The sequence below is a fragment of the Ascidiella aspersa genome, chromosome 2, assembly GCF_963924565.1.
Source record: "Ascidiella aspersa chromosome 2, kaAscAspe10.2, whole genome shotgun sequence".
NCBI classification, from domain to species: Eukaryota; Metazoa; Chordata; class Ascidiacea; order Phlebobranchia; family Ascidiidae; genus Ascidiella; species Ascidiella aspersa.
The window spans coordinates 32,120,872-32,192,960 of NC_139448.1; the positions used below are offsets into that span (position 1 = coordinate 32,120,872).

Consider the following 72,089-nt stretch of genomic DNA (forward strand, 5'->3'; position numbering starts at 1 on the left):
CAAACTATGTTCCAATTAGGAATTTGCTTGTATTAACCTTGACTCACTATATTCGTTTAAATTGAGTTTAAAAGATAGAAACGTTGCGCTGTAGATCACCTACAAGGCTACAATCGGATGATTACTTTGGTATCATATATAGGTATTGACTTCACTATTCTTTGGAAAGTTGACCGATAACAACTACGCAGTATCGGGCATCGATTCCGATCCGTCATTATCGGACATTTCTAAATAAAACCCAGAAGAACAACTATTTGGAGAATATATAAATATATTTGAGTAACTTTTACACTTGATTAACTATATACATCACCATTGAACCGGACCGCAAAAAGAATAACCAAATCAAGCGCATATCGAAAAACGTCTGCTTTTTATTTGTCCTTATAGGTCGCGTGCGGAACCTTGGGCCGTTGGGGAATCGTGTACGTCACTGATGACGTATTATCCGGAAGATGCACGACCCCGATCTTGGGGGCGCAGTGGGGGCTTTCCCGATTGGCCAGCTCAGGTGGGGATGGACGCCTGTTTACCCCGCTGTGGGGCGCGTGACGATTTGGGTGGACCCCATTTTGGGGCGGGGGAGGGGGCACTCGACGAGGGGAGGGTGAACGTCGGCGCCGGTCCGTCCGTTCCTCCAGTTGCGAAACGTTCCTGGACGGCCTTGGCCCGCATTGAGAGTCTAAATGGGTTTGGTATAAATGTCAATATATGCTAAGGGTCTATTCCCGAGTGTTGCTCATCCAGCAGTTTTATGATAATCAATCGACGTTTCGACGTCCTTTACAGTAGTGCTTCCCAATCAGTGGGCCGCGAAGCTATTTCAGGTGGGTCGCGAAACATTTAAATTTTACAGTTTTCTGTTTGATCGTTATATTTTTTGCATTAACATTACGTCACATTATGCAACAACGTAACAAATACGTAACACTTACATGTGTTAAACTATTTCAGTACGTACACCAGTAACAAAGATGCAGGTTTTAAGTAACTGTTAATCTTATTTCCATTCATTGTGGATCGCACAATAAAACTTGCAATAAAAGCTGGTCGCAAACTAAAAAAAAGGTTAGAAAGCACTGCTATACAAGACGCTTTCATCAGAATAATGACATATCTTGCAAGACAGATTTCTTATAAAGCGACAAATTGCAATCAATCACACATATAAAACATCGATAACCAATCGTGCGACTACGAACTCGCACCAACGTAGTGATAAAGCAAGCTATGTTAAGGGTCTAATCATGCTTTGTATAGCATCGCGAAATAATTAGTTTGGAACACCAGGGGCACTTAAACTGGGGTCCATGGACCTCTTTGGGGTGGTTAACAAGTTTTAGGGGGTCCACTTAGGCCTAACAGAAATGTTAGTGTACATTTAAGAAGCAATTTAGTTGAAAATAAAACGGTGTTTTCATTGAATGTAGATTTAGACTCGATTTTACTTTCACATTTTTTGGACCGAAATCAGCGGATTTCTGAAGTCTATTTGTATTATGTTTGTGAATTTATGACGTCATCTCTGAAAATTTCTTGCCGACCGTGGTCCACGCGAAGCAAAAAAATAAATTTGGGGCCGGGGGTAAAAAAAAAAGCTTAAAAACCCCTAGTTTACACTAATTGAAGGAAACCGCATTTCGGAAAAAACATTTTTCCTAATTGCTTAGCTTATATAGGCTAGTTGTGCTTTTGTTGTTTCCTTTATAATCAATATAACTATTAGAAAAACGTACTAAAATGTGCATTCGCAGTGAATTAAATTAATATATTGCAAACTAGACATCACAAAGTTACGTCAAAACGTGAGGTCACAAAGCTTCAATTAAAAAATGTGACGCCATAAAGGAGTAAACTTAAGCACCACATAGTTCGTTTTTGTTGCAATTATACGGTGAAAGAGGTGTTACTTTCAATGCAAAATCTACACTATAAAGATGTAATCGATTTGTGCAAAGCGAAAAAAAGATGTTTTCTATTTCAAATATGCTATGAGACACAGGGAACCTTTGGGATAAAACCATTTTACGAATAGGCTTCTAGAAACATATAACACAGAATTTTTTGGGGGGCGTTCAATTAGTTAAAATAGGTAAAAAAAATCCAGTTTGGTGGGGCCATGGTCACGGCCTACCCCTGATCAGCCCTGGTCGATGGTAGTTATTTGCCATGCACACAATGTAACGTTACAGTAATCTTAAAAGGTATTCAGCATATCTCTTGTTGGGCCACAAGTTACCTGGTTTTTCGCTTCCGTGACCGAAATGTTTTGCAGCGGTTTCTGCTCGTTGAGCCAGTTCATCGACCACCAAGTTTAAGCAACTCATCGATTCCCGAACCAGGTGCTGGAAGTACAAGTAGATCTAATTAAATTTTGAATCAAATGTAAACTGTAGATCGTAGTTCAGTAATTCGAAGGGATTTAGTGAAAAGATATGACGCTGCAAAACAATCATGTCTGAAAAAAGTTTTGCAAAGGGATTCTTTTTTTTCGGAGGTACATAGACAATTTTTAGGGGGTTTCATGACGGCCCAATGCAAATCTTTGTGTATAATGTAAAAAAAGGAGTTTTATTGAAAAAACGCTTTTGGGCCTCCTTCTTAAATATATTGAGACTCCATTTCAGTGTCACATTGTCTGAACCGCAAACATCAGGTTTCTTAAGTCTACTTGTTTTGCAACATAAATATATGACGCCATCCTTTAAAAGTTAATGCCGAACGTGGTCTACGCGAACCAAAATAAACTTTTAAGGGGTGCGCGTTAAAAAAAGTATAAGAACTACTTGCTTAGACTGACGATGATTCGTCAAACAAATTTGTTTTATTATTTCCCCTTTAGCCCGTAATAAAAAATAGTCATGTAAATAAAATAAAAATTTTCAAGTCGCGGACGCCCACATGTCTAAGTTAGAAATTCAGCCAAAGAGAAATATCCGTCACCTCTCAAGTACAGAACAGCTCACCTGCGCCAGTACTTCATCTTTTAGAAAGGGTCTGGGCAGCTGGGTGACGTCAAGGCTAGCAAAGAGCTTGACGAAATGCTCGCCTCTCGTTGCGCTGTTGTGATTGGTCCAGGCCACCAGGGCTCTGTATGCGCCTTCCTCTACTGTGCCCTGAAAAAGTTCGTGTGGATTAATTTAAAAGTTCTAAGAGAGTTGTACTTATGACTTTTCAGCCATGAACGTTAACCCTGTGAAGACCCTGATATATTTCAATTTCCTTCCTCTAAAAAACTAACAATATCACGACCTTAATTTAAAGGTCTTTTAAGGAGTAGGCTAGTATAATCAAACATTTTAGGAACCATTCTCAAACCATATATTTCAGTCATCCAAGTTTGCTTGTAAGGTAAACTGTGTAAACTCTTGTGCACTCTGACTATTTTGTTTAAATTGCCGCATACAGCAAATGAGAGAAAAAAAGATTCGTTTATTGCTTGAAATATAGCATTTTTGACGATTTAAAAATACAGTGAAACTGCCATAGTTGTATCGCGCCTTTAGGCTGAATATAGATTTCCTTAAAAAGGACAAAAACATAGCGCACTAAAACAAGTTCGTGTCGTTAACTTCGTTGCCAACGTTTTAAGAAAGTCGTTTGTGGGTAGTGAAATTAAAATAACAACGCTCAAGTGATTTACTTAGGTTATCAAAGTTTGCTTGAAAGGGAAACTGTGCAAGATATTTTGTGCATTCCGATTACACAGTTTAACAACGAAGGGTTCAGTATTTATTTTGTTTAAATTGCAAAGACTTTAATTTAGACGGATGCGTGACGCATCAGGCAAATAAAAGAGATTCGCATGTTGCTCGAATAGAGCTTTTTTAGTCTATTTGAACAACGAAACGACGTAGTACGCATGTAGCGATTTTGAGTTGACCATATTTCTTTAAAAAGGACAAAAACGTAGTAAAACGGATAGAAGTGCACGAAGCGTGAAAAAAAATTCTATTTACATAGTAAAAGGTGGCAAAACGGTAGTTTTTTTGAGAGGCATGGACTGGTCCCTCCTGGATCCGCCCCTGCAATTTACTTACTTGCTTCGATCGAAGCTTTAAAATCTTGGTAAAATCTTGCAACTCGAGATCAAGAAACACTTCGTTGCTGCACACCGCCCCCAAGTGGTTGCTCATCAGCACCTCACTCTGACGAACTAGCTCGTCCACATTTCTCTGACGACCACACTTAAAAACGTCGAAGCAATTCTCCAGGTTGAGAACGTTCAGCAGGTAGGTTGTGCACAGTTCACTGATGCCTGATAAAAAACAATGTATTGAACATGGCTGTTTTTAGCTTAAGATGAGCCCTACGTGTTTTGTGCTTCCAAAATAAATAGTTTTATCACGCATGAAAAGGTCTGTAGTTCTTAAGACGACGAACCGCTGGCCGTGAACTTTAACCCTTGGCATGTGACTGTTACGAGTCTAAAAAAAAATCAAGTTCACACTCATACCAATTGTTTATAAGCCAAGACGGATTCTCCCTCTATCTACTATCAAGAGAATGCGACACGTTAGTTGAACAGAATTGTATATAAAGATGTAGTATGCCTTATACAGTTAACCTTAGTTAATAATTGCCATTTCTTAAAGATATAGCGCAAGTAGACGTGGCTTTCGTGTGATTTTCAGTCGCACGTGGTTTCTCAATTATTGCTTTTTAAGAAGGCAATTTTGTACAGCGACTGGTAGACGCGGAAATAACTCAAAAACCAAAAAAAAACTACGAGACATTTCTAGGTAAGGTAAAACGGTTTAGGGCGAACACCACGTGTAACCAGAAAGATATGCACAACTTACGGGGTATTTTTGCCTTTTCTGCCGCAGCGAATACTTTAAACACCGTTGCGTAGCTGATCGAAATCTTGCCAGTGTAAATGAAGTCGACGATGAGTTGAACGAGATTTGCACCGATGTCGTTTATTTCAATACAACCGGATTCGCCCTTCAAACAACGACAACATGTGACATAAAATGCCAACAACTTGAAAACTGCACCCAAAGGTGAAGTTCATCAGAGCTAAGGTGTCTTTTGGGAAATGTCTTAGCTGGCCACCTAAACAACTACAAGTCGAAAAAAATGCAAATGCCGAATCTATTTTATATTCATATCCAGTGTTTTGTTATTGTTTTGCTGTTTTGAGGCCCAGAAACGGTATTTCAAACTACCTAAACTCCTTGTCCAAATATAGCCTATATCTGTAGCTACAAATGGTATTTAAAGTTGGACGAAATATTGTCTTTCCCTAAAAATTCCCTGGTGAGCACTACAGCCAAGCATAAAATAAGTGCTGTTTAATCTATAAAAGCCTATTTAGTTATTAAAAGAGTTTTGTGTTAAACAGCGACTAAATTTATAAAAAAAAAAATAATCCATCTATATTTTCAAAAATGTCTTAGCGGCGAAATATGAAATAAAAAAAATGTTTTGCAAGACTTAATTAGGCATTATTACATGTTAGCAGGGAAAGCTTTTTTTTAATGCAAACGATTTAAAGTTGCAATTTCTTACCAAAGTTGAGATCTTATCCCGAAAATAGGTCGAGTAGCTGCTCAGAATACATTTGTGTCCATGAAATCGTTTGTCTTCTGCAATTATCTCAATATCAAACAACTCTGTTGAACTGCAAGATTAACAATGCATTCAAAATTGGCTTAAAGGACATTAAAAATTATCGCTGGATCTGTGGCAAACACTAAAATATAAAAGGATCTGTGACTTTTTGCTTAATAAAAAATATGGGAAGCATAACTAAACACGGTAGTTTTGAATACACCATTTGTCAAACGGCTACATTTACACGGATATATTTTTATATTTATCTTTCGGATACAATTTAACAACTTAAAACTCTTAAGGTAACTAACTTTTGTAGGTTGGTTAGCAAAGTTGCTGCATGATGCTTGTCGTGGAGGGTGTGATTCAGTTCTTCTATAAACAAATATTTTGATTTCAGTAGAAAAACATTTGAAACAAAGTATATCGCCCAAAACTTAAAATAGTAATAGGCTTAAGGGCCAAATATTTCACCTCAAAGAGAAAGACATTCAATGCGTGTACAAATAGAGTTATCACTAAAAGGTAAACCTTATTGAATGAAACATTTCTGGTATTTTTCTTATATATATCTTGTGATCTATTTGTTCAGTGTTTAATTTATCCTACCTCGATGATTTTTGTCCATGTTATATTCAGCGAAACCGCCACCAGAGGAAACAGAAAAATATTTAACTTGCTTTTATTTCGGATTACTGCAAAATGGAAGAACACACTTTCTAGCAAATTGTTTAAAATAAGTTTAACACTGCTGAGACACATGCCAGCTTGCAATGTCATGAATGTTGTTTTATGCTCCGCAATGGCAGCATCTTTTAATTTATCCATATTTCGTGTGGTAACAACCAGTATTTTAATGACATAAGTTCACCAAGTTCACTGTTTGCAAATGACTCGACTTGACTTGAGTTCTTGATGGCGAAAATATCTTAACCAAAGTTAAGTGATTTGCCAAATGGCATAACTTTTCGTTTAAAAAAAAAAAAAAGACTTGACAAACATTTAGATGCTTTGTTAAATACAATTAGGTTATTGGCGTGAATTATTAAATTGGAAAAAGTTAGCCTGATGTCTTTTTTCGATATTTATGATTGCTGTGCGAAAAAATGTTCGGAATGAAACGCGTTAACCAATTATTTTTAAATTAACGTTTATTTTGATGCCAGTGACGTGACTTTGATTTGACTTGCTATGCTACTGACTTGTACTGGTACCTAATTTGGATAACTGATTAGTTGGACTGACTTGCTATTTGTTAAAACGACTTGACTCAGACTTAAAGTATTGAAGTTGCTTGACTATGGGAGTTAAACATTTTAAAATGGCCTGTTTACAACACTGGTAATAACTAGAAATGGGCCTGCGTCGACACTGTTAACTTGCAAAGGCTGTAAACCCCATAAATAAATTACAACTCCACAATAACAGGATTTATCCTATACAGCCCCTACAAACTCTCAAGTATGTACAAAACACCACTTCGTATATAGTAACCTAATTAATCTGACGCAAGTTGCAAAAAGGGGAGCATCTCATCGACATGAAAACTCAAGTCAGCGAGTCTGTTGAACCAGGAAGTGATCTGGCTTGCACCTTTTTCGCTTATAATTTTGCAGGAAGAAGTTGATCAATCACCTTGCCGTCCGAATAGGCTTTCAGTAGTTTTCAACAGTTTTCTGCAGACTCATCATTGTTTATATCGCATCACTCTATGTGTCCGCGATTTTACAATTTGTAAAATAAATACAAGAAGTAGCTTAATAACTTTCCGTTAATCAAATCAACCTGCTTAGGGGGAGTTTTGTAGAAGGAACTAAACTTTCGACTTCAGATATCTTTATACGAGAATAATGGCTCGCATATCGCTCAGATGATGTTAGTTTTTTAGAAGCCCAACGTCGCCAGAATATCAAACATCTACTGGATAAGTTACGTTCTTGCACAAATGGCTTCCACTCGTCTCAGATACATTATTGTGGACTTAATGTTCGGAAAATAATAGTAAAACAACCAATTTAAGACACCGAAAAGCCATCGCAGACTCGCCGAATCTGTCGATCTATGATGCAAGCAGAGCAAGCCAGAAAAACAACTGGCCTGCAGTGAGGTTCGAACTCACGACCTCCGGTCAAGCCGGGGGCTAGATCACAGATGTTATTAAACACATATGTTTGTGTGTGTCTTTCATTGATTGATACGGACTGATGATCCCCCAGTGTGAAGTTGCTTGTACTAACAAAATGTGCAAGTATTGGCGCATGGTTGTTTCTCGACTCGCTCCTCTCTGAGCCTGCATAGCTCAGTTGGTAGAGCGACGGTCCCGGCTTGACCGGAGGTCGTGAGTTCGAACCTCACTGCAGGCCAGTTGTTTTTCTGGCTTGCTCTGCTTGCATCATAGATCGACAGATTCGGCGAGTCTGCGATTGCTTTTCGGTGTACTATTGATACGGAAGCCGTAATCGTTGGTCATAAAGCAACTTCCGAGGGGCTAGATCACAGATGTTATTAAACACATATGTTTGTGTGTGTCTTTCATCAACCAATTTAAGACTTATTCTGTTGTTGCGTTTATTGGCCAACGTTCTGTATATAGTTGTTTATATTGATTAAAAGAACTTAACGAATTTATTCCTAAGAACAAATAAGTGCTGACAAAACTGTTAGAGTTTCCTATTAACATCAACTTACGCAGGCTCCCTAAACAGCGGGAAATTCTTAAATTATCGGATCGGAGCCGATACCCGATGCCAGGTTGTATTGTCGTTTCTATCCGCAGGATACTAAGGTGGTATCGGTGCAGGTTCAATACAAATACTATATAGAAATTTGTTCCATGGTTTGTGATTCAAAACAGCGATTCGACAATAAAAGTGAAATTTATTAATACATAATAGGTTAACAACTATAGATAACTAAACTTCTTAACGTTCAAGTAAATTCCGGACTAATAACCTGAAAAAGTTACCTTGAAGCATTACTAGTTTATCTATTTGCCTTGACTGTGCATAGACGTCATTATTAGGCATCGGGTCGCAAAACTTATTGCTGACAATATGGAAATAAAATGGGGCAAAATATGTGAATTTTGAAACTTTTTTGACATAGCTGTTCACTAGGTGGCAGTAAAAGGGTAATTTAAAATTTGAAAAAAATATGAGTACAATAAATTGTGTTTACTACATTCTAAGTAAGTATAATTAAACGGATAATTAAACACAAAAAAAAACTTGTTTACCAAATTTCTTAAAAATCACCCAACCCCTGCGAAGACGTACAGGTACAGCCACGTTTTATATCACTCATCATGGCTGTAATTTGCAATTCTAACTAACAAACAACAATCATTTGGATATTTTGGAACAACACGCTTTAATGGGGAAAATATTTCACTCTTTCAGTTTTCAATTTAGTTATACGTAACACCATATATTAACTACTATTTTTATAGGCATGTAATTAAGGGGGCTATGTAAGGTTTAAGAGACTGAGAACACGTTCCTTTCGACGATAGGATACTAATCCATTTATTACCCCTAACAGTTTCCTGTTTGTATGCCAACTTTTTGTTTTCTTGATTTATTCTTGTTATATCGTTAATCTGGTTCCACAGTGCTTAGCCATTACCTCGTGATGATACAAATCGTACAATAAGGATATAGTAAAAATATACCTAAGAAAAAACATTGTTCGGCAATAAATACAACTTTTTGTCCGAGCCGACTAGCAAAACAATAAATCGCATTGTGTTCACAAGAAATGGGGCATTCGCGTTTTATCTTTAGTATTTAGCAACCTTATTCGGGCTTAAACTAATTTTGGGGGATTGCACCTTAAAAAATTTAAAACTGGAATAGCACTCTTAATATAGGTAACCATATTTTTATCGCCCAAAGGGGGAACAAAAAGTTCAATGCAAGTAAATTCGCCCAGTTTGAATGTTTAATGGAAATCGTTTTACTTTTAAATAAAAATTTATTTATTTTTAGAAAATACAGAGCAAGTAACGGCAAAATATTGATTTAAACTTGGCAAATATATTTCACCGATTCACACCATGAATATATTTGTTATTTCCTTTAAATTTTCTTATTAAAAATATTGAAGAGAAAAACGATTAGACAAAGTCATTTGGCTCAACTTCTTTTTGCCGAAAAGTCACATCAAAATGTAATTTTGTTAAAAGAAAAGAAAAATGCTTGAACATTTTTTATCCTATTGCCCTTTAGGGGGACTATTCATTTTTATTAAAAAATAGGCCAGATCTTCCTAAAGTGAACTTATGGTAGCCCTATCTTAATAAATATTGTTTTGTTATGTTAAAGCCGTATGCTACTGACATTTTTACATTTTTCAAAAGTTACGTCACGCCGATGGCAGCACTTCAAGGCGGATCTACGCAGGTGGCTGCTTGTTCGTATAGCGTTGAAAGTCATAATAACAAAACAGTCATTAGCCTATCGCGGTGACAATGGCGGCAAACCGTTGAAACAGTGTCGTGACGCGGTGGTCAGTCAGTCACACGTCATTTGCTGTGACTGCGTCAGTCTTCCCTATCTGATTTCACACTGCAATGACTCAATGCTCGTTTGTCGCCCCATACAATTGCCTGTAGATTGTGTGTTATTAAAAAGTAGTTAAGTGGGTGGTATATAGAATGTTTGTTTAAGGCTAGAACAACATCTGTTGACAGCTATTTTCGTCGTTTTAAAGTTAAGCATTGTGATAAATAGTAATTTCCTCGTACATAGCTATACAGCACTAGAGCAATTTTCTTACACGAGTTACCAGATGCCTTAACCTGAAATGAGAGACGTTTTTTGCTTCTGATTCTTTAGCAATTGTCATCAGAGTACCATAACTTTCGAATATGCTGCCCTGTAAAGTCGGTAATAACCAAAATCCAGTATTTCGGCAGAAGTATACTTCCTGTACGTACGTTTTTCCCTGATGCAACCAGCAAAGCAAAGGGTTAGCTGTTTTCCTTTTGGTTGGCAACAGTATATATCAGGTTTAGACTTCATATTGCATAATTTCATCAGAAATCTTTTTGTAGTGCGTTCTTTTTTATGTAAACCTAGGCATATGGTTTTATTGCTTCCTGACTCGGTCGTATTCTTTTTAGGCATTGTTTATAAACACGTTACAATGGCTACATCATGTATGCCGCGAAAATAGATTTATATAGCCCATGCTATTTCGCGTTAGCTGGTGATTAACGTAAGGCGTGAATTTAACAAATTGAGCTAGACCAGTGGTTCTCAACCAGTGGGTCATGGCTCACTGGTGGGCCATGGGAACTTTTTAGATGGGCCACAGACCAATTTAAAAAAATATATCTATTGAAGAATTTAGTTTCATTTGTGTCACTATACCTAATTTTTGCAGGAATAATGGCTTGGGAGGAATTGAGTAGGAATGTAAATGAAACGTAAATTTATTGTTATGTGCTCCGCTATATTTTGTTATAAGCCTTTTTATAGTTTGTCCATTCATAAAAACTTATTGGGCCACAGAATTTTTGTGCAACAAAAATGGGCCACGAAAGAAAAAAAGGTTAAGAATCACTGAGCTAGACACTATGTACCCCAAAAAATGCACTGCCGTTAATTTGAGGCCTGCCAAAGAATGACATTGTCTGATGAGGTTGTCTTTATCGCCTGTCCGTAATAAGTTTTTCATACCGGCGTCAATCTATGATGGATTACTGCGCACGTGTATTGGCCCTTTGCAGATCGTATCGGCGATTTTGAAAAGTTGGCAGAAACAGCAGCCGCCCGTCACGACTTGTTGCTATTTACCTTGAAACTGTTTTCGATTTACCTTGTGTTACGTTGTTTTTCGTATCACAAGGCTGTATAAAAGAACCGGTTGTTTCATAACTGGGTATTACACAAGTTGCGGCGCATACCTTCATATGGTCTTGTGTTTAAAACGAATCGTTCTTCATATATTCGAAGCCACTTCAGCCCGACATTCGGCGGTCAAGATAATAACAGGCCGACGTTTATATAACGCGCAGTTCGAAATGTATTTTCCGCGTTGTAGACTTCCCGCAAACACCTTTTTCGCACTTTGCCGTCTACGGCGTGGTTGTGCCTCACTGCACTTTATCGCTACACAGGCCCTTCAGCTTTTCACAGTTCAAACGTAGGCTGTTTTGCAAGCCCGTGTAATCTGTTTGATTCGCGACAAAGCCAGCTTTTGTCGAAAGGCCTTACAAGTTACAACGTTGAGCGGTAAATTGCTGTCGCGAAATCAGTCACTTAGTTTAAACCGTACACCGAAAGCCATTGCAGACTCATCGAAAGCAGCTTCAGAAGGGCTAGATCTCAGTTGTTAACACACAAATGTGTGTGCATGTTTCATTGATTAGTTTAAACCGTTTACTAAGTGTCTTCTTCGAACATAGCTTGGTTTCTTTTAGGACCACGCTTGCTTGTGGACATTTGTTCAGCATTGGTTTAGTTTTCCTGACCACACGAAACCAGATGAAAGCAGAAAATGCGAAGATTACCGTAAAACATGTTATCGGCTGCGCTTTAGGTTACATGTAAACAGTCTCATCGCTTTAATCTGTGTCTCGTCGCAGCAGTTTTTACGGTAGTGCTCTTTACATTCGCTATCAGATTAAAGTGAGGCTTGGTGCATCTGTATTGGTTTAAACATGGCAGACACTGTCTTTTTCTGCCAAACCTGTCTTGAAACGCTTTATCATTTGATGTGAGATAGCGGTGTAAACGGCCAAAGTCTGTTCACTGTTGTTCAGCAGGTTATCAATTTCATTCGGTATTTGATGTCTGGGTCTCGAGTTTTCATGCCGAATTTAGGCTAATTTTTGACCGAGTGTTGGCCGGGTATTTTTCGAGTGTTTACAAAACTTTCAAGAATGTTTTGAGAGGCGGGATAGTCAGTTGTCGTGTTTGTTTGAAGAAAACAGAAAGTGATCGAGGACATTGCACTTAAATACTTTCGAGAAAAAAACAACTGTAGGTCTGAAATAGGCTCAACTACAGGTGGCTTGCTGTTGTAGCATTTGGTATTATTAAGAGCTTGGCATTACTGACACTTGTGATTTTTGTTTTTAAATGTTTGTTTTAGTTTGGCAAAACCGCTAAGATTAATTAGGAGCGAGAACCTTTCAGAAGTCAAAACAGAGGGAAAAGCGGTTTTCAGGTTAAGTGAAGCAGAAATTACAACAACGTTGATCACAAGCTTAGTTTTTCAACGTCGTTTTGGAGCAACGACCATGTAGGTAGTAGTAGCCTATGGCAAATTACGCTTTGCTGAAAGTAAAGCAACACTACTGGCATCTGTTAATCCTTTCGAAATTTGATTCCGGTCTATGTTTTCTGTTTTCTGCAGAGATATCAGCTGAGTCAACGAGAACTACTATTTTAAGGTATACTTCTGACCTCGGGCTGTCTTTTGAACTCGGATTAAGAACAAAGTTTGCAGCTATGTCGTCAAAGATAGCACATTCGAAAAGCATCAGCTTAAGAGGTAATTATGCTTTCTCAAATTATAGGCCACAAAGACAATTTAACAGCTTTAAAACAGAGGTTAAAACTTAAATAATTTAGGATTTAAACGCTCCAGTAAAATAGTATTTTTAACGTTGTTGCGTTTTTCTTAATACAACTGAATCACCATGAAATGAAGTACATATAAAAACGTACATATTTTGCTGCCCACGCGGCTAGACCCCTGATATTAAAAGAGGCGATACTACAGAGAGCTTATTGCTAGGCTGTGACCGCAAAAATGTTGACTATGTTAGGTTCGGGTTTTCGTAAAGTCGGGTTACCTGTGATTAACTGAAACCGATCGGCTTACCAATGCAGTTCCAAATCTTGTTTGTTGTTGCAATAATTTCGTTAAAGGCTTAGGTTATTGTGTGACCGGTGTAGAGGGTTGCTTTGTAAACAACAGCCACTTTTTAATGAATGTAAGGCACAAATAAGAAGATATTGAAGGTACAAAACTGGTGTGCATTTTTATTTTTCGTTAGGTTACTGGTGCATGTAAAAAGGGCAATCCCATACAATTATTGCATATTATCTTTCTGTATTTACTTTCATATGGTGGGAAGTACGCCAGGGACAGATCGAGAGTTGTTTGGGGTCTTTTTTGTTTACAACTCAAACAATATACATTGAAAACAAATTTGCAGGAAATCATTTTCTCTTTTAAAAACTCAATCTCTTATCACATTACAGGCTTGCTTCAGCGCCGTGGGTGGTTTCATGAGAATAAATGAAGCGTTTTTGTGTGGCCGTAGCACCATGGGTAACAATGGCTCTCCAATATTAATGACCTGTCAACTTAAATCTAGATCAATGCCATGCATACTTCGTACCTTTTTTTTAGTGGAAAAAACATTTAGGGTTGATTGTCTTTTGTGAATAAAAGGTGTGCAAGTTTACTCTTGAAAAGTGATTAAAGTTACATTTTACAGTGCTTTGATCCAGTATTTTGATTATACTATTACGATGTAACTGTACAAGTTTCACAGTCAATAACGAAAATTTCGCCTACTAAAGTTAAACAAACGTAATGTTTTACTGTATTTCCTACTTAGGCTAAAGTAAATTATCTAATAACGCCACAGCGTGCCTAATTAAAAAAATATCGAAAAATAGTCAAGCCTCCCTTTCCAAACAAAAGTTCCAAACTTCCTAGCAGGCAGAATGTATAAAAAACTAAACACTCAAGGCCGATAGAGTATCGCCACTTGGCTGAAGGTAGATACATTGTGCCTTGCTTCAATCAATCGTCATACTTTTGTGTTGCTTTCAGGGTCATTCGACGCTGAGGTATTTGACGAGTCACACGCCACCGACGTTCTCAACTCGCTATACAGGTGAATGGACGATTAACTTTGCTTAACACTTGCAGGAAATGTAAAACTAAACAGACAGAAATAGTTAGTTATGGTTTAAAAGCAGTCACATATCATTTATACCTATGGTTATTATCTTTTTGGAGTTTAATCGGGACGCTTTCAAATAGTCACTAGATCCAGCATTTTTTTGTAGTCATTGAAGTGGAACTTCAGTCACAAAAACACGTCATGGCCTGACGTCGCGAACTATTCATATTCTCTAAAGTGGGACTAAATGTATTCTTATCGTTAGTGTCGAATTCTTATGGTTTGCGTATGTATTATTATGCTTTGCGTCAAATGTCAAAACGCGCCATTAAAAATATCATATTTTGATTAATTACACAACACATGAATAGTGACTGTGATATTTTTTAAGCCCTTATTGTTAAGGAACATTTTTTTCGTATTTTTTTTTCACATCGCGAAGTACCAGACTTTAAAACCAAATGTTCTTGGAATAAATGTTCTTCTAAATTTTACCCGTCTAAATGTGATGCAGCTTTTGTTGAAACCTTGTATTTTCTACTTCACTCTTGCAGGAACAAAAAGCACTGTGATGTCACAATTGAAACGTCGGACGGCGCGAAGTTTCCGGTGCACCGCTGCGTACTGAGCAGTTGTTCCGAGTTCTTCGATCAGCAGTTTGCTGAGCAGGTGACTTGCTTGCCCATTCTAACAGTGACGTCATAGGAGGTCTATTGTTACGATTTTTTAACTTCCGCGTCCTTTGAAAAAAGGAAAGAGGTGTGCAACAGTGATTTATGTTCAAGTCATTTTTAATAATTAAACCAGGCTTGCATTCAAAAATAACTGAGGCCCAAGTTAATTTTTTTAACCAATACCAAGTAGAATCCTATTGCAAGTTATAAGTTGCATAAGTCAAGTACTGATATTATTCATTATCTCAGCATGTCAAAAAAGTAAAGGTTTTTATGCTGGAATTTAAACTGTTGGTATTAATGAAATGACTGTATTCAAACAATATTTTACCGCAATCACAAATAGTTAAAAGACAAACAACAAATTAGGAAAAGCATTTAGGAAAACTCTGTTTCGTAAACGCATGACCATAAGAATTTTGGATAGGTGAAGCCAAACCATACTTCAAAGTAATTTACAACAAAACTTAAGTGCACTTTGGCCAAAGTTATTGACTAAAGCCATGTCACCACTATAGGATGCGTTATCTTACGAAAAATCCTTATAGTTGCCCGTTTGATCAGGCATTTTAATTGCGTGAATTCTTGGTCTTATCATTAAAGGTAATTCTGTGTTGTCACTTGTTACGATCCTTACACAAAAACGTGCTCCTCTAAATAGTCCCCCAAAATCTCGGATTTCTTACAAATCAACTAACACAAACGCGATCTCTCACATCTCGAGCGATCTTGAAGAAACGCCATGAAAATAGTTGTTGTTTGGCAAAAAATGCGGAACGAATCCAGCCGATTTACCTGTGACTAACTGAGCTGCGTCGCAACCCCCTCGTTTTGATAAAAACTTTTCGCCACACCCCGTCCAAACCAAATTGCGGTATAATGGCTGGACAAATAAACTTTATCCCTTTCAATTGCCGCCTTGCCTGCGCCGGCAACGCTAAAAGCAATTCTCGAAAATCCATTTTTTAGTCTACCGACGCTTCCCACAACGTCCTAAAGCTCAAAGCAGTGACGTCATCGATCATGGAGATCGTCATCAAGTACGTGTACACCAGCGCACTGACAATCACTGACGAAAATGTGTACGACTTGTATGCCGCAGCCGTCCACACAAAGATGAAACGTGAGAATACATTATTATTAAGCCCTCATTACATTTACGTAACTTAATTGTGTTTAATTACCATTATCCTAGAGCAGGGATCCTTGAACTTTTTTACCGCGGAACCCTAAAATTTTGTTTTGCTTTGCGTGGCCACAGTAGGCAAGAAATTTAAAAAAATGACGTCATAAATTGTCGTCACTATACAAATAGACTTTAATATATATAATATATATATATATATATATTTATAAGGGCGACTACAACAATCGATCCAATATATATATATATACATATATATGCTGATTTAGGTCCAAAAAAAGTAAAATGAAATCTAAATACATTCAGTGCTGAAACGTTTTTTTTTAATTAAACCTTTTTCTAATTGATCACTTAAAAAAAATACGAATGTTTCAATTAGGACATTGAAGAAAAATTAGATCTTAGTGTCATTTTAAGAGGCAGCAACTATCGATTTTAGAGGTACAAACCGCTAATTATCTGCTCCAGCTACAAAATCAGACCATTTTTTGAGAGACCGTTAATAAAACTTGAGAGACCACTTCGGTCCATCGAAAGACTTTAAATGCAATACCTACACAGTACAGACATATGTAACGTTGCCGAATACCTTGATGAGATACATATTACATTGAATAAGTAACCGAGGCTGCAAAGCGACAATTTTGTAACTAAATTCACTTCACCTAATTTGTCCCCCCTTTTAAACACGACATTCTGTGCAACATTTTAACCTTAAAGAAAATACCAGAAAAGTACCACTTTCGTAAACCATCTCGGGGACACCATAGATGAACGTGACCCACGTGAGTAAAAGGATTTCAATAAGGCCGTAAAAAAATTTTCTCTTACTTTACAGCGATCAAGCGCCACTGCAGCAAATACCTTCTCAGCGGCCTGAAACCCGACGGCTACCTGGCTGTGTACGAAAGCGCACTTGAGCGTGACCTTGATGACGTCAGAGACAAATTGCAGGCGCTGGTGGCCGAAAACCTCCAGTCGAACAAGGAACAGTTCGCCGCCCTGGCGCCGGCCAAGTTTTGCAGAGTCGTGGAAATACGAAATAAGACTGTAAGTTTTTGGTGCGAAATTGCGCAGTTTGTTATATAGGACAACCGCCCCACATTGTTATGAACTATAGTCATTTTGAAATGAACAATTCCCGCTCATATGCAAAACACATCAAGTCCAAGTGCAGTAATTTTGTAAAAATAGTAGGTCAGTCCTTAGTACTATCAGTGCGCTGTTTTATAAACACTATACCTGTATAATGCTGATATTTTGGCTATGAAACATATTATTCGCATAGGGGGGAACAGTTTGGATAAATTGTGTCAAGGGAAGCGCGGTCTCAAAAGTTTCAACCCCTGGATTAAAACCTTAGTTCTATGCAATCAAATTTAAGCCTGGTTTAACTTAAATTAGTCGAAATTTATTCAAAAAAAGTCTGAATAATATTGATAGTTTTTGACGGTTTCTGTTTTATTGGCAAACCGTGCAGTTGTTGTTTTAACCTCAACCGTTTTTTAACACAGGTTTACCGATTGTATCAGTCGCACGGGTGTATCTCTAAATGAGCCGTGAAACAAGTGCGGCAAAAAATTATCTCTCAGGGCTATTAATTACTGATAGGGTTGGTGTAAATTATATGTAACAACATCCATGGAGGGCGTCAACTTCAAAAGCAGATCAACCGACACGCGGTTTTTTATTGCCTACCCACTTAAATATGAGTTTCTCAAAAACAAATATGGCCGTAGGCGTACACATTGAAAAACGCCCTGAATCTATAAAAATGCTTTTACGTTTTGACCTTTATTGTTTGATTAATATTTTGTTTTGTAAAAGCTGTAATAGTTTATGTATGTGTCAGTTGATATGTGAAGAGGAAACGTACGTGGCAATCGTTGATTGGGTGAAGGGCGACTACAACAATCGATCCAAGTACTTCAAGGGGCTTTTCCAAAGTCTCAAGATCAGTTTATTTCCGCGACACTTCCTAAAAAACGTGGTGCGAAATGAGGTGAGTCGGCCCTATTCCGATACGCCACCAGTTTGTTTAAATTATGAACATTTTTTTCGAAATAGAAAGTGTTTGTGGCATTTTTTGTCAATAACGTTTACCACTGCAAACGTTGCTATTAAGGCAATGGGAAATTTGTAAAAACGTCGGAAGAACTTGCATGGTTAATTTATTTACTGTTAACACGATTTTCACCATCTAAGTTTTTTTAACAACGGTTATAATCACTAATGTAACTTTAACTCCGTCGATTTGAAGCCCCAAAATAGCTTGTGCTTTTAAACAGCAGTTTGTGTATAGATGAGAAAGCAATTGCTAAATCTTTAGCACACTTTGTAGGGCTTTTTAAAGAAACTTGACTAACGATTTATACGCTGTTAAACAATCTGTGAAAATGTGTTATTGTCAAGAATTATAAGCGTAAATTGACTGGCGAAGCTTTGGCAACCCAGTTCTATTCACTTAACTATTTATAAGTGAACAAAACGTAAGACAAATTCTAATTTACAATTGTGAGCCATTTCCTTCGTATTAATGTGAGCCATTTCTTTCGTATATTTTCTTCGTGAAATCTTGCTCTGGACCTATCTTAATAACCATGTGAAATACCGCAGTCAAAGAACCACCGAAATAAACGTCTACCCTATTTCGGGTCGCGACCCTTAGGTTGAAAAACACATATTTTTAGCTGCCTCATTGTAAACCTATCTTTTGTCTTTCACCTACAGGAGCTCGTTCGGACATGTAACGCGTGTCTCAGTGCCGTGGTCGACGAACTTGCCAAAGACGTGTTAACTCACCACAGAAGGCACAGGAAACAGACCAAAGGTAAATGTCGCATATTAGGTTTGATGTTTGTACAATTTAGTAGTGTTAAGGTTTGCCAGGGATCCGATCAAAGATCAATTCAAGAACGCGGCTGATAATATTGCTAAGAACGATTCGGGTTTGCCTTTCATACTCGTGAAGAACATTTTGAAACGGATTGACAACTGTCGAAATATGATACGAATCCTGCTTAAATTAAAACCAATTATCATATTTAAAATTCATCTAAAACAAAATATTTTTTTATTTAATGATCTTACTCAATACCACTTGCATTTATATAAGTGGATTTAAATCAGGTTGGTCGTGATTGTTTATCCAAATATAAAAAAAAAAACAGTTATAACTTTGAAGTCGGACAGAATCACACATCATTGAAACGGTTAAACGTCTGTTCAATAGCTGAGCAGCATCAATTCGCTATGAAATAGGATAGTGATTTCTTGTTACGCGTCAAGCCTGAGGTTTAACGCTTGTAAAAATGTAATGGATTTGCCATCAAATTTGGAGGTAAATTTTGGTATAGACATGCTATTGTCTAAAAAAAGTAAAACAAAATAGTTGAATGTGGTTTTGTTTGAGGCGCAACAAGATCTAGCTGTTAAACCTGACCCAAAACGTTTAGATTTTAGCACAAGCATTAAATCTAAAGGTGGATAATTTTTTTAAAGGTGAATAATCTTATTTTTTTAAGTACAAAATAGCTTACAATTACCAGGGAAGATCTTAACAGTTGTGAAATCCTTCTGTATTCTAAAAAGTATATCAAGCATCACTAACCTTAAATCCCTTAAAAAAATCTTTTTGTGATCCAATTACGGCAATGTGTCGTAAATGAAATTGTAAAAGAAACAACACTTTATTGATAGAGTCAAATCATTTGTATTTAAGACAGTGAGTGCAAAACTAGCTCTTAGACTTCTTTGAGCATAGCTCCCTATAAGAAGACTTTTGCTCGTGGCATGGAGAACGACCGGTTTTAAAGCAATAATCCATGGAGTACCGTGGTTGACGTTTGCCCACCGACCCTGCGAACCAATTCGGTGGCGCCGGCGATTGCCCTTAAATACCCTCACAATTGGCCATCGGCGGCGGTTATTAATTTCTGTTCTGCGGAGATATCGCCACTTTTCAGAATCCTTGGCGCGTTGAAGTTGTTCGCGCCGCCAACGTCTCCCAAAACGCACCAGACAAAATATAGATCAGGAAACATCTTCTTCTCGTTTAACAACCTCGCCTTAGTATTGTCACTCTAGGGTTATACATCCTATTGTATTCCGAAATTGATACCTTATGCTTTTAACGTAAAGTACGGCTGTGATAAAATAACAAAACAAAAAGGAATCAAAACGGAATGTTAAGTTATTAGAGCAGAATTATGGGCAAATAAACATCAACTTGGCATCGGGTACTGGCCGATATTATCGGACATCCCTATGTAGTGGTTGTTACTTGTCATCAGGACAAAAGCAATACCAGAGCAGGACAGTTGGCGCTAAGAGCATTATTGTAATGATAAAACGTTATACGAAAAATAGGGTCTGGAATTATTACTCTCCTTAACTTAAAAAAAGTCCGTAAAGCCAAATCGGTGAAGTCTGAAACTGATCTCATCATTCGCATCGTCCATGTGAATCGCAGAAACTAAATTGGTTGTCTATAAAGCGTTTTTTCTTCACCCCAAAATAGGTCGCTTGCATTCCGTGTATTATATAAATATCCGGCTACAAATCAGTGACTATAATGGAATAGATGGATTGTCATGGTAGGGTTCACTGAGATTAGTCTGACAGGCAATTTTCTTATTAAAACAACGTCAAGTTTTTGGAGTAATTTCCGTCTGTAATCGGTTATCAAATTTAAACAAGCAACTTGGGTTTTATTTTTTTCCTGATTTACGGTGTGTTCACACCTATTGTGTCGAATAATAAGGGTAGTTCAACTCTGCTTCAAATTGCACATTCCATAAAAAAATATTGTCTTTTTAAAATTGGAATTTTTGTTGCAGAAGTTGATTCCAGTTTTCTCGTCTTCACAAAAGAATCCTCCATCCACAAGTTTGATATATTGGAGAGGTGTTGGCACGACGTTTACGAGGTTGGTCTATCGCGTTTATTTCTTGTGTCTTACTGGCGTATGCGAAAGTGAAAGACAACATTCCTAGAAAGTCCGTTTTATTTTGCTTGCTTATGTTTGTATAACTACTACATAACAAAAGCTCTTTCAGTTTTCAATTAAATCACACACTGCAGCAATTGGGTTGTCCAATAACCAGTGTTTTAAAGAAGTCATTTTGAAATGACTTAAGTCCCAGTCAAGTCATTCGTAAAATAACTTAAGCACAAGTCAAGTATTTTCGAATAAATAGCAAGTCAAGTCCCAGTCAAGTCATAACTAGAGCACAAGAAAAATAATCTCAAACAAGCAAAATACATAAAACTGAAATGTTAAATGGTATTTTGTCTAAGTTATTGGGCCAAAAACTGCTTTAGCGTTAAGAGGTTTAGTTACCTCAAGTTGTTAACCTAATATTTATTTAAATAAATTTACCTTTTGAAGTAGAATCGCTTCGTTGGATTCAAATCATTGATGAAATGCCTTTATTAATATGATATCGGATTGGTGCCGATACTATGGTATGACATGATATGATAGGAATTTCATCCAAAAAAATACGAAAATCGACGAAATCAAATTGTTTAGCAATATTTCACGTTTCAGCTGTCTCCTTGGTTTATATTTTACTAGCTTAGTATAAAACGAGCTGCTATACTACCACTTGCCATCAGGTATTGGCTCCGATTCGATATGAGCGGGCATCTTTATGTAACTTATTATGAAGTAGAAGCGAAAATATGTCGCGTCCAACTCTTTAAAATGACAAAATGCCTTGGCAATTTTTATGTAATCGCAAAAGTGTGTCAATGGAAAATTTCCACGCAGAAAAGCATCGATCGAAAAGAGACGACGGTCGTTTTCATTGACAACTGCTTCTACCTGCTGGGCGGCTCCGATTCCGAAGGCACTCCCACCAACGCTGTGGCCAAACTATCACTCAGCGCAGTCGCAAAGGGCTGGGTGAAGTTAAGACCAATGCGGGTAGCACGAAGACACTGCGGGGCTGCCTGCCATAACGGTACGAAACTAAGAAATCACACAATCCTACAATAATATATGGCTTCGAGCAGGGGTAAATTTTCTCTATTTCGGCCTTGAAGCTGATCAGTAGATAGCTGCTGATCTTCTGTTTAACTTCAGGGCCAAATAAGGAAGATTTTAACCCGGCTAAAGGCTTTTCCTTAAAAATATACAAATAATTTTCATTATTATCATCCGTATTTATAAAAGATTTTATTTCAAAACGTTTAAAGAGGTAGCAAAGGTTAGATAATAAGTGTATCGTTTTTTTCGGTTAATCATGGCAATACAGGTCGCATTTCAACAGTGCAGCTTAATATGCAATTAAAAAATACAAATTCGCCTTGTTTAAAATTTTTCCGACTATCGTTTTCCTAATTTCTTAAATTTCGTTTTAATGCAAGCGCGACAGTTTAAAATAAAAACAACAAGAAGCTATATATAAAATTTTAAGCATGTTGACTGGAAGTTGCAGTTCCACGTATTAATAGTCCTAATGCCTATATAGAAGTATCTACGGCTTAAAACCAAAAATAAAATAAACTTCGCATTATGTGCAGCGTGTTTCTAATTTTCCAGTCTAACATTACCTGACCAACTTATTTGCCTTGGATTTGCAGGCTTGATTTACGTGGTCGGTGGAACGGGAGAAGATGGTGAAACTCTATCTTCCGTCGAGGTCTACGACCCCAAGTCCGATAACTGGGCGACGATACCAAGCATGAAACACGAGAGGTCGCACCCCTCTCTCGTCTCCTCAAACGGTAATACGTGACACTTACAACGGCGTTTAATTGGTTGTTTTGGAGTAGATTTCGTCATATTACATCCGACGTAACTACAGTATCGGTGTTTGAATAGAGGGTGAAAAAGGCCAGGGAATGGGTAAAAATTCCATATTAAAGAGTATATAGACATAATCCAACGTCATAAAATCAGATCGAAATAAATATAGTTGTTGTAGGCAACTTTTATATAATATGTTGCTGTTGGAGTTAAGAAAAAACAACCGTTACGTTTACACAGATGACTTGTGCTATTTGAAGCTTACACTTTTGTATTTAACAACAGTTTAAAAAAAGTAAATTAACCTATCTATTTTACGGCAATAAAGTACTAAGAATACCGAACATTCAAACAAGGAGGTATTAAAAGACGATTTTAGTTGATTTCATGAGTCAGCCTTTAAATCGATTTTAGTGCAATATTATCAACGCTCAACTCAACAAAATCAAACCAAAGGATACTTAAAAGGACACATTAACAAAATCGCAAGCGGCAGTACAACAAATCGGTATTACAGTGATTTCGCTGGATCCCGAATCAATCGACCCTAAACACTTAAACCAGTGCGTTAGCATTTTTACTTTTTAAAAACGGTTGAAAGCCTTTGCAGGAGTCTATTGTGATGAAAATAAAATATTAACAAAACAAAACGAATTTCAGGTTGCTTGTTCGTCTTGGCCGGGAATCGAAACGAGGAAAAACTCCAGTCGGTCGAGCGATACGACCCCAGTGCTAAGCTGTGGAAAACGATGTCGCCCATTCCGCTTTCAAAACTGTACGGACCCTCGGCTGTGGCAATGAACGGCGTCATCTACTTGATCGCAACAATTGGTGAGAAATAGTAGCGACTGTTTTATAATTTAGAAAGGAAATAATCTTTCCAAGTTCTTCATAGTAAAGTACAGTGCTTCTCAAACCATCGGTCGCTACCCGAAATTGGGTCGCCGTTTGTTTTAGTTGAATCTCCCACTGATAGTTTTGGATTTATTGAGATTGATTCGGAGCACGATTTCTCCAATAATTAAAAACAATGATTCTTGATTAATTGTAAAATCTCCGATACTTAAAAAATGACTACGCAAAGACATGGCTCATATTAATTTAATTCATACCTATTTATCCTAATGTATGTTTTGTTCACTTACGAAATGTTCAGTGAAGATAACTGGGTGACCAAAGCTTTGCTGTTGTACTTTTTTTAACGGTTGTCATTTTCGTCGCCGCGAAAAAAGGCTGAGAACTCTGGTGTAGTACATAAAGGCTAGGCTAATAAAGCCGCACCTTTAACATAATATTATTCTTCATCGTTTTAAGGTGCCCAACTGAGGTGATAAGAGGCTAAGAGCTCCAGTGCTTAACAAAAACTGTTTTTGCAAAATATATGTTTAATCGGACATTTTAAATTGCATTTAAATTAAAACATTTAGCAAAACAATGTTTTACTTGTATTGTAACAGCAAAGACATTTTAATCATAGTTCTTTTACATTTTACACTACGCTTAAGTTAGTTTAAATTCCACCTTAGGATTCAATTCATATGTAGAAATTCAGTTATCTGTGCGTCATACGGTAAGATGTTAACATGTAAGTGAGTATTGCTTACATTCATTTTATTATAAAGGGTTGCACGCTTCGCTCGAAGCTCTTCAGTACAATCCAGTCAACGATTCGTGGACGCAGTTGACCTCCTACAACCTTCCTTACCTTTACACCTCGGCATGTGCGGTAGACGGGCTGATCTACCTTATCGATAAGTGGTAAGCTAATGATACAGCGCAGAGTAACAGTGTAGTACACAAGTTATTTTGAAATGTCACAGTCAAAGCCATCATTTTCCCGAATCGAGTCCAAGTAAAAATCATTATTAGAGCAAGTCAACTCAATGTTAAAGCACTAATAATAAAATAAAACCATAAACTATTAAAATAGATAAACTCATCCGATTATGAGCAATATAACTCAATAAAAAATAACAAAATCGTGCTAGAGGTTATGGCAAGAAACGCTAGACTGATCTATATTATCGATAATTGGTAATCTGATAATGAAACAATACAACCTGACAACGTTGCTGATAAACCAAACAAAGTCAGGGAACTTTTTTGGGGAAAACCTTTTTTTATTTGCTATGGTTGTTAGATAATTACAACTTAATCAAACACATCCGCTATAATCATGTTAGGGATCCACCAGTTGTCTGGTGTCTATCAAATGTTTACTTACGTTTTTCTATAAAATTTTGTGTTTATTGTGTAAAACACATTAGTGATATACTGTAGCTTACATATATGGATTTGCTATCGGATCCGTAATTGGCAATATTAACGCTCTATGGTATTGGACGAGAAGCTATTCTTTCACTATAGACATCGAGCATCGACTCCGATTTAATAATATCCAATATCCCTAGTATACCAACCTGTTTCACATCTATGCTTAAAAACAGGGGGTGGACAATTCGACCAAAAAAATGAACAAAGCTTGTTAACTGCTCTAATAACACAATTTCGCCCGATAAATATAACATGCTTTGTGCAGGAGAAAGGGCGATGAGATTGCTATTTTCGACCCGCAAGCAGACGACTGGACGACCATCATTCCCGCAAAAAAACTTGGCTTCCGAGTTCGTGTGTCTGTGGCGAGTGCTGGAAATGTTTAAAGTACCCCTGCTAATCCGATTTTCACTTTTTTAACACTTTGTTTACCCGTTATTGCTGTTTTACTTTCCACCGTCGGCTAATGCTTATCTGTGTTGCAGAAAGCCTGCAAAGTTATTTATTTCAAGCGTACTGTCATGATCATGTCTTGACAATAAACTCCACTGCTCTTAATAGCCTTATAGTTACTTTTGACAGTTTGTTCGTCCATCACTCAATTTGTTGTTTCTTGGTTGGGGGATTAACCTACTGTCTAATAGCCATTAGGTATAGTTTATTTCATTAGGCTACATCAAAAGATGATCGGTTAAAGTCCGCTAGATGAAATAGAGAGGTAAAGCCATCGACAGCTTTTGGGGAAAAAGAAGTTGACGAACATGAAATAACATTTAAAGTACATCCAATGCATTAACTACGTATATCGGGCAATATAAGTCACAAATGTAGGGGAAGAATGTTCTACAGCTTGAGTCGTTGAAATTTTAAAATTGAGGTTAATCGGTATGCGCGAAAGCATTGCGTTTATCCGCTATTGTGGCCAAACTTCCTATTTAGCATGCTTTATGACACATGGGCCATTAAAAGTTTGCCGCTGAGCTCGATATGAACATTGTCCATCGTTACATTGACAAACACCAGTTCGGTAGGCTTTTTAGTGACACATCAGGCGTATTGCTAGACAGAACTTAAGTGAAAACCAGTGAAGCACAACAAAATAGTTTTATTCTCGTTTAGTTTAAATACATTATTTTAAAGTAAAGGCAACGTTACTTACAAACCCTAATATTATAAACTTGTAATGAATTTATCGCAAAATCTGAATAAGTTTGGTATGTGTCGGAATCTCAAAGACTAACAATTAACGACAACGTAAAAAAATTCTCTGGGGTATGTTGGTTCTGTAAAGGTATAAAAGAATCTTGCTTATTCGAAAAAGAAAATCAAACTAAATTTATATTCCATCGGTTTCATTTAAAACAGGTCCCGAATCTTCTGGTTATATTTGCTTTGAAATACGATACTTAGTAACCTATATATCTTGATAAGGTAGGAACAACGCCCATATACTTGTACAGAGGACATAGTGTGTGTATGACAGCCACTGATAGAGCCAGCAGCTGTCGTTGACAATCTTCAGTTTGATCTTCAATCTGGAGTTGAACCCGAGTAGTACAAAATCCCTGTTTACTTTAGCAGTCATCGGAGGGTTTCGCTGAGTCACGTACGCAACATTGTATCCTTGTCTACACAGATAAAACACAGAAGTCAATCACTTGTACGTGCGCTAAATGTTATACTGCTAAACGTCTGTACGATATAAACATTTTATTTTCGTTAGTTTGTATTACTTTTCCTTAAACGATTTTTATATCGAATATTCAAATTTTATGTGATTCTAATGTCGCGGATTTCTCTTCCCAGACGGCACCAGCTGTTAAGAAGAAATTACTAATTCTCACTTTTTTGTTGGTTAATTTTTATTCTCTATGGTTAATTTGCTGATAGGTTGCACAGGTAGTGTAGCCACTAAAAAGATACCCGAGCTTATCGCCAAGTTCAAGCTGAAAATAGACAACGTTTCGATTCGTCTAGTGACGACCGAGAACGCCAAACATTTCGTCGACCTTGAAAAGATTAATACAGAGGTACGCAGATTCGGAAAATATCTTTTTTGTATTTTTTTTAAAGTATGTGGTAATTTAAAGATTTTTGTGACGAACAGTCACTTTTTTTAGAACTGTTATGATTTTGGTATATCTAGACAACGAAATATTACTCATGTTACATAATAAACACCAAAATAGTAACGAATAATCTTCCAAAGCTTTGGTGAAATATAAGAGATTTTGCACTCTTACAAATATAAGAAAAACTGTGCATAAATTTTTATAAATTAATTTGAATGATATTTTTGGTAACTCCAGACCAATTGGTTTTACATCTAATGATGTGTTACATTACTAATTGAAAACTTCAGTTTTAAGATGTTTATGAACTTATACCATCCTTGCTTTGCTTACCAGACCCTGCTGTATAATACTGCAAGGTTGCGTTAGACATCTACTTAAGTTATTTTTCATACAGGTATACCAGGATATCGACGAATGGAACAATTGGTCTGAAATTGGGGATCCAATACTTCACATTGACCTGAGAAACTGGGCAGATATTTTTCTGATAGCTCCATTGGATGCAAACACCCTTGGCAAACTTGCCCATGGCATTTGCGACAACCTGGTAACCCTCATAGCAAGAGCCTGGGAAATCGACCAAAAACCACTGGTGTTTTGTCCTGCTATGAACACGTCTATGTGGAAGCATCCATCCACTGATATAAATATATCTATTTTAAAGCAGTGGAAGTACATCGAAATACCACCGATACACAAGAAACTAGCTTGTGGTGACGAGGGCGTTGGTGGTATGGAAACTGTTGATAATATTATTATTCGCATTTCATCTCTAATTAACTAAGGCTGCAGAATGATAAAACAAACAAACAATATGATCAAGGCTGAGAGCCAAGCCATAGTCTCGACAACCGTTGTTAAAGCCAATCCTATCCGCAAAAGGTTCGGACCAAAATCAAGGGCAAGTTCAGGCAACAAAATTCCCGATGACATTTTAAATGACGTAAAGCTGCAGCAGGCCGTGTCACTGTTGCCGCCAAACTACGAGTTTGAAATTTTTAAAACGGTCTGGCGAATAAAACAGGCTGGCTCCAAAATGGTTGCTCTGCAGTTCCCTGAGGGGCTTTTAATGTTTTCTTGCATCATCGCCGATATTATTGAAACCTTTACAGAAGCGGATACAGTAATAATGGGGGATGTAACTTATGGGGCTTGCTGTGTTGACGATTATTCCGCCAGGGCTTTGGGCTGCGATTTCATGGTACACTACGGTCACAGTTGTCTTGTACCCATCAACAACATGCCCGACATGAAAATGTTGTACGTGTTTGTGCACATTAAGATCGACAATAGTCACTTTGTCGAAACGATTAAATTCAACTTCACCACCGAGCAGAAGATTGTCCTGGTCAGCACTGTTCAGTTCATTACAGCTCTGCAAGCCACCAAGAAAGAACTGGTCAGCTGTGGAATGAACATTGTAGTGCCACAAATAAAGCCACTTTCGCCTGGCGAAGTTCTTGGATGCACTTCACCGTTTTTAAATGGAGCAAACGCCGATGCTGTGATATACTTGGGGGACGGCCGGTTCCACCTGGAATCTATGATGATCTCCAACCCGGAGTTGCCAGCTTATGCCTATGATCCTTACAGCAAGGAGTTCACCAGAGAAAGGTACGACCACAAAAGCATGCTGGACATAAGGAAAAAGGAAATCAACAAAGCGGCAGGTTGCAAAAAGTGGGGTCTGATCATGGGAACCCTGGGAAGACAAGGCTCTCCCAAGGTTGTCAACCATCTCAGGACTAGCATGCTTAATGCAGGCAAGGAGGTGATCACTGTTTTGCTGTCAGAGTTGTACCCCAGTAAACTGAATCTTTTCAGTGATGTTGAGGTCTGGGTACAATCGTCGTGCCCCCGTCTGTCCATTGACTGGGGTTCCTCTTTCGACAAACCCCTGCTTAACCCATACGAGGCGTCAGTCGCTCTGAACCTGATAGAGTACAAAGAAAGATACCCGATGGACTTTTATGCCAACGAAAGCTCAGGAGCTTGGACCCCAAATAACGCTCTGCATAGACCCATTCCAAAGGCTAGGGCAAAAGTTGATAAGCAAAATGTTTTGTCAGGTGGGGATGTCTTGTCCATTTAAAAATAATAGCTGAATGGTCTGTTTAAGGATTGTCTGTTTAAGAGTTGTAATGTAATGTTTTCCCCAAATTTAAGGTATTCTTGTTGGTTTGATTTGTTTGTATGTATTTTATTTATTGTACAAGTTTCCACTATTATTGCCTGCCACAGTTACCTTTTTAAGTATGTGAGACAAAATCGGAGTGGTCATTAAAAACGTTTTATTTAAAGTGTGTTTCAGTACAATTTTCAAAATGTGCGTTTTATCGTGTTTCAAGCATTCTGTAAGGGCCCTGATGTTTCTAATTCATGTTTAGAGATTACCTCCTGCCAATACAAATTCTAGTTAAAACCACACTTACCTTATTACGTATGTGAGATAAAAGTGGCCGTTAAACGTTTTATTTGTGCGTTTTTATCGTGTTCAAGCAGCTTGTAAGGATCTTGGTGTCACTATTTCACGTTTAGAGTTTCCTACATGCAAATACGAATTCGAGTTAAATTATCGCCTGATTTATAACACTTCACAGAAAAGGGCCTAAAAACCTCCCAAGAGACTTTGGTGACGTTGTTGAAATCCACCAAAAGTTAGAAAACGCATTTCTTTAATTCAGCTAACTTAGGGGTTAAAATTTTATTTACCACGGACCCCTAAAATTTTTTTTGGCTTCGCGCGGTCCACGTTAGGCAAAAATATTTAAAAAATGACGTCATAAATTTATGTCACAATAAGTCACAATACAGATAGACTTCATAAATTTGCTGATTTCGGTCAAAAAATGTGAAAGTGTAATGGAGTCAAAATACTCCGTTTAATTTTTAAATAAATTGTTTTCTATGACAAATTGATCACTTTTTAAATATAGACTAATATTTCAATTAGGCCTTTATGGACCCCCTAAAACTGTTTTTTCCCCAAGGGGTCGATGGACCCCAGTTTAAAAAACCCTGAGCTAACTTGTTAGGAAATTGTTTCCTGCTATGCGTACTAGCGATTCCCCCGACTGGATTGAGGACACTTGGACCTGCGCAATGAACATTGGTGTTGTTTTACTTTTTAGCCTCCGCCTTTACGATGTCGCTTGAACGTGTCTGTGTTTGTCGCGTGTAGCGTGCACATAGCTTTCGCTGTTGTTTCTTGCGGTCGCCGCCGCCGCCGCCGCCGCCGCCGCTTTTTCGATTTGCTCACCTCAAACGAACCAATTGTTTTTTCGCTTGACTCGTAAACAATAAATTTTCGCGGACCTCGACTTCACTTATGGTGATTTAATTTTATTGTGTCATTAGGTTGGTCTGTTTCTCATCTTCCTTTTTTAACTATTCTTCGGAGAATAAATGAATTTTAACTTTGAAGCCTGGGGGCGAAATGAACTAGTTTTTCTGAGGTGGCATTCCGTCGACCATTTTTTAAATTTTTTTTATTTTGGGGCAATGGAGTTACCAAAAATATGTAGAATTGACGAAGCTAAAACTTACTTCTTATTATGTGACTTATTTTGATACTATTCGGCCTTCACAATATATTTTATCCGTGATTTGCAACTAACACAACGGTAACTACTTCTAAAAACCGATAAATTTATTAAAAAAACAGTATGTTAATAATGAATACACTAATATTGTTAACGATAAAGCAAATGGTGGACTAATAAGCTGGACAAAAGTACCTTCTATTGTTTTACTTTCATCTATTTCAGCGGTTCTTAACCTATGGGTAATTACCCATATGTGGGTAATTTCACGATAGCAGGTGGGTAATCAGCTGAACCAGAATATTTAAAATTATAAATGCAACAAACAATGTCACAGCTGTAAGTGGTAAAGTTGCTTTATTACTCACACTTTTTGATGTTTTAAGTCCGTTTATCTTTAAAACAACCAAACAAGCACAGGGATATGTTATATCATTTTAAGAATTGTATTGTCATAGCGTTGCTTTGAAATCAAAATCCCGAAACAAGCTGTTAGATCTGGAGTCAGATTTGGATTTTAGGTAATAGGACTTTGATCTGGAAAGAAATGGGTAATAAGGGAAAAAAGGTTAAGAACCACTGATCTATTTTGTCGGGTATCGGTAATGTAAACAAGCAAGAATGGGACGTTAAACCACACACAGCGAAAAATGAATTTTTTGTGCAATCTTTGTTGCAATTCAACGGCTCATCAAAAGACTGCATAACCCTATACCTAATAAAAAGTGCTTTGTTCACAATATAATAATAAGCGGAAACATATTGCGTTAAGTGGAAGCATAGGGTTAGCTACTAGCTTTTGGTAGCACGTTGAAAACTAAATATTTAAACACTCACATTAAGGTATTGCAGGGGTTTCCAACTTAAACATACCGGCGTGCCAATTATTATGTTATAAATTCTTCCCGTGCCAAAGTTTCGTAACTAATTCTTCTTAATCTTATAAGCGCTTAACAAAAAACAAACTAATTTTTTTTTACAAAAAATAAAACCTTTATTTTCACACGAAAAACATTTGTTTATTTAATCAAGCAAACCATTCATTAATTGACCAAAGCGCTTCTTTGCAAACGTTTATATCAGCCAAACTATGAAGCTAGATTGGCCTTAAGAAATTCAGTATAATGTTATTGTCAGTTGTCGTGACCGCGGTTGTTTTATATTGTGAATAAACAATGGCAATTGGCTGAATAACAAATTTAGTGTTTTGGGGGGCTTGCGTGTCATTCTTTATTAGGTGCCGCATGTTGAGCACCCCTGAGGTAGTGCATAATTCTATAACACGACTTTAGTTTATTGTAAGTAACTAAAAAAAAGAGAGCGCAACAGGTTAAATATTGCACATAAACGCCTCAATTGATAACACCACTAAATACACCTTAGTGTATATAGCCTACAACCTTACAAAGTTAACCGTGACGTTACAAATTAATTAGCCTGCAAAGTACCTGACATGACGGTTGACTTTATCCGGGAACCGTAAATAACGGTTAGGCTAATTTTTTAATTGCACCATCATCTTAAAAGAGTCGTATAAATAATGCGATTTGGTATTTAAAGTTTTTATTTTAGTAAGAACCTTTGCAATCCTGATGTCATAAGCATAACCTAAATATGCGTAGACAATTATGTGAACTTTTAAAATCAAGTTGATTTTATTATATTTTATGCCATTTTCATCAGCAGCGCTAAGAACAAAAAAAACGAAGAAAATCGTTAAAGTGATATCACACTATATATGGCTTGAGTAAAGAGAAATTGTAATTTTACTATATGTCATGTAGCCTACTTCAGCCAAAGGGGCCAACTCACGTTGTAAGTCCTTAGGAAGCCTACTGTATATATGGAGGCTTCAGTTTGGCTCAAAATCATGGTTTCGCTGAGTTTGCCAAATCACATTATAGGCATCCGAATGTAAGGAAGTTCGTTTAGCGTAAAACCAATATTTTGGAACGGTCATGCTTTACTCTGCCAAGGGCGATATGTCTCCCAGCAAAGCTGCCACGCAAACGTGACACCGTGGTCTATCTCTGTAGAAGAAACTTTGTATCAGTTGACAGCGCATCCCTTTCCTGCCTTTCGATCATTCACAACTTTCAATGCCACAGCACTGTTGACATTTCTGCAAGTTGGAAGATTAAACAGCGCGTTAGTAATAGCGTTTTTGATTGTTTATCAAAAATACGGATGGACTCCATGCGTAACTGTATGACTACAGTAAATTTACTACAGAGGCTATCTAACCGAATGCGAATGCTTTTGCAAGGGATTTTTAACTTTAACTTCTTTACTTTTCGTGAAACAATATAAGAGAAAAAACAAAAATATAATACCGGTCCTAGGCTAAAAACAACATTTGTTTTTCTCGATGATTTTAAATGTGGGTAGGCTATATAACGATAAGAGTTTTTGTTGTGTTCTAAACAGAGAATGCAATTATTTGCACTCATCCTGTTTGTTTTTCCAATGGCAAAAAAAGGTCACTCAAACATACAAAAGTAGTATTTTAAGCTACTAAAGGTCTATAAAACATGCACGGTATAAAACTAAATATGATACCGGGTCTCTATTAATAACGCTGCTTGTATACTAAGTTTTTTAATTAAAAAAAAAAGACATTCTTCATGAAAAAGTATGAAACGTAAAAGGCCTACTCTGACAAGCTCGCATAGCTATACCAAGGACATCCTATAGTGATAGCTGATATTTTTTACTTAGGAAGTATTTCGCACTGTGGTTCGATACCAAATGGCGTCTTTCACATGGCCAAAAAAGTAAAATACATGAAAATAAAATTTCCAATGGTAGGTTTTGCTGCGTTAGATCGTTAAGGATTGCTGCGTTCGGTATAGGCAATCATGGTTTAAACCCTGTATTATTGTGATATCGGATCAGCACCGATACAACCTGAGTAATAGACGTGTACCAATGCTACCAACTGATCTCTGACATCGGTTCTGGATGAGGGAGTCGAACCGGAACCGAACCGGAACTTTATGAACCGGTTATGGGTCAATTTTTTCCGAGCCGTAACCGAACCTGAACCGTTCGAGCCCGAACCTGTAAACAGAAGCGGCTCACTTCAGCATGACGTCACAACGTTTTTAAAAAAGTCAAGTTACGCCATGTTCGAAATTTTATGAAAACATATAAATATTGATAAATTAAAACGCAGGGAGTCGAACCGTTTGAGTTTTTCGGTTCAGGTTCTTTTCGGGTTTAACGATTTTTTCAGAATCCGGTTCAGTTCCGGTTTCGGTTTCGAGCAATTTAAAAGTTCTGGTTCAGCTCCGGTTCGCCTATCGTTATTTTAAAACCGGTTCATAAAGTTCCGGTTCGGATACAATATAAGTTGCGTTAAATTTAAAAATGTGGGTCAATAAATGTAGAGAATAAGCTTTGAATTGCAAGTCATGTTTTTTCAAAATGTCAAGTTCAGTTCCGGTTCGGTTTCTTAAAATCGTACATAAAACGGTTCAGGTTCGGTTACGGTTCGGAAAAAATTGACCCAAAACAGGTTCATAAAGTTCCGGTTCAGTTCCGGTTCGACTCCCTGTTAAAACGTGGATTTTTTTTTATTTTTCGTATATTTTAATAATGAGTGCCGTTTTTTAATACGCCACGTAATAATTACAATTCAAAGATATATTCTCTACAGTCTACATTAATTGACCCACATTTTTAAATTTAACGCAACTTATATTGTATCCGAACCGGAACTTATGAACCGGTTTTAAAACAACGACGGTCGAACCGGAGTTGAACCGGAACTTTTAAATTGCTAGAAACCGAAACCGGATCTGAACCGGATTCCGAAAAAATCCTTGAACACAAATCGAAACTGAACCGAAAAAGTCAAACGGTTCGACTCCCTGTAATCTAAATCTAAATTATTGGACACTAGACGAAATACCCGGCGTTGCCCAGGTTAAATAGAATGTTTACCAATTATTCTAACTGGTTAAAAAATATTCGTAGCAGCAAGTTGTTTAGTCAGCGACCGACCGGGCGAACATGTTGCCACACACACACATCTCACAAATCTTCTCTTTTATGTATATAAATATTCCTAAGTGGTATTTTGTCACTCACGCCAATAAAAGACATAAGATTTCTATAATTTACCGGCAAAGTGATTGGTTGACTACGCAGGTCACTGGTGCGTGAAGTAATTCAACGTGGATAAGTTTGCAACGTCACCGATTTGGTCCGACTCAGCACCTGTTAAGTTTCTGCATTTCCAACTTTATCTACAGTTTCTTTTCAGTTTTCGTTATCCCTAACGGTTAAGATTTGTCTTGAACCATGAGGTTTGTCTGTTTTGCCCTTGTGTTGATTGCTACGGCCAACGCTGCCTTGGTAAATGAAGAAGTAGCGAGAACGATTGATCTTAAATCTCACCTGGTCAGGATCTCGACGACCGTAACTTTGAAGAACGACGGACCCTCGGCAGTGGCGAATTTCGAATTTACAGTTGACCCACAACATGCCGGAAATCTAGCCTACATATCTGTTGGAAAGGTAACATTTCTTATTCTTTTATGTGTATTTTGAAGTTTTATAAAAGTGTATTGCGAAGCCAAAGGTAAATACAGTGCGCTGGTCTAGAATCCTACCATGTTAACAATATTTTGGTTAGGTGAGAGTTTGATTGGGCCAAGTATCAATATTATATTTATTCTTACATATTTATGCCTTTCTTGCAAATCCAACTTTGACAACTCGTATCGTTAATGATAAAATAAATTTAGTAGGATTGTAGACCAGCGTCAAATGCAGCTCTGTTTATAAAACCTCCTAAAATGCTGGACTAGAATCCCACAACTTTTTTACAGTAACAAAATGAGTTGTCAAAATTGAACTTGCAAGGAAGAAATAAATATGTGCGAATAAATGTAGTAATGATAATACCACCCAGCACACTAACTCATATAATGTTAGAAATAAACCCCTAGACCAGGTATGTCCAACCCGCGGGACGCATTGTGGCCCGCCTGTTACTTACGTGCGGCCCAACACTTATTCTCACTTTCAACATCCTTTATTTAAAACAATTGTTTCGACTATCAACCAAACGTGTAGAACGCGCTGCATTTGAAGGCATAATCTCATATTTTTCTGAGACTATAATTGAGTCTAATGCTGCATTTTAACAGCCATCGAACGCTAATGCAGCCATCATTGTTAAGCAAGGTGTGTGTTTTAAAATGTGTTTTTGTGGACAGTTTTAAGAAAATATATCAGCCCAAATGTGTCGTACCGTGGCATAATACGGCATGTAAACTCAATTTGTCATAAGGCTGACATTCATTGCATATTTGCGCATGAGTTCACTCTCGAAGAGCGGATGTTTGTAAGTTAAGTTATTTTATGACGTGACAAAATGACGTAACTTATGACGTCACCCCTTTCATTTAATTGGTTTTGCGGCCCATTCTGTTAAAAGGTTGGACATTCCTGCCCTAGACAAAAATGTGGTAGAATTCTAGACCAGCGCCAAAATCTCTTTTACTTGGCTTTAAAAGTATAATAAAACCTTCCAAAAGGTGAATACAGCTCTGTTTGTAAAACCTCCCGTGACAAGTTTTTTTAGAAAGCAAACTATTGATTGCATTTTTGCACATTAGCAAATGATTGCACTACGGTGTCTTCCCAACATATATCTTTGGCTTGTATGCTTGTGAATGAAATATTGCTGTTTTACAAGAAGAAATGCATTTTTAACAATATGTAGAATTTTGGCACACAATAACTTGTAACAAAAACATTTTTGGTGGCCACAAACTATCCATGCTTTTGTGGCAGGTGCACACTTAAAATTTTAGAAATATTTTACTTATTTCGTTTCGAAACCTTCAGTTTGCATATAACACTGCAACACGCCCAAGATCTCTTGGTGGAAAGTGATATGCAAGGAAACTTGCCAGTTTATTTTACTATTGCTATTGATATATCTAGTAAAATGGGCAATCAAGGACTGCATAACATAAGAAATAAAAAAAAAACATGTTTCTAAATTTGGGAACAGATATACACTTGTATATGACCAATGCTTTCATTGCATTTCCATGTTTTTTTCCAGGAAGTTGATGGTGAACAAGTGAATTTTAAACTCACTCCAAAAGACGCAGCGAAGAAGACTTATTCGGTCACTTTGCCAAAGAAGTTAGAAGCTGGATCGACTTTGTCTTTCGTGGCGGAGGAGGTTCTTTCTGGTGCCTTGACACCATTCCCAAAGTAAGCACTGTGTTTGCTTTATGTCCCACCTTTACTAGACTATTTTTTTACTTACAAGTTTTATTTGTATTGTAAGTTGTAGACAATCCACACAAAAAAGTTTATATATATATATATTGATGACCTTGTGTATTTAAGTGCAATTTGCTACAATTAAATAAAATCCCAAGATATGAGAAAATTCGAATAGCATACTAATTTCAACTATTAACCATTATAACATAAGTAACAACAATAAACTAAGCAGTTTAAGATAGGCTAAATTACAGTATATATATATTTACTTTTAGTGTATAGTTACTTGTAAGTTTACTAATGTCCACTTTGGACTCCAACGGGACTGCTGAGCCACATTAATAAGAAAAAAAAAATGGTTCCAGCTTCGGCCCCACAAACAGAATAAAAATGGCCCGGTCTCTGGATCCCCAGTTCTGTTTATAAAGCGCAAAATGAAGACTAGTTGCATTTCGTAATTATCTTACTTTAAATTTTCATACCACTATATTGGTACTTTGACTTGCCTGACGGTGGTCTTTAACCGGATCACTGTGGGGTTTGTGTCCTGGGATTTTTTTTTCTGGGTAACACTGGGTTTTTTATGGCCAGTAAAATACTAAAATTATTACTTATACTGACACTTATATTATTACCTACACCACAACCAAAAAGGTGAAAATGTTGTGCCGATGCGCCGATGCGCAATTTAACTTGGGCCCTACCTCCAATTGGCGGCACCATCTCCCTTTGGGAATGGTTGTCCTGAGGACTGGGCCTGAACCACTTACTCACACTTCAGGCATTCCCGACCTTCTTTTTGGCCAATGGGAAGAAGAAGCCACTACCCCTTGACCCTTTACTTTACTCTTACTTTCTTTACTTTCTTTTAAAAAAACTATATTGGTACTTTGACAGAGAGATCAGCCAGTCTCAGAGCCAGCTCATCATTTATCGTGGAAACCATTTCTACTACTCCCCCTACAAGACCGAGAGCCAAACGACCGGTGTTGAACTTCCTTCCAGTACTGTGGAGAGCTACAGCAAGTTTGGAAGTCCCAACAAGGATGATTCAACCATCAAGTACGGCGACTCACCCTCATTTGAGAATGTGCCAGCATTGAGTCAGGTACATGAGAAATTACTTAACCTAAATATATTAGAAGTATTTTAATTTTGGAGCATAATGGTTGGAGATTGTAGTAAGACGTAGTAAGAATATCAAAGTCCATACAGAAGTAGGTATCATTTTGAATGTTTCGAATAACTCTTTATTCATTTTCAACATTGACAAACTTTTTTAACAAAAAATAATACTAATCTTTTAGAAAAATATTTTAGTACTTCAACCACAGGTAGTTAACATTTTTTTTTCAAATTTGTGTATTTGGTTTAAAATATTGTAATTGTGAATTCTTCATCCTTATGGTTTTTGACCTATAAAAATCCTTATTGTTTTTTGAGCTTTGAAATGCTAAAGTTTGACCTTTAACTATTCAAATTTAATAATATTGCTTATCTAAAACCAAACGAGTATTTTAGATGCTGGTCGCCAGCTAGGCGTGAAATAGCAAAGAAAATGCTCCCAAACTCTTTGGTCCAACAAAAATATTCTGTACCAAAAACCTTGACAATTCTAGTTATACATTTAAAACATTGTTCATGGGTTTCAGAATGCAATGAAGATCCACTACGAGAACAACAATCCCTTCCTAGCAGTGTCAAAACTTGACCGAATCATCGAGGTTTCTCACTGGGGCAACATCGCAGTAGAGGAACACATCGATATCCGCCACACCGGTTCCAAGCTGAAGGGATCTTTCAGCCGATACGATTACCAGAGACAGCCAAATAGTGGAGCATCATCTGTCAAATCATTCAAGACCATTTTGCCTGCATCTGCTGCTGATGTTTATTACAGGTATATAATGCGATACTTTAGCTAGAAACAACCCTTTTTGCTTGATGTGTAAGATATTATTTTTTATTACCTTTAAATGTGGACAAGGACACCGTGTTTTACATTGCAAATCATGTGCACATAATATTATGAAACTGCTTATTAGGGTATATGCCAACAACATTAACTTTTTTACCCCGAAATCCACTAATATCAAATGCTAATATGACCTTATTAACTGTAAAGACAGTGTAGGTACTTAGTGCTCCCCCTTACATATTACAAAAGGGCAATAACCCACTTGTAAACATGTTTGGCTGATATTGATATTATTTTATACCACACTTTTGGGTTCTAGAGATGAAATTGGAAACATTTCAACTTCCAACCTTCACGAGAGCGACGAGTCTGTCGATTTCGAGATCCGTCCACGCTTTCCTATTTTCGGCGGCTGGAAGACCTACTACTACATTGGGTACAATCTTCCCAGCTACAACTATCTATACACCAGAGGTCAATGTTGCTTAATATAATACTTTCTGGAAAATAAGCAACCTGTGCTGTCTGGTGGTCTTTGTGGCAATTTAATTTAACTTCGTGTCGTCACAAAACATTATGACATAACTTTATGATTCTATCTCTAAACAAAAATTGCCTCCCCCAACAAAAAAAAATGAGTAATCACCAGAGAAAATATATATATTCCAATGACATGTAGTACTTCAGGTCGGGCTTGACGTTAAAGGAAGTTTGGCCGGTTTCAAAGTTTGAAATTCACTAATTTAGACTGTAACCATTAAAGTAATTCACATCTAGGTGACACCAATGCATTGAAGATACGTTTTGTTGACCACATTATGGACGACCAAGTTGTGGAAGATCTCACTCTCAAGATCATTCTTCCGGAAGGATCCAAGTATGTTAACTTAGCACAACTAAACACCAGCATTTAAAATGTTTGAAAATGTTAAAAAAAGACTGATTTTAAAGTCGTCGGAGTCTTACCATAAAAAAAGGAATTTGTAGAGATCTGAATGTCTTTGGTGGCTTCTACAGTATGTTTTTTATGTAGCTCAGTTGGTAGAGAGACGGTCCGGTATGACCGGAGGTCGTTAGTTCCAACCTCATCTCAGGCTGGTTGTTTTTCTTGCCAGGCTTGCGTTAATATTCTTATATTGTTCGGCTGATTCGGTTAGCTTGTTGAAGACTTACATTGCATTATTTTATTTTTTAAATTTATTAAAGTTTGTTCCTTTTTTTTAGAAATATCAAGGTCCACCTTCCTTACGAAGCCAAGCGTGCAAAGGATGAGCTTCACTTTACCTACTTGGACACGGTTGGACGACCAGTTATCATCTTCAAGAAGCAAAACCTGGTGGAGCAACATATCGAAGATTTCACTGTAAGCAAATGTAAAATAGATTGACCAATGCAATGGTGTTAACTTTTCTAAGTAAGTTTCATGGCAGACTCATCAAGTAATTTTTTTAATAATTTCTAGGCTCACATTATAATAAAGAACACCTATATTGCGAAACTTATCTAGATGGTTGTACTCCGTGTACCAGACACTTCGCATTAGTCAATTCATGGTGTTAGCTTAAATAACCAAACATGTCCTATTTGTGCAAAATTAGTTGCCAAGAATTGCAAAGGGTGGTCCAATGCACATGTTGAATCTCATAATAATATTGTGGTCTCGGAAGCTGGGCAACTTGGAGCATCCTGCTTTGATTATTATAGAACATCCATTAACATGGACAGAAATATAATTAATAAACCATTATAAAATAAAACTTTTATCAAATTCTATAAATATTTTGTTGCTACCAGGCATAGTATATACTGAATAGCTCTTTTGATAATTGTTAAATGAAGTACAGAAATAAGCTTCTGTCTAGTATATGCAGCAAACTCGTGGTAAATGTAACCAGCGGACGCTTTTAAGTGTGTTGTTATCCTTAAACACCGTATTTTTTATAGTCTAGCCAAACTCGTGAATCACTCATTCGAATTAAGATATACTGACGATGCCATTTCTAGGGAAATATATATTTATATATTAATCAGGAATAGAGGTCGATATTTATGTTGCAAGAGGCCCAAGGTTATTTCCAATATCACGCATTCAGTGCAACACGGACGATATTATTAATAAACCTTGTCCATTATAGTAAGAAACATGGAGCAAACTGGTGGTAAATGTAACCAGCGACGCTTTTAAGTGGCTTATTTGTAAACAACATCCCCTTTATCTTTTCAGCTGACCTACAACTTCAATCGCCTCCTGCTCCTCCAAGAGCCTCTCCTCATCGTCGGAGCATTCTTCCTCCTCTTCTTCACTGTGATCATCGTCGTGCGTCTCGACTTCTCAATCGCCCAGGATAAGATGTCCGAGGCAAGGATGAGGGTTCAGGGAGTCATCGAAAAGGTAATTTGTCCTACCGTCAGTTTGTGACGTTTGTAATGTGGAGACGTTTTTTTGTGTTCGGCTGGGTTTATCTGATTCAGATTTGTATGACTATCTCTCTCCTTTTGTATAAAGCTGAGATTTTGCTGTATCCCGTCAATTTGAAAACAGCAAGTGCCATTTCTGGCCAATTCTATTAATTGGACAATGGACATATATATTTCGGTACTTTGAAAGGCTATAACTAGCAGGAATCACTTCCCCTTTCCATTTATCTGACGTAAATAAATTCTAAATGGGCAAATTTGTTCAAACTGCATAAATATGATGTAAAAGTTCGCAATTGATTCTAAATAAAATCAGTAGAATAAATCATTACGAAGATATAGAGGTAGTTTAATAAGACTTGTCCTTGCCGACTCGACTATAACTTTGCTCGCTTTACTCCAGGTACAAGCCGAGCAAGCCAAACGTGACGCGTGCTACAAAGCTTACGATGCAGCAGTGACCAAATACAAGGTACAACAACATCTACATTGTACTTGCTATAATCGTCGCAACTTTATGTGCAGGTCACATCAACACTTGTTGATAGCCAATTTATGTGGTAATTCTCACACGAACCACGATAATTTGAAAAAAAACTACGTTTTCGAATTTTATAACCGAATAAGCGGTTCATCACAAGCACTAGTCGAGTACCCAAGTGACTATCACATTTATGGTATAATTTTTTTATTCTACCAAAAACTTAACTTCACCCTTATTTCACAACGAGGTTGCCACAGTCTTGGAATTAATTTAGGTCTTGAAAAGTCTTTAAAAAAACTTGATTTTTCCAAAAGTATTTGAATTTATTTTATGTCCACCTGAAGTTATGTGTTTCAAACAGTGCCGTTCAAATGTTGTTTTCTCATTGTGTTTTAACATGGCATTTGTGCTGTTTTGTTTTCGAATTTTATTAAAAAAGCGTCAAGCGATCCGATTTAAGATGGGTAAACTAAAAGCCTACCACTTTCCTTTGAAAGATCTCTCAATGTCTTTGAATTGTAACTGGCAAGCCTAAACAACGACATATTTATTACCAAAAAAATCGCATTTAGTCAAATAACACTTGCACGTTTCTCTACCCAGTCGACCAAGGATCACACCGGCTTCGCCAACAGCCGCAAGTCGATCGAGAAAGACCACAAGGAGGCCACCAACTCCATCAACCAGCTGCTGTCCAAACTACGTGAAGATGCCTCAGAGGCCGCCGATAAGGTAACGACTTGTTTGACTTACTGGCCGCCTGACTGTCCTTTTTGTTCCTGCGCTGCGAGTTTCGAAATCTTCTATAATTTGGTGAAAACACTTGGGGCAAATCCCAGTTTTATTTCGCAGTTTTACGTAATGTGATAAAGTCCCAGAGTCCAGTTATTAGCTTCGAAATGAAATGTTAAGTTAGTACAATTCAATTTCCTAAAAGTCAGTGTGAAGTACAGATTTACCATTCGACATGTTGTACACACAATTTGTATCCACAACAAAAGGCCAAACAAAGTATTGCACGCTAAAACGACTCGTGCGCAGCTTAGCAGTTTCTAACGGCCACTATTTTATCTTGTTATTCTAATCTTAACGAACATTCTACCATCTATGTTTATCACGTATTTTTTTCAGCTTCGGATTATTTTATTTCTTTACCCACCAGGGAGGTATAATATTGTGTCCCAAGAAGGGAGTGATCACCCAGCTCATTCTGGAAGAGCAATTGAAGCACAGGAAAAGGGCCGGCAAAAAGGGACCGGGAAATAACCAGAGACAGGGATGCGCCATCGTGTCCATTAAGGACGCGTTCGAAGTTCAGACCGTCAAGAATTATTTGAGCCTGAGAATTGAAGCGGTTTGTTTTTAGCTGTTATTATTTATTGAGAGCTTAGCGCAGGTAGCAGATATTTGTTAAGGAACAGGGTAATTTTTTAGGATTAGTTTAAGGTTTGCCGTCGAAGAATATTTTGTCAGATTAGTGAGGTTTTAGAGCTAAACACAAGATTTCTTAATCAAGTTAAGACAAAAATCAAGGACTTAAATGATAAGGTACGCTATATTGGAAAAATGTGTTAGGAGTTGTTTAGGAATTATTTAAGAAACTAGTAGAGTAATGTAATTTATGGATATTTTTGTAGCATATATAATATATGAATATTGCAGTTTTTCATGTAGTTGAAGCCGTTTATAAAAAATCTAGATAACTTCTTTGAAAGGTTAACGCAGCCCCACAAGAGCTTAGGGTAATGAACTTAACACTATTTTTACTTACGACTTTTACCTTATCACGAACTTCCCTTATTGATTTACAACCAAACTCTTACTAACTCGTTGCTTGCTGATTCACATTTACGCGAACTGTTATTCCATCACTAACGGAACTATATAAAAGTGTGCCTCAGTTCTATCACTAACGCACTAAACTTCTCTTTTTATCACTAATCACTAACGTGCCTCTCATGAACTCATAAATCCTCTTGTATATACTTTCCTACCTTGTCTATCACACTACTGACTCACCTTCTCACGAATTAAACCTCATCAACCCCCACACTAACGGTAATTCGTACCTTAGTTATATCACAGGGGATCTTACATTGGGTTCCATGGACCCCTTGGGGGTAAGTCAACCAGTTTTAGGGGACCATGAAGGCCTAAGTGAAATATTAGTGTATATTCAAAAAAGTAAATTTTCATAATTTTTCATTTTTTTTTTATTAATTTTTCAAAAAAAACAGTTTAATTAAAAAAAAAACGGTGTTGCACAATGTATAAATAGTTCAGACTCCATTTCACTTTTACATTTTTTGGACCGAAATCAGATTTATGAAGTCTTATTTGTATTGTGACGTCATTGTTTGAGAATTTCTTGCCCACCGTGGTTCATGCGAAGCCAAAAAAAAGTTTAGGGGTTCTAATCCTTGTTCTATGACGAACACACCATAACACGAACTCGTCAAAATGTACTGTCTCACGAACTCGCTACTCGTTCCTTTCACAGGTGATCGGACTTGTTCTAACACACTACTGACTCGTATTCTCACCAGTATAACCTCATGAACCCACACTAACAATAAATCGTACCTTATTCTATCACGAACACATCCTCTCACAAACTCTTCAACGTCACGTCCCACGAACTCGCTACTCGTTTCTTTCACAGGTGATCGGACTCAACTCGCTCGACTCGAGTTTGCGCGAGAAGATCTCCCAGTCGATCCAGCAAGCCGAGAAGCTCGTGCAGAAGAAGATGAACAGGGAGCAGTACTTGGAACTGGACGGCAAGTGCCAGAAGGCAATGGAAGACATGAAGCAGAAGATCTCCGAGATCACCGACTACTTGTAAATAAATGATTTTTTGCAGGTCCTGCTTCGTGGCGGTGTCACAAAAACAGCCAATCGTATCGTTTTCTTAGATTTCTTTCGGCCCGTTTTTTTTTTGGATATTTAGAAGTTCAAAAAATTCGTTTTGTGTTTGAAGCGTCTCGCCCTCTTGATTCGAAGCTAATAAATGACACTTTTTGGAAGAAATTTGTTTTAGACAGCCAAGGTTTTGCTTATAAAGCAACACAACGCTTATTTTGCTATGCATGAACGGGTAAATGAAAAATCCACTAATGTTTGTGAATAGTCTTTACCTACATCAAAATTTATTGCATCCTATCGTAGCCGTGGCTTACACGCAGCATACCCATCTAAATCAACCACGTTAAGAAATTGCAGTGTTGTAAACCAGTCATTTTTAAATTACTCCAGTCAATAAGTCCCAAGTCAAGTCTTTTTGAACAAATGCCAAGTCCGAAGTTGCGCAAGTCCGGTCCTAATAAGAGCAAGTCAACTTCCAGTCACGTCTTGTCACAAAAATAAGCGTTAAACTATCCGATTTTTTAAACTAGTACGATTATGAGCAATACCTGAACTAAAAAATAAGACAAACCTAACATTTAGCAAGTGATTTGTTTTATGTGGAAACATTTCGATAAATAGCTCAATTTTATAAAAAATGCTTCAAAAAAACTCTTCAAGTCAAGTGAAGTCATTCACTTAGGTCATTACAACACTGAGAAATTGTACGATATTTTTCGCATGCAGCACCATTAGTAATTAAATTACCATCTTACAGACCCCTTAAATGTTTGCCCATTTAACTTTTAAGTTGTTTTTGGACTCCTTTATTTAATAAAAATCTCTACAAACTGTTTAGACACCGTAATACTAACAGAATGTTAGGTATTGGCACATGGTTGTTTCTCGACCCGCTACGCAGAGCGACGGAATTCGTATGGCTGTTGGTCCGGAGTAAGAACCTTTTTGCAGGCTAGTGGTTTTTCTAACTTGACTTGCTCGCATCATTAATCGCCAGATTTGGTTAGTCTGCTATGGCTTCTGGTGTTTTGTCAATGATACAAAAGTTGTTACGAGACCCATAGCTACCGGCTACAATCAAATTTGACTTTGCGTAAACAAGAAATTTAAAAATTTTCAGTTATTTGCTTTTTAGCTATAGGCCTAGTCGAGGAATGAATGTTTACTGGAAGTGGCAATAGTTGATATGTTTTTTGGCCCGGTAAAAAGGGTATAGGAACTGAACGTGTTGGCATTAAATTGAAAATGAAGAAAACAAGTTTCATTGAGCTTATGGTGTTGTGGCCTACGGGACTTAGTTTGTAATTGCAACAACGAATTAAACAAACGCATCGCACATTTTTAAAAAGCTGTAGCCTACGCATTCAATATTTAGACCGGTGTTTTGTGGCAACAATCCTGTCATAGTTTGACTACAGATCGCGGTGTCGTAAAACTTAGTCACATTTGCTTTAGCTGCGTAATCACACATCAGTCACAAACGCCCAATCACAGAAAATTTATATGAGCAGTTGGTGTGTAAACAAACGACAAGTCGTAAACATGGCGATGACAAATACAGGGCGAAATTATTGATGAGTGTTATACTGTACCGGAACAAATCTTAATAGCCAGTTTGGTAGCTGTTCCGGTATGGGGAATAGTTATTCTGGTATCCGTGTTGCGTGTAACATCCAAGACGCGAAACGCAGTTGCCGTATATGTCCAAGTATTTTCCATACGGGCAAGTGCATTGCTTGCGGCATAGATACGAGGTGCAGTAGTAGCTCGCCTTGTAGTTAACGACATTATAGCGCGGGCAGTGGGGAACGCATCGCAGACAACGGCATTCCAGGTCTTTTGGACAAGTTTCTGCAAAAATTTAGTAATTTAAGTTATTTCTCCTCTTCAAGATAGGGCACCCATCGTATTACACAAAGAGCCGGTAATTAATCGCGTTTAATAGGGTTTAATAGGCTACAAGAAAAAATCGCAACTTTTGCCTTGGCAACACCTTTTCATATTTTTTAACTTTAGTTTGTTGTTTGCATTTCTGTTGCTATTTTGTTGAACCTTTTTTAACAAAGTTATTCAGCTCTTGAAAAGTGAAGTTCAACAATCAAATCGAAAAACATACAAAATCACACCAGTTTTGTAGTTATTTAAGTCAATGGCTAGACTCAAGTGCCCGCAAGATACTGTTTTTAAATGACTTGAGTTTGACCAAGTCGTTTTGGCAATATAACTTGATTTCGCTTAAGTGTTTTCATGTAATGTGTGAAATTTGGTTAGTTAATTAGTTGTACACGAGTTTCTTGAACTATCGCTTAAGATCGGACAGTTTATATTTATTAAGTTTAACACTCCGGTTTTAAGCATATGACCTGACTGGAACTTAAGTTATTTGAAAACGATTTGTCCATAACATTGCCTCACATTTCATGCAAGGTAAACGAATTTTAAAAATAGCCATTTTTACGCTTTTTTTAAAAAAGTCATGCCGTATTGTGTAAGCACAAATTAACAAAAAAAGTTGGGCTTTATAGAAACAACCCACTTTCATTATCGCCTTACCTTTTTCGCTGCACCTGGCGCATTTACCATATTGCTTGTCCCAGTAGCTTCCCCTCGGGCAGGCGCACCCAGGCCTGCACCCGCAACCACCCCCACCGTGACCCCCGTAGCCCCCGCTCCCCTGGTAACCGTAGCTGCTTCCTCCTGCACTTCCGTAAGGGCTGTCCCGATTACTGTAGCTAATCGCGACATCTATTCCGTAAAATCCAGGGTTATCGGGGTGCCCTCCTTTGTATCCGCATTTCCTCACTCCGCACTTTTCGTCGCATGGCTTGCAACGGTGCCACACCTTGCCGTTTTCACACCCTGAAAAAAGTAAGGTTCTACTCGTGAAAGGTCAAAGTTAATTGTGTTGGTTTAAACCAGCGTGAAAAACACGCCTTATGCAGAAAATTTTATTTTGCTGGTCTTGCCCCATCTCCAATGCACCGTACTGGTATTTCATCATTTCTGCGCTACGTCCAACGATAATTATTCTAATGTTACTTCTTTTAGTGTCATGTTATGACGTTACTTTGTGAGGTCATCTCTGGAAATTTTTTTTTTTTACGGTGAAAATTTGTCTACTTTCATCCCGGTTTAAACATTCTTTCATATAACGCAGTGCTACTCAAGATTGTTTTTCACCAAATATTCGTTATATTTGCTAGCGATAGAAATTTTACGAATTTTTATTAAATTCTTTGCACAAGGCAATTTATTTGTTCATCATTGCTTGAGTTTTTCCGCAACAATAAGTTGTAATGCACATCATGAGACAAACAACAATATCCGCATTTTATTACCGCAATTGAATTTAGATACCAATCGAAATCATTGTACAAAGCCCCTGGAAAATTAAAACGACGCACATTTTATAGACCTCTGATAAACGTTTGGGCGGAGACATTTCACAAGTCGAGTTTTATTACCAGTAGGCCTATAGTGCTTTTAACCTGTACATCACAATGAAAAACTGTAGGCCTATGCTTTCCGTTAAACTTTTTTTGGTCAAAGTTTAATAATGCCAGCCGACATCTTTCTGAGTTTTACAAAAAGTGCAGCATACAATGCGTGACAAAATTTATTTCTCTTACTTGGGTATTGTCCACCTGACGAACCGCCATACGTTGATGGGTATTGTCCACCTGATGAACCCCCATACCTGGGTGGGTACTGCTCACCTGACGTATACCCACGGCCTCCTGATTGTTGGTCCCAAATATATTGTGCTCTAGCAGCAAAGACAAAGCACAGAGAGAAAGCCAAGAGTACCGAGTAGATCATATTCACGCTTTGCAGACCGTGCAATAATTTCTAAACCAAAGTTTGGCCGTTGGGGTAATTGCTACAATTCCAACCACCTGAAAACCTTTCACTGTTGCCTAATAAATATATTTCCGTCGAAATGACAGGACTGCAAAAATCTGCTACTCTTAAAGGTAGGGCGCGAACAAGAAACCGTTTTCAGCGAACTGATTTACACACACTCTGGGATTTCAGCTTTCGTGTGATTAAACCAAGACAAACGTGTCAGGTCGTTAATTTTAACTAGAAGTAGTCTTGGACGGAACTGTACCCTTGAGCACGATTAGTGGGACATTTTGCATAAGTTTCGGAAAATGGATGTCTTGTGAATGACACGTGATGCAACTATATCTGTCACCAAGTGAAAGTATATGTTTTAAAGTGAAAAATCTATGATCGCAAACCCAAAACGCAACACAAAAGTGATTCCGTTTCTTTAAAGTTTTGAAGAAATATGCTCTGTTTTTAACGTGCTATTTTGCTAAATTGTCACAAAACTACCCATTATGCCCCATCGACTGTGTCTGTCTTACGCGAAGTTCTCCATTTTTTTATGTTTCCGTATAGGTATTACTTCATTTCGTTAGCCCAAAATACTTTAGTGCCAGATAACACTAAACAAAATGGAGGTTCATATATATTTTGTCTGGCAAAAATACCACTTTTAACTTTGCCGTTTTAAAGTAATTGCTGCCAATACAATTTTTGTTTTAAGAAAATATCTGAAAAGGATATCAGACTCCAGACCAATAGAGATTGGCTAGCAGAATTTAAACGTGTGACGTTTGATTTTTGAAGCAAAATTTTGGCCGGATTTTTCTCTCGAAATTCTCGGCATTGACTAGAAATCGAGGTGGCGCACGCAATTCGTGACAAGTGACTTCGAAAAAGATCTTGGTTTATAACGTCCATGAAAAACGACGTGGCAAGAATATTCAATTTGCTGTAAATAGTCTGATCAATTTTTTGGAACTGTGGACCGTAAAATAATCCACAACAGTAGGCATTCAGTACAAATTAACGACTCGTAAAATACGGCCATAGTCCTATGCTTTTTTTTTTTTTTTTTTCTGCAAGTGCGAATGTGTAAAAGCAATTGTTCGCATGTAGGCTAACTGTTTATGACGCTATAGGCAGCCTACGCCAACTTCACAATCTTTAGCTGTATAACATGTATGTTTAATTTTTTCATATATCTATTTTTAAAGTTAGTACTTTAAAGCTGGCCTATATTAAAAAAGAATCGACATACACGACGCAGAACTGTTTTAAGCATCGTGTTGCATGAATTTTCCGCGCGTTAGAATACAACAATTGTTAGGTGTGAGGTTGTTTTCAAGAAACACTTTGTCGTCATTTTTATGTTAACTATTGTTCGATGAAGTTAAATCGCTAGTAATGCAGCAGTCACCTAAAACAAAAACGTGTTGACGAATATTTATTGTTTTTTAATGCTGTGTTTTTAACAGGAACAATAAAGTTTTAACGCGGGCAACATTAAATACACGTGGGCCGCGTGCTTCAGGTTATCCAACCCTGCCTCCGATATTCCGAAAGAATAGCTTCAAAATCGTCAAACAATAGTAGCGTTTAAATGTCTTCCATTTTGTTTAATACAATTAAAAAATAATGTTTAAATTCCATAACGATGCTTGCACAGATTTTTGGTATGTGACCAACGTGGCTCAACCATTTTGCCGATTGCTAGGCTAAACATATTTTGGGTGAATTTCTGTTTACCCATTTGTGCATGGTTCAGCAAAGCACAGCAAAAAACGTTTTCAGTTTTATTCATATTTAGCAGTATTGACAAATTAAAGGCTTTTGTAAGGATCCAACAGATGTACAGACTGACTTAATGGTCAGATTTTACCTGGTGAAATTCCTAGACGCATAATTTTGAGCCTGTTACAGGAATTAATTTATTGCAATTTATTTATTTATGGTTTGTCAATTGACAATCTTTGCTTTGTTCAGATGTTTACCACACAATATTATTCAACACTATAAAACACTCCAGAACTCATATATGCAGTTTGTTTATTTAACATATGACAAGTAAATATGGTGATGACGAGTATAAGTAGAATTGATTGATGCCGGTTTCTTTTTTTTTTTTACTTCATCCGACTTAACCTCTGTAACCTGAGGAATGACCATCCTGATAGGCGTTCTGGTATCCGTGTCCCACGTAACATCTCAGAATCGAAACACAACGACCGTATCTGTTCAGGTATTTTCCATACGGGCAAGTGCATTGCCTGCGGTATCGGTACGAGGTGCAGTAGCTGCTTGAACTGTAGCTACTGTAATAAAAGCGCGGGCATTTGGGAACGCATCGGACACAACGGAGCTTCAGGCCTTTTGGACACTTCTCTGCAAAAAATGTAATAAGTTCAGGTATTTGTTCTTTTCAAGTGTGACATAGGTCTATACTTAATTGTTTAATACATGAAAAAGTAAACTTTGGTCGCTGCAATAGATTTTAATTTATATCTTTCAGTTCATGTTTTTTATCAACATGCATCCTTTGGGGGTTTTACCTGGATCATTCAATGAATAAGGGATTTTAGTGAAAAAGCAAGGTAAGGCTAAAAAAATTTGCCTGCTGTGTGATTTGAACTCAACCTCGCGATACTTGGTTGTTTGTTGTTTCCTACTTTACTATAGCCATTTTTTATCATACATTCCGTTTCCCTATGTTTCTTTAATACAAGTGAAACAAAACACAAACAGTTCGAAGACAATGCTCTAAGTTCTGAAATTTTTTACCGAACCAAGCGCGTGTTGCAGAGAAAGAAAAACTTCCAAATAATTTGAAACAGCCATGAAACACACAAAAAAAACCTTTACCTTTTCTGCACCTTGTGCATTTACCGCGTCGCTTGTTCCAGAACCTTCCCCTCGGACAGGCGCACCCAGGCCGGCACCTACAACCACCACCACCGTGACCCCCGTGGCCCCCGCTCCCCTGATAATAGCTGCTCCCGACGCCACTCCCATACAAGCCAGCGATGCCCTGGTAACCGCTGAAGCCTCCTCCGTGTCCGCATCCCCTCGATTTGCATTTTCGATTGCAAGGCTTGCAACGGTGAAACACTTTGCCGTTTCTACATTCTGAGAGTAAGCAATTAAATTTACTCATGTGAATTTGTTAGATGCAAATTACGTGAGGTTGTGTTTGTTTATCAACGTGCTCGAATTTGGCAAAACATATAGTAACGTAGCATGCTCTACGTGATACACTTACTTCTCCTGCTGGAATATTCTCCACCAGCAGACGAACCACCTGTATCAGGTGGGTATTGCCCACCAGACGAACCACCTGTCCCTCCTTGTGACCAACTTGGTGTTCCTTCGGTTGTTACGAACAACAACATAGAGAATGCTAGCAGTGCTGAGTAAATCATATTTACTTTTTGCAATATACCTTGTGTGAATGTAGTTTAGCGTAAGATCTTTCATCCACGAATGACAAGCACTTCAGTTTTTTCCCTTTTATGTTCGAAGTTAAACTAAGCCTTTTTGCTTAATTGACTTTACAGGTTTAATGTGTTCAAAAATGAACTTTACGCGTCTGGTCGTTTTCGAAGCTTAATTGATGTTGGACTTTATTCACGCATGTGACACGATTTGTGCGTAAATAGTTTGCAAAACTTTTAGCAGACGGATGGCTTGGCATGATGCACAATGAAACTGTCTGCAACAAAATGAAACAAAAATGTGTATGAAGTCGAATTTGCAATATCAATTACCAAATAATAATACAATAACATTAACAGGATAACTTTCCAATTCGCCGAATTGGCAACTTTAATTTTTTGATTGTCCTGGTTATGGTTTTCGTCATGTCTAATAAGAACTAAAGTTGCCAATCTTTAGTGTATAAAGAAACACTTATAAATTAACAATTAAAATAATAGTCAGGTAATAAGATTTTCTCGTTGGCTTATTCTCAATTTTAATCTGCAAAAAATGTCAACGGTAAATTATTTTCAAACCACTTTAAAAAACGCCGCTAAAAATAATAGTGTAGCCAAATGGTGTTCATATTTTTGAACATTTGTATTTTTTAATATTTCTTAACACCCCCCTCTTAGCCTGGTTCCACACAGGCTAGTTTTACGAACAGGGTGCAGCGGCAAACTGTGTTATGGTTATTTCGGGAATTTTTCAGCATTCAGCAAAATTATGACTTGTCATGCTCCAGCCGACCGAACGTTTGGACAAAAAGCAAAAACGTTTTACATCAGCGGTTCTAAAATTATGCAAAATGCATGACAGTCCCGTTTAATGGATTCGCAGTCGACAAACTAAGTGATGCGAACAACACTAGAATAATTTATTGTAAATAAATCTCACATTTTATTGTGAATAATGTAAGTTCTTGTATTTTACCACTTTCTCTCATTTCATTTGTCAAATCTTATCTTGTTTTGGATTTTTGTTTTAAATAGTAAAGCGGTCTCAAACTCGTATGTTGGAACACTCACTTTACGCGCCATTTTTTTAAAGAGAATAACATTGTTTCTTACCCTCGTGGTGTATACGTCCCCTCCATGGGTTCCTAACACATAGGAAGTTATGTTATTTTTTTTTATTAATAATATATGAGGTTTGTTTTAGTGTTTCTAACTGACATGTAATTTGTAAAAAAATAAGTAATATTAAATTAAACTGATAAACGATTGTCAAAATGTCAGCACAACCACGATCGACAATTACACCAATCACAGTCAAGTTACTTTAAACTAACATGTAGTTAGTGTACAGTATATATAAGATCGTTGAAATCCTTCTACTTTGACCTGATGAAGCACGGATGTGTGAAAGCTTGCCAAGATTTCTTAGTATTATATACAGTGTCACCTGATTACCATTATTAACAATGTACATGTTATTAAATCAAGATATAGGCTTATATCCGGGATGTCGATATTTGGTATATCATTTAAATGTCGATACCTCATATTTTAAACAAAACCTATTGCGATTTCAAAATAACGTCATTAAGATCTTGATCAAACTGAAAAGTGCAATGGTAATGATTTTCAGGTTTCTAGCCGACCATTGCTTTTGCGCTAGGTAACGATATTATCTTCATTTTTTATTGTAATATTGTAGTGAAATATGTCTTTGAAAGATGGGAATTCTAGGCTGGATTGCTTAACATGCGCACAAACTTATTTGGTTTTGGATGGACACCGTTACCACCCTAATACAGATACTATCACTTAGCATCGGGAATCGGCTCCGATCCGAAATAATCGTACCTCCCTACTGCTAATACTGTGCGATTATTTTTCTCTACTGTTTTCGGTATCATGTTTCTACTTCTTTGAACGAGACCCTAGAAAAATTGCAAACACTTTTTGTATTTTCTTGATTTGAGAACTTCGCAATATTGCCTTGTTAAGTGAGCGACATTTGTGGGAAATCCAATATTCGACAAGACAAACAATTTTGTTAAACAAAAGTCGTTCATTGTCTTAGTTTTGCGGCAGAGTTACAGAGTTGGCAAGAATCCCAATCGTGAGTAAATATTGCAGTTCCTAAGAAATCGCAATTATGCGACAGAAAGAGAAAACAATGCCACGTTTCTTGCTGCAAATGCAATCATTCAGTCACGTTGGTTAAAATTAGCCGACAAACAAATTTCCCAATCTGTATTTCGTGTGCAAAATTAGAAAAGCATTTTGCTTTTAAGGATGAATTATACGTGATTTACAAATCAGTTTTTTTTTACTTGTACATCAAAGTTGCACAATGATGAGCATATATATTGTATTTAAAGATTTCCAACAAATTCAATCCATACGAAATTCATTTTATATTTGCCAATGAGACAGAAAACACGTTCTGTTGCCAGTATCTGATTGCAAAAAGTGTACAAGGGGTTTTGAGGGGTAACCCACTTTTCTTTGTCAAATTTGTAGAATAGCTGAAAGTTCCAGTATTGAATACTAAATATTTATAACAAGCTGTTAAAGTGAAAAAGCTTTGTCCTCGAGTTGCCGTTTCAAGTTTTAAGTACAAAACAAAAACAACCTGTAGATTGTATCAACTATAATGATAATATTGGCAAAAAGTATACAACAACTAGTTTCGCCTTATATTGTTGGCAAATATTCAGCAAAAAATTAGTATAATTGTGCGAAACTCGAAATACAAATGCTTTCAGTTGGTTTGAAATGGCACAACTTTAAATTCAAAAGAATACGTGACGCAAGTGGAACACGAAATAGATTTATATATTGCATTTATAGTTTATCTTACGAGAAATTGCACTTAATAGAATGTTTGTGTCAGACGGCCAAATATAGAGTAGTGTGCATATAAATAAATTGGGCTTAACAGATTTTTAACACACAAAAACATAATCAAAATGTTACATTTCGTATTTACTTGGTAAATGTAGAAAAAAAATATAGTTTTGGAAGAGCGATGACCTGGTGACCCCACTTAATCCAGCCCCGGTCATTACAAGTCATCCTTAAAAAATCTTCTCCAAATTTTCCTGCACGATCGAAAGTCCACGTCAAGTTTTTTTTAAGCGATTAAGCACGTTTTTGCATCAACCTCTCATTTAAGTTGTCATCCCAAAAACGTCAAACGCATCGTAAACTACGATATCTTGTTTGCGTCAATCTCGAACAGAAGCAAGTCATTGCCGTACCTGCATTCCAAATAATATCTTGCCTTGTAGTTATCATATAAATTCGAAAAAGTCAAAATTATTTACCAGAAGATATTTCCAAACTGTATTGCACTAGAAAGCAGTTTAAATTTAACTTTGAATTACAATATTTTACATTTTTTGCAGAGAAGTGTCCAAAAGGCCTGAAGCTCCGTTGTGTCCGATGCGTTCCCAAATGCCCGCGCTCTTATTACGGTAGCTACAGTTCAAGCAGCTACTGCACCTCGTACCGATACCGCAGGCAATGCACTTGCCCGTATGGAAAATACCTGAACATATTACTTTTTTTGCAGAGAAGTGTCCAAAAGGCCTGAAGCTCCGTTGTGTCCGATGCGTTCCCAAATGCCCGCGCTCTTAGTACGGTAGCTACAGTTCAAGCAGTTACTGCACCTTGACCGATACCGCAGACAATGCACTTGCCCGTATGGAAAATACCTGAACAGACACGGTCGTTGCGTTTCGATTCTGAGATGTTACGTAGGATGCGGATACCAGAACGGCTACCAGAATGGTTATTCCTCACTAACGGTTTGGGTCGGATGAAATGAAAAGTGATAAACGTAAATAACGAAACCAATGATTTCACCTTTGTTTATTCTTCGTATGTTTACGATTTGTCGCATGTGCATAAATTCACAAGCAGCTCAAAAGGTTTCTGCTTTGATTTGTCGTTTCTTGAGTGATGTGTGGAAAGAAAAGCTAAAAGGCAAAACGTTTTCCATGCTCAAACCGGAGCAAAGTTTAATAATTTCATCTTTGCAGCAAACTACTAACACTCCAGGGTCAGAAAAAGGTTCCACTTTTTAGGATTTCACCTCCATAAGAGTCGCATGGCAAGCCCTTCTACTATAGGAATACTTATATTTTGCACCATTGTGCTACAAAACAAGGCGAAAAACAATTTTTTAAAGGTTTTACCTTTCAAACTCTCCAGTAAATATGCGTGAATTTTTCTAAATCACCTTGAGAAATGTAAATACCTTTCGTTGAACTTTTACTTAACGCTGCGTTGAATACCAAATCAAGGCTGAAATGCTTCTGGGGGTCGAGTTATTAAATGTGTTAAATGATGTTAAGGGGATGTGGAAGTTGGCTAATATTTGAAAACAACACTTCCACTTGTCGAAATACTTTTTTTTAGTCCACCATTTTTATGAGCAAATATTTAGGTCTATACGTTAAAAATCTATTTGCTTTACATTTAAAATACGAAAGTACAATGATTTTTTTACAACAATGATAAGAGACTTTTTTGCCGTAACACAATTTTTTTTTTTGGATTTCTTGTAATGAAATTTCAAAACGATTAATTAACACAAGTAGCCTTAGTAAATAATAATTATTTTTTGTATAGTAGATTAAGAGAAAATAACCTATTTTAGCCTATAACCGAAGATAACGAACTTTTATTGTCTTGCTCACAAAAGAGATCCTAATAATTGAATAACATAAGTGCGTTATTGGTCGTTAGTTTAGTTAGCAACAAAACATGTTTTATGCCTTTTTAGCTACTATGAAATGAATATTGTATGGATTGAATTTGTCGTAAAATTTTAACTATAATATACATGTTCATTTTGCAACTTTGATGTACAAGAAAAAACTGATTTGTATATCACGTAATTCATCCTAAATGATGTTGCTGTCCAAATTTTAAACAATTAAAACAAAATGCTTTTATTAGACTATTTTGCACACGGAATGCAGGATGCGAAACTTTTTGGGGTATCTTATAACTTATCCACTTACCAGTACATTACATGGTTTGAAAATATACACCATATGCCATTCCGCCTTAACAGTTTTACAGTATCAGCCGTCGGTAATGGCCATTCTAGAACTCCAAAGCCCTCGGTAATGCTAATAGGTCCACATTCCAAAATCGGAGCATACAAAGCTTTTTTACCCCATAATCTACATACATAACAACTTTTTTTAATTAGTGCAACAGTAAAATATGATACATCTAGAAACATGCTGTACAATTTCGCATATTTATACACGAACAGGTACCGGTAGTTTAAAAAAAGACCTTATATTTTCAGTTAAATTCTATTATAGTTAACCGTTTGGAGATCAGTAGCGATTTATCCGAGGAAACAGCACATTTGTACCTGGAATAAAGTTCCCCGATTTATATATGCATTTTTCCTTCATTGCTTAATATAATCCCTGAGCTGAATTTCCCGAGCCGTTAGCTTGATTATTTAATCGTGCAAACGCCCTTTCGCATTTTTACTACTCTGTACTGCTTGAAAACAAAAATGCCGAACAAGATTAGATGCGACGAATAAAATGTGCGTTGCATATTCAATTATTTTAAAATTGTTCCTTATTATTGTTAGAAATATGTTTCCAGTATTCTGGCCAGATTTATACTTGTACTAGACAGTTTGTGTGTTTGTGTTTTTTAAGCGTGAAACATAACAAAACTACCACAATAAAACTATACGTGTGCCAGAAAGAGTTGCAAATTGTTCCTGATTTGGTTGGCATCACTTGCTGTAAACTGGGGGTGGTCGAAAAGTTGCAAGGAAATCACTGATCTAAATATTTGCTACAATTATGCTTGGTTTTAACTAGACGCCTAGTGAAAGAAAATGTCAGCACATAAAGCCTTGCAAAAACGATTTCGGTCGCGGAAACTATTTGAACTTGAACGCTTTCGGTTGGGAGCGAGAAGTGTACTGTTAACGCTGGCAAGGTGTTATAATTATTTTCAAAGGGGGACGCTAGCGTTTGACGCCTGGCGCAAAACAGGTCTAATAGTTTGAGCAAAGCTTTTTTAACAGTTTTTACACTTTCTTACAGGCGGTAGTTTGAATGGACCATGACAAGTCATGAATCTACTGAACACTGCACTTCTGCAAATTCAATGATGGACGGTAACGTGCCAGTAAAGTGCGTGCAAGCCTAAAATAGATATTCGCTTGAAAGAGAAATTTAGCGTTCTTTCTTTGTTCACATTTTTACCACACATCAACAAACACTACACAAATCAGATCTGCAGTTTGTTTATTTAACATATGACAAGTAAATATAATGATGACGAGTATAAGCAAAATTCATTGACGCCGTTTTCCGTTTCCATCATTTTTTACTTCAAACGATTGAACCTCAGTAACCTGAGGAATGACCATCCTGATAGGCGTTCTGGTATCCGTGTCCCACGTAACATCTCAGAATCGAAACACAACGACCGTATCTGTTCAGGTATTTTCCATACGGGCAAGTGCATTGCCTGCGGTATCGGTACGAGGTGCAGTAGCTGCTTGAACTGTAGCTACTGTAATAAAAGCGCGGGCATTTGGGAACGCATCGGACACAACGGAGCTTCAAGCCTTTCGGACACCTCTCTGCAAAAAAAGTAATATGTTCACTGTTCAGGTAAGTGTGCGATAGGTTTACTTGAATGTTTAATGTATGGATAAGGCAACTTTTGCCGTATCAATAGATATTGAACTTTGCATTTTATCTCTTGCTTTTGATAACCTAAATCATTGAATCCATAAGGATTTCAGTGAAAAGGCAAGACAATGCTGGGCAAATATTGCCTGCGGTGTGATTTGAACTCAACCCCCTGTCATACTTGGTCGTCTGTAGTACCGTAACCTACTTTACTATAGCCATTTATATCAAACCCTCCGTTTTTTTAAGACAAACATTTCAAAGACAATACTTTAAGTCCAAACAATTTCTACGCAAACAGGCGCCATATATTTTTTTTTAAAACATCAATAAAAACAAGCACAAAAAAAACCTTTACCTTTTCTGCACCTTGTGCATTTACCGCGTCGCTTGTTCCAGAACCTTCCCCTCGGACAGGCGCACCCAGGCCTACACCGACAGCCACCACCACCGTAACCCCGGTAGCCCCCACTCCCCTGGTAATAGCTGTTTACGACGCCACTTCCATACAAGCCAGCGATGCCCTGGTAACCGCTGTAACCTCCTCCGTGTCCGCATCCCCTCGATTTGCATTTTCGATTGCAAGGCTTGCAAAGGTGAAACACTTTGCCGTTTTTACATCCTGAGAGTAAGCAATTAATTTTACTCAAGTCATTTTGTTAGATGCAATTTACGTGAAGTTATGTTTGTTGATCAACGTGCTCGAATTTGGCAAAACGTATAGTAACGTAGCATGCTCTACGTGATACACTTACTTCTCCTGCTGGAATATTCTCCACCAGACGAACCACCTGTATCAGGTGGGTATTGCCCACCAGACGAACCACCTGTCCCTCTATGTGGCCAACTTGGTGTTCCTTCGGTTGTTACGAACAACAACATAGAGAATGCTAGCAGTGCTGAGTAAATCATATTTACTTTTTGCAATACACCTTGTGTGAATGTAGTTTAGCGTAAGATCTTAAATCCACGAATGACAAGCACTGCAGTTTTTTTCCCTTTTATGTTCGAAGTTAAACTAAGGCTTGGCGATTCGCTTAATTGACTTTACAGGTTTAATGTGTTTGAAATGAACTTTACGTGTCTACTGTCTGGTCGTTTTCGAAACTTAATTGATCTTGGACTTTATTCACGCATGTGACACGATTTGTGCGTAAATAGTTTGCAGAACTTTTAGCAGACGGATGGCTTGGCATGATGCACAATGAAACTGTCTGCAACAAAATGAAACAAAAATGTGTATGAAGTCGAATTTGCAATATCAATTACCAAATAATAATACAATAACATTAACAGGATAACTTTCCAATTCGCCGAATTGGCAACTTTAATTATTTGATTGTCCTGGTTATGGTTTTCGTCATGTCTAATAAGAACTAAAGTTGCCAATCTTTAGTGTATAAAGAAACTCCTATAAATTAACAATTAAAATAATAGTCAGGTAATAAGATTTTATCGTTGGCTTATTCTCAATTTTAATCTGCAAAAAATGTCAACGGTAAATTGACTTCTTATTTTCAAACCACTTTAAAAAACGCCGCTAAAAATAATAGTGTAGCCAAATGGTGTACATATTTTTGAACATTTGTATTTTTTAATATTTCTGAACACCCCCCTCTTAGCCTGGTTCCACACAGGCTAGTTTTACGAACAGGGTGCAGCGGCAAAGGGTGTTATGGTTATTTCGGGAATTTTGCAGCATTCAGCAAAATTATGACTTGTCATGCTCCAGCCGACCGAACGTTTGGACAAAAAGCAAAAACGTTTTACATCAGCGGTTCTAAAATTATGCAAAAATGCATGACAGTCCCGTTTAATGGATTCGCAGTCGACAAACTAAGTGATGCAAACAACACTAGAATAATTTATTGTGAATAAATCTCACATTTTATTGTGAATGTTGTAAATTCTTGAATTTTACCACTCTCTCTCATTTCATTTGTCAAATCTTATCTTGTTTTGGATTTTTGTTTTAAATAATAAGGCGGACTCTAACTCGTACGTTGTAACACACACTTTACGCGCCAATGTTAACAGAAAAAAACATTGGTTCTCGCCATCGTGGTATATAAGTCCCTTCCATGTGATCCTAACACATAGGAAGTTATGTTATTTTCTTTTATTAATAATATATGAGGTTTGTTTTAGTGTTTTTTACTGACATGTAATTCGCCAAAGTATATTAAACTAAACTGGTAAACGAATGTCAAAATGTCAGTACAACCACGATCGACAATTACACAAATCACAGTCAATTTGCTTTAAACTAACATGTAGTTAGTGTACAGTATATATAAGATCGTTGAAATCCTTCTACTTCGACCTGATGAAGCACGGATGTGTGAAAGCTTGCCAAGGTTTTGTTGTAATATTTACAGTGTTACCTGATTACCATTATTAACAATGTACATGTTATTAAATCAAGATATAGGCTTATATCCGGGATGTCGACATTTGGTATGTCATTTAAATATCGATACCTCATATTTTAAACAAAACCTATTGCGATTTCAAAATAACGTCATTAAGATCTTGAACAAACTGAAAAGTGCAATGGTAATGATTTTCAGGTTTCTAGCCGACCATTGCTTTTGCGCTAGGTAACGATATTACCTTCAGTTTTTATTGTATTATTGTAGCGAAATATGCCTTTGAAAGATGGGAATTCTAGGCTGGATTGCTTAACATGCGCACAAACTTATTTGGTTTTGGATCGACACCGTTACCACCCTAATACAGATACTATCACTTAGCATCGGGAATCGGCTCCGATCCGAAATAATCGTACCTCCCTACTGCTAATACTGTGCGATTATTTTTCTCTACTGTTTTCGGTATCATGTTTCTACCTCTTTGAACGAGACCCTAGAAAAATTGCAAACACTTTTTGTATTTTCTTGATTTGAGAACTTCGCAATATTGCCTTGTTAAGTGAGCGACATTTGTGTGAAATCCAATATTCGACAAGACAAACAATTTTGTTAAACAAAAGTCGTTCATTGTCTTAGTTTTGCGGCAGAGTTACAGAGTTGGCAAGAATCCCAATCGTGAGTAAATATTGCAGTTCCTAAGAAATCGCAATTATGCGACAGAAAGAGAAAACAATGCCACGTTTCTTGCTGCAAATGCAATCATTCAGTCACGTTGGTTAAAATTAGCCGACAAACAAATTTCCCATTCTGTATTTCGTGTGCAAAATTAGAAAAGCATTTTGCTTTTAAGGATGAATTATACGTGATTTACAAATCAGTTTTTTTTTCTTGTACATCAAAGTTGCACAATGATGATCATGTATATTGTAGTTAAAGATTTCCAACAAATTCAATCCATACGAAATTCATTTCATATTTGCCAATGAGACAGAAAACACGTTCTGTTGCCAGTATCTGATTGTAAAAAGTGTACAAGGGGTTTTGAGGGGTTACCCACTTTTCTTTGTCAAATTTGTAGCATAGCTGAAAATTCCAGTATTGAATTATAAATATTTATAACAAGCTGTTAAAGTGAAAAAGCTTTGTCCTCGAGTTGCTGTTTTAGTTTTAAGTACAAAACAAAAACAACCTATAGATTGCATCAACTATAATGATAATATTTGCAAAAAGTATACAACAACTAGTTTCGCCTTATTGTTAGTAAATATTCAGCAAAAAATTAGTATAATTGTGCGAAACTCGAAATACAAATGCTTTCAGTTGGTTTGAAATGGCACAACTTTAAATTCAAAAGAATGACGCAAGTGGAACACGAAATAGATTTATATATTGCTCGATGTATCAGCGTTTATAGTTCAACTTACGAGAAATTACACTTAATAGAATGTTTGTGTCAGACGGCGAAATATAGAGTAGTGTGCATATAAATAAATTGGGCTTAACAGATTTTATAACACACAAAAACATAATCAAAATGTTACATTTCGTATGTACTTGGTAAATGTAGAAAAAAATATAGTTTTGGAAGAGCGATGACCTGCCCTACTAAATCCAGCCCCGGTCATTACAAGTCATCCTTAAAAAATCTTCTCCATATTTTCCTGCACGATCGAAAGTCCACGTCAAGTTTTTTTTAAGCGATTAAGCACGTTTTTGCATCAACCTCTCATTTAAGTTGTCATCCCAAAAACGTCAAACGCATCGTAAACTACGATATCTTGTTTGCGTCAATCTCGAAAAGAAGCAAGTAATTGCCGTACCTGCATCCAAATAATATCTTGCCTTGTAGTTATCATATAAATTCGAAAAAATCAAAATTATTTACCAGAAGATATTTCCAAAGTGTATTGCACTAGAAAGCAGTTTAAATTTAACTTTGAATTACAATTTTTTACATTTTTTGCAGAGAAGTGTTCAAAAGGCCTGAAGCTCCGTTGTGTCCGATGCGTTCCCAAATGCCCGCGCTTTTATTACGGTAGCTACAGTACAAGCAGCTACTGCACCTTGACCGACACCGCAAGCAATGCACTTGCCCGTATGGAAAATACCTGAACAGACACGGTCGTTGCGTTTCGATTCTGAGATGTTACGTAGGATGCGGATACCAGAACGGCTACCAGAATGGTTATTCCTCACTAACGGGTTGGGTCGGATGAAATGAAAAGTGATGAACGTAAATAACGAAACCAATGATTTCACCTTTGTTTGTTCTTCGTATGTTTACGATTTGTCGCATGTGCATAAATTCACAAGCAGCTCAAAAGGTTTCTGCTTTGATTTGTCGTTTCTTGAGTGATGTGTGGAAAGAAAAGCTGAAAGGCAAAACGTTTTTCATGCTCAAACCGGAGCAAAGTTTAATAATTTCATTTTTGCAGCAAACTACTAAAACTCCAGTGTCAGAAAAAGGTTCCACTTTTTAGGATTTCACCTCCATAAGAGTCGCATGGCAAGCCGCAGGGATTCTTAAAATGGGGTCCATGGACCCCTTACGGGTCCGTCACCTAGTTTTAGGGGGTCCATGAAGGCCTAATTGAAATATTAGTGTATGTTTTAGAAATAATCAATTTATCAAACACAACAGTTCAATTGAAAATAAAACGGTATATTGCACTGAATGCATTAAACTCAGTTACCCTTTCACATTTTTGGACCGAAATCAGCAGACTTATGAGTCTATTTGTATTGTGACGCAAATTCATGACGTCATTTTAAAAAATGTTGCCCTTTGTGGTCCACGCGAGGCCAAAAAAAATTTGGGGGTCCGCGGTAAAAAAAGTTTAGGAACCCCTGTACTATAGGAATACTTATATTTTGCACCATTTTGCTACAAAACAAGGCGAAAAACAATTTTTTAAAGGTTTTACCTTTCAAACTCTCCAGTAAATATGCGTGAATTTTGCTAAATCACATTGAGAAATGTAAATCCCTTTCGTTGAACTTTTACTTAACGCTGCGTTGAATACCAAATCAAGGCTGAAATGCTTCTGGGGGCTCGAATACATTAAATGTATTAAATGATGTTAAGGGGATGTGGGAGTTGCCTAATATTTGGAAAAAATACTTCCACTTGTCGAAATACTTTTTTTTAGTCCACCATTTTTACGAGCAAATATTTAGGTCTATACGTTAAAAATCTATTTGCTTTACATTTAAAATACGAAAGTACAATGATTTTTTTACAACAATGATAAGAGACTTTTTTACCGTAACACAATTTTTTTTTTAGAGTTCTTTTAATGAAATTTCAAAACGATTAATTAACACAAGTAGCCTTAGTAAATAATAATTATTTTTTGTATAGTAGATTAAGAGAAAATAACCTATTTTAGCCTATAACCGAAGATAACGAACTTTTATTGTCTTGCTCACAAAAGAGATCCTAATAATTGAATAACATAAGTGCGTTATTGGTCGTTAGTTTAGTTAGAAACAGAACATGTTTTATGCCTTTTTAGCGATTATGAAATGAATATTATATGGATTGAATTTGTCGTAAAATTTTAACTATAAGATACATGTTCATTTTGCAACTTTGATGTACAAGAAAAAACTGATTTGTATATCACGTAATTCATCCTGAATGATGTTGCTGTCCAAATTTTAAACAATTAAAACAAAATGCTTTTAATAGACTATTTTGCACACGGAATGCAGGATGCGAAACGTTTTGGGGTGTCTTATAACTTATTCACTTACCAGTACATTACATGGTTTGAAAATATACACCATATGCCATTCCGCCTTAACAGTTTTACATTATCAGCCCTCGGTAATGGCCATTCTAGAACTCCACAGCCCTCGTTAATGCTAATAGGCCCACATTCCAAAATCGAAGCATACAAAGCTTTTTCACCCGATAATCTACATGCATTAAAACTCTTTTGAATTAGTGCAACAGTGAAATATGATACATCTAGAAACATTCTGTACAATTTCGCATATTCATACACGAACAGGTACCGATAGTTTTAATTATAGTTAACCGTTTGCTTCTATTATAGTTAACCGTTTGGAGATCAGTAGCGATTTATCCGAGGAAACAGCACATTTGTACCTGGAATAAAGTTTCCCGATTTTATATATGCATTTTTCCTTCATTGCTTAATATAATCCCTGAGGTGAATTTCCCGAGCCGTTAGCTTGATTATTTAATCGTGCAAACGCCCTTTCGCATTTTTACCACTCTGTACTGCTTAAAAACAAAAATGCCGAACAAGATTAGATGCGTCGAATAAAATGTGCGTTGCATATTCAATTATTTTAAAATTGTTCCTTTTTATTGTTAGAAATATGTTTTCAGTATTCTGGCCAGATTTATACTTGTACTAGACAGTTTGTGTATTTGTGTTTTTTTAAAGCGTGAAACATAACAAAACTACCACAATAAAACTATACGTGTGCCAGAAAGTGTTGCAAATTGTTTCTTAGTTGGCATCACTTGCTACGTAAACTGGGGATGGTCGAAAAGTTGCAAGGAAATCGCTGATCTAAATATTTGCTACAATTATGCTTGGTTTTAACTAGACGCCTAGTGACGAAATACGTCGGCACACAAAGCCTTGCAAAAACGCCTTCGATGGCGGAAACTATTTGAACTTGAACGCTTTGAGTTGGGAGCGAGAAGTGCACTGTTAACGCTGGCAAGGTGTTATAATTATTTTCAAAGGGGGACGCTAGCGTTTGACGCCTGGCGCAAAACACGTCTAATAGTTTGAGCAAAGCTTTTTTAACAGTTTTTACACTTTCTTACAGGCGGTAGTTTGAATGGACCATGACAAGTCATGAATCTACTGAACACTGCACTTCTGCAAATTTAATGATGGACGGTGACGTGCCAATAAAGGGCGTGCAAGCCTAAAATAGATATTCGCTTAAAAGAGAAATTTAGCGTTATTTCTTTGTTCACATTTTTGCCACACATCAACAAACACTACACAAATCAGATCTGCAGTTTGTTTATTTAACATATGACAAGTAAATATGGTGATGACGAGTATAAGCAAAATTCATTGATGCCGTTTTCCGTTTCCATCTTTTTTACTTCATTCGACTTTAACCTCAGTAACCTGAGGAATGACCATCCTGATAGGCGTTGTGGTATCCGTATCCAATGAAACATCGCAGAATCGAAACACAACGACCGTATCTGTTCAGGTATTTTCCATACGGGCAAGTGCATTGCCTGCGGTATCGGTACGAGGTGCAGTAGCTGCTTGTACTGTAGCTACTGTAATAAAAGCGCGGGCATTTGGGAACGCATCGGACACAACGGAGCTTCAGGCCTTTTGGACACCTCTCTGCAAAAAATGTAATAAGTTCAGGTATTTGTTCTTTTCAAGTGTGACATAGGTCTATACTTAATTGTTTAATACATGAAAAAGAAAACTTTGGTCGCTGCAATAGATTTTAATTTATATCTTTTAGTTCATGTTTTTTATCAACATACATCCTTTCACCTGGATCATTCAATAAATAAGGGATTTTATAGTGAAATAGCAAGGTAAGGCTAAAACAATTTGCCTGTATGCTGTATGATTTGAACTCAAGCTCGCGATATTTGGTTGTTTGTTGTAACCTACTTTACTGTAGCCATTTTTTTATCACACATTCTGTTTTTCTTTGTTTCGTTATTACAAGACAAACAAAGCACAAACAGTTCGAAGACAATACTCTAATCTAAGTTCTAAAAATTTTACCGAACCAAGCGCGTGTTGCAGACAAAGAAAAACTTCCAAATACTTTAAAACAGCCATGAAACTCACAAAAAAACCTTTACCTTTTCTGCACCTTGTGCATTTACCGCGTCGCTTGTTCCAGAACCTTCCCCTCGGACAGGCGCACCCAGGCCGGCACCTACAACCACCACCACCGTGACCCCCGTGGCCCCCGCTCCCCTGGTAATAGCTGCTCCCGACGCCACTCCCATACAAGCCAGCGATGCCCTGGTAACCGCTGTAACCTCCTCCGTGTCCGCAACTTCTCGATTTGCACTTTTGATTGCAAGGCTTGCATCTGAACCATATCTTCCCGTTTTCACAACCTACGAAAAATGATTAGCTCGTTTAAAACCCGTTGGCAATCCTAATGGTTTTGTGTTTTTTTAACAACGTGCTCAAGACGTACAGCAATTGGTATTGAAGTGAGGACTGAAGTTGAGCTCATACTCGGGCATCAGTGTTGTTTATAATAAATCGTTAACTACAAATGTCGGATTCTCGACATTTTATTACCATACCTACACCCAGTATTTTGTACAAAAAGTATCGCGATCCGATAACAAGTGACGTCATTTTCATACTAATTTGGTTTTGGATTTGTACCGATACCACCCTATAGTATCGAACGAGTACTTATTACCGCTTGACATCGGATATCGGCTTCAATCCAATATAATCAGATATCCTTATAGTCGTTACCGTTGTTCATCTTCAACAACCTTAACAAACTTACTTGGTCTGTATGAGGAAGGTGGATGGGAGCAACATGCTTCAGCAGTAAAGACAAACAAGAATAGAAAAGCCAGCACTGCCGAGTAAATCATATTCTATAGCTTGTAGAATAGCTAATAGAAATATCTATAAACACAGTTTGTTAAATAACAAGTGTGTGCCGTTATTACGATACCCCTTTAGTTCATCAAACTTCATTGTTTGCTGCAGGAATACGCTACGTAAACTATAATATTTCGTCGACATTTGAAATAAAACATTGAAATCTGTTTCCTTTATAACTTCAACTTAATTTACATAATTGGTATTGCAAGTTTAACGTGATTTAAATAAGCGAAACGTTGTTGGCTGTCTTCCAAAGAAATTAATCTTCGACTTCTGCACGCATGGGACACGATTTGCAGGGATAATTTGCACCTATCAGCAGACGGGTGATACGTCATGATCCATGATGCCAGCTAAAAATAAAAAAACATGTATATTTCTCTAGCTAAATCGTAACATCTCTAGACATACCATAAAATAGGCACAATCACTTATTTTTTTCTCGGTTTCGAGAGAGTGCCATTCAATCAAATATGACTGAGTGGTTTTCTTGCAAGGCTATTGTCATGCCCACTTAGAAGAGATGGCAAGAATCCCAACCGTGAATGAGTTTTTTGGAGTTCTTTAAGATCTTGCTATACGCAGAGCCACACACATCTCTAAATAAAAAAGCTGCCAAAGTTCTTGCTCCAAATGCAATCGTCTGTTCACGAAGCCGATTTTGTCACGTTTGGTGATAATTTTAGGAAAATGCAGTTTCGCATCTTTCATTCCGCTACCAAACCGGGCAAATCAATTTGTTTGTTGTCTTAATTAGAGTTTTTATAAAGATTGAATGCTTTACAATAATTTACGTTCTGTCGATAATTCTTTTATCATTGTCGAGTCATGCTTTATACCTATTTTGTGACTTAATAATTATTTGTTGCATAGTAGATTAAGAGAAAATAACCTATTTTAGCCTGTAACCGAAGATAACGAACTTTTATTGTCTTGCTCACAAAAGAGATCCTAATAATTGAATAACATAAGTGCGTTATTGGTCGTTAGTTTAGTTAGAAACAGAACATGTTTTATGCCTTTTTAGCGACTATGAAATGAATATTGTATGGATTGAATTTGTCGTAAAATTTTAACTATGATATACATGTTCATTTTGCAACTTTGATGTACAAGAAAAAACTGATTTGCATATCACCTAATTCATCCTAAATGATGTTGCTGTCCAAATTTTAAACAATTAAAACAAAATGCTTTTATTAGACTATTTTATACTGGAATTTTCAGATATACAAATTTGACAAAGAAAAGTGGATAACCCCTCAAAACCCCTTGTACACTTTTTACAATCAGATACTGGCAACAGAACGTGTTTTCTGCCTCATTGGCAAATATGAAATGAATTTCGTATGGATTGAATTTGTTGGAAATCTTTAATTACAATATACATGCTCATCATTGTGCAACTTTGATGAACCAGAAAAAAAAACTGATTTGTAAATCACGTATAATTCATCCTTAAAAGCAAATTGCTTTTCTAAGTTTGCACACGAAATACAGAATGGGAAATTTGTTTGTCGGCTAATTTTAACCAACGTGACTGAATGATTGCATTTGAAGCAAGAAACGTGGCATTGTTTTCTCTGTCTGTCGCATAATTGCGATTTCTTAGGAACTACAATCTTTACTCACGATTGGGATTCTTTCCAAATCGTTAACTCTGCCCACAATGAACGACTTTTGTTTAATTTGTTTAATAAAATTGTTTTTCTTGTCGATTTTTTTTAGATTTCGCATAAATGTCGCTCATATGACCACGCAATATTGCGCAGTTCCCGAACCAGGATAATACAATAAGTGTGTGCAATTTTTACTGCGGTTTCGTTTAAAGAAATAGAAACACAATACTAACAGTAGAGGAAAATACTCGCACAGTATAAGCAGTAGGGATGTCCGATAATGTCGGATCGGAGCCGATATCCGATGTCAAGTAATGTTATCTGTATTAGGGTGGTAACGGTGTCCATCCAAAACCAAATAAGTTTGTGAATATGTTTAGCAATCCAGCTTTAATTTACAATTCTATATTAAAGCAAATTTTCAATAAAATCTTATTATTGGCTAGAAACCTGAAAATCACTAACATTTAACTGTTCAGTTTGATAAAGACCATAGAAATTAAGCAATTTGGAATCGGATAGAGGTTTTGTTTCAAATGTGAGGTATCGGTATTGGAATGAAATACCGAGTATCGGGCATCCCGAATAGGCGAATCTAGGTTTACTGACTAATCGCAATTAGGTGACACTATATAACGACACATTGCAATAAAATCTTGGCAAGCTTATTTCGCAAAACCATGCTTTATCAGGTCAAAGTGAAAGCCTTTCAACGATCTTCAAAAAAACACACTAACTACATGTTAGTTTAAAGTAAATTGACTGTGATTTGTGTAATTGTCGAACGTGGTTGTACTGACATTTTGACATTCGTTTATTAGTTTAATTTAATATTACCTTTCGAATTTTTACATGTCAGTTAGATAAAACTAAGACATTTATATTAATAATAAATACCTATGTATTAGGAGCCCATGGTGGGGACGTATACACCACGAGGGTGAGAAACAATGTTTTTTTCTTTAAAAAAATGGCGCGTAAAGGGTGTGTTCCAACATACGAGTTTGATTCCGCCTTACTATTTAAAACAAAAATCCAAAACAAGATAAGAAATGACATGAGAGAAAGTGGTAAAATTCAAGAATTTACATCATTCACAATAAAATGTGAGATTTATTTACAATAAATTATTCTGATGTGGTTATGGCATCACTTAGTTCATTGATTTTTGTAATTTTAAAACCGCTGATGTCAAAGGATTTACTTCTAATTTCAAGCGGTCAGTCTTCTGGAGCATGACAAGCCATAAATCTTCTGAATGCTAAACTGCTGCAAAATTCCCGCAAAGTATAGGATACGCAATACGTGCCAGGTCAAGATATAATTTCTCTCAAGACATAATTTCTCTCAAATTAAACCGAGTTGCGTTGTGCTTGTGCGTAGTACTGATTTCGCGTTGTGCGAAATAACGAGGCTTTTTCACGTTTTTCCCACTCCTCTGTTTACTTTATGCATTCGCCAGCTGCAAACTTTTGCTGGTAATTTTTTGCTGGTCAGATAGTTATAATTAAAGTTGTCCAATTCGGCGAATTGGAGTGATACTCTGGTAATTTTATTTATAATATAATTTAGTAATTGCTATTGTGTTGCAATTCGACCTTATACAGAGTTTTTGTTTCATTTTGTTGCAGATAGTTTCATTGTGCATCATGCCAAGTCATCCGTCTGCTGAAAGTTCTGCAAACTATTTACGCACAAATCGTGTCACATGCGTGAATAAATCCAAGATCAATTAAGCTTCGAAAACGACCAGACACGTAAAGTTCATTTCAAACACATTAAACCTGTAAAGTCAATTAAGCGAATCGCCAAGCCTTAGTTTAACTTCGAACATAATACTGCACCTCGTACCGACACCGCAAGCAATGCACTTGCCCGTATGGAAAATACCTGAACAGACACGGTCGTTGCGTTTCGATTCTGAGATGTTTTATTGGATACGGATACCAGAACGACTATCAGGATGGTTATTCCTCAGGTTACTGACATTTGGTCGGATAAAGTAAAAAGTGATGAACGTGAAAAACGGAACCAATGATTTCGCCGTTTATTCTTCATCTTCATATATTTGCGATTTGTCGCATGTGCATAAATTCACAAGCAGCTCAAAAGTTTTCTGCTTTGTTTAGTCGTTTTTGAGTGATAAGTAGAATGACAGATGGAAGGTAAAAGCCAAACTTTTCATGCTCAAACCGGAGCAAAGTTTAACGATTTCATCCTTTCAGCAAACTACTAAAACTCCAGTGTCAAAAAAAGTTCCGCTTTTTAGGACTTCACTTCCATAAGAGTCGCATGGCGAGCCCCTCTACTGTAGGAATACTTCCATTGTGCATCATTTTGCTACAAAACAAGGCGAAAAACAAATTATTTAAAGGTTTACCTTTCAAAATCTCCAGAAAATATACGTGAATTTTGCTAAATCAAATTTAAATACCTTCCGTTGAATATTTACTTAACGCTGTGTTGAATACCAAACAATGGCCGAAATGCTTATTGGGGGCTCGAGGTATAATAAATGATGTTAAGAGGATGTGGAGCTAATATTTAAAGAAACACCTGTCGAAAGACTTTTTTTCGAGTCCGAGAATTCTACGAGCAAATATTTAGGTCTATACGTTGAAAATCTATTTGCTCTCATTTAAAATATGTAAGTACAATGATTTTGTTACTTAAATGATTGAAAGACTTTCTTAACGTAACGCATTTTT

General features: G+C 37.0%; 5 protein-coding genes across 5 annotated transcripts; 4 read left to right on the forward strand and 1 right to left on the reverse strand.

Moving 5' to 3' along the window:
* Nucleotides 1-377: 377 nt before the first annotated feature.
* Nucleotides 378-6,253, reverse strand: LOC146164952 (kelch repeat and BTB domain-containing protein 12-like). Its single transcript, XM_083380888.1, has 8 exons — nucleotides 6,172-6,253; nucleotides 5,874-5,937; nucleotides 5,518-5,629; nucleotides 4,806-4,950; nucleotides 4,044-4,261; nucleotides 2,970-3,119; nucleotides 2,243-2,348; nucleotides 378-685 (listed from the first exon to the last, which is right to left on the reverse strand). Exons 1-8 carry the CDS (start codon nucleotides 6,188-6,190, stop codon nucleotides 378-380), a joined length of 1,122 nt encoding a protein of 373 aa, XP_083237014.1. The 5' UTR covers nucleotides 6,191-6,253.
* Nucleotides 6,254-12,928: 6,675 nt separating this feature from the next.
* Nucleotides 12,929-25,785, forward strand: LOC146164953 (kelch-like protein 12). The gene is made up of 13 exons (XM_083382907.1): nucleotides 12,929-13,062; nucleotides 14,359-14,422; nucleotides 14,986-15,100; nucleotides 16,075-16,228; nucleotides 17,088-17,299; nucleotides 18,102-18,251; nucleotides 18,980-19,079; nucleotides 21,088-21,176; nucleotides 22,023-22,215; nucleotides 22,838-22,981; nucleotides 23,664-23,834; nucleotides 24,626-24,761; nucleotides 25,543-25,785. Exons 1-13 carry the CDS (start codon nucleotides 13,020-13,022, stop codon nucleotides 25,661-25,663), a joined length of 1,692 nt encoding a protein of 563 aa, XP_083239033.1. The 5' UTR covers nucleotides 12,929-13,019; the 3' UTR covers nucleotides 25,664-25,785.
* Nucleotides 25,786-27,032: 1,247 nt separating this feature from the next.
* On the forward strand, nucleotides 27,033-28,136 carry LOC146164954 (phosphopantothenoylcysteine decarboxylase-like). Its single transcript, XM_083382909.1, has 2 exons — nucleotides 27,033-27,307; nucleotides 27,747-28,136. The coding sequence occupies exons 1-2, from the start codon at nucleotides 27,149-27,151 to the stop codon at nucleotides 28,134-28,136; spliced, it is 549 nt and encodes a 182-aa protein (XP_083239035.1). The 5' UTR covers nucleotides 27,033-27,148.
* A 9-nt stretch (nucleotides 28,137-28,145) lies between these two features.
* Nucleotides 28,146-30,641, forward strand: LOC146164955 (2-(3-amino-3-carboxypropyl)histidine synthase subunit 1-like). The gene has a single exon (XM_083382908.1). It carries the CDS (start codon nucleotides 28,146-28,148, stop codon nucleotides 29,442-29,444), a length of 1,299 nt encoding a protein of 432 aa, XP_083239034.1. The 3' UTR covers nucleotides 29,445-30,641.
* A 4,457-nt stretch (nucleotides 30,642-35,098) lies between these two features.
* On the forward strand, nucleotides 35,099-44,891 carry LOC146164956 (dolichyl-diphosphooligosaccharide--protein glycosyltransferase subunit 1-like). Its single transcript, XM_083381172.1, has 11 exons — nucleotides 35,099-35,415; nucleotides 36,977-37,131; nucleotides 38,044-38,254; nucleotides 38,799-39,046; nucleotides 39,384-39,538; nucleotides 39,842-39,941; nucleotides 40,289-40,427; nucleotides 41,289-41,456; nucleotides 41,886-41,954; nucleotides 42,570-42,698; nucleotides 44,629-44,891. Exons 1-11 carry the CDS (start codon nucleotides 35,200-35,202, stop codon nucleotides 44,809-44,811), a joined length of 1,773 nt encoding a protein of 590 aa, XP_083237298.1. The 5' UTR covers nucleotides 35,099-35,199; the 3' UTR covers nucleotides 44,812-44,891.
* Nucleotides 44,892-72,089: the final 27,198 nt, after the last annotated feature.

Coding starts and splice junctions, on each gene's coding strand:
- LOC146164952 (XM_083380888.1), bottom strand. Junction 4,262..4,805: donor AGAAAAGGCAAAAATACCCC/GTAAGTTGTGCA, acceptor GTTTTTTATCAG/GCATCAGTGAACTGTGCACA. Junction 2,349..2,969: donor AAGATGAAGTACTGGCGCAG/GTGAGCTGTTCT, acceptor TTGTACTTCCAG/CACCTGGTTCGGGAATCGAT.
- LOC146164953 (XM_083382907.1), top strand. CDS start 13,020: ATGTCGTCAAAGATAGCACATTCGAAAAGCATCAGCTTAAGAG. Junction 23,835..24,625: donor CTACTTGATCGCAACAATTG/GTGAGAAATAGT, acceptor TTTATTATAAAG/GGTTGCACGCTTCGCTCGAA. Junction 24,762..25,542: donor ATCTACCTTATCGATAAGTG/GTAAGCTAATGA, acceptor TGCTTTGTGCAG/GAGAAAGGGCGATGAGATTG.
- LOC146164954 (XM_083382909.1), top strand. CDS start 27,149: ATGGTTAATTTGCTGATAGGTTGCACAGGTAGTGTAGCCACTAAAAAG. Junction 27,308..27,746: donor TTGAAAAGATTAATACAGAG/GTACGCAGATTC, acceptor TTTTTCATACAG/GTATACCAGGATATCGACGA.
- LOC146164956 (XM_083381172.1), top strand. CDS start 35,200: ATGAGGTTTGTCTGTTTTGCCCTTGTGTTGATTGCTACGGCCAACGCT. Junction 37,132..38,043: donor GCCTTGACACCATTCCCAAA/GTAAGCACTGTG, acceptor GTACTTTGACAG/AGAGATCAGCCAGTCTCAGA. Junction 42,699..44,628: donor CCTCAGAGGCCGCCGATAAG/GTAACGACTTGT, acceptor TTTCTTTCACAG/GTGATCGGACTCAACTCGCT.
- LOC146164955 (XM_083382908.1), top strand. CDS start 28,146: ATGATAAAACAAACAAACAATATGATCAAGGCTGAGAGCCAAGCCATA.